At 36.8% G+C, this 72,089-nt stretch overlaps 1 protein-coding gene across 2 annotated transcripts; it reads left to right on the top strand.

Moving 5' to 3' along the window:
- Positions 1 to 26,928: 26,928 nt before the first annotated feature.
- LOC6648406 (delta-sarcoglycan) lies at positions 26,929 to 40,022 on the top strand. Of its 2 annotated transcripts, XM_002071095.4 has the most exons (8): positions 26,929 to 27,100; positions 27,481 to 27,678; positions 33,902 to 33,942; positions 34,119 to 34,853; positions 34,913 to 35,033; positions 37,349 to 37,610; positions 38,967 to 39,090; positions 39,234 to 40,022. In XM_002071095.4, exons 4-8 carry the CDS (start codon positions 34,341 to 34,343, stop codon positions 39,420 to 39,422), a joined length of 1,209 nt encoding a protein of 402 aa, XP_002071131.3. In that variant the 5' UTR covers positions 26,929 to 27,100; positions 27,481 to 27,678; positions 33,902 to 33,942; positions 34,119 to 34,340; the 3' UTR covers positions 39,423 to 40,022. The 2 variants fall into 2 exon arrangements, with proteins under 2 accessions (XP_002071131.3, XP_046867331.1); XM_047011375.1 differs by lacking the exon at positions 27,481 to 27,678.
- The last annotated feature ends 32,067 nt before the right edge of the window (positions 40,023 to 72,089 follow it).

Here is a 72,089-nt window from a genome sequence, read left to right as displayed (position 1 = left end):
AATTAATAGATAATGATCATAGATGTTTCATATTACACCCATTCTGCAAAAAAAAGCGTTAAGAACAGAGAAAGCATTTAGGCCCTTTTTCGGTTTCGATCCCCTTTCTTTGCTTCTGTTTTAAGATAAATCTATTTAAACCATTACGTGGGACAAAACAGACATCTTCTAAACCGTTAAATATTCTTCTAAAGGCGATTTCTGAATCAGATCAAAATATATTGGAAATCGAGTAGGCAAACAAAAGCTCTCGAGTATATTCATCAACTCAAAACTATTTGAATTTCATTTTCCAGTTTTAAAACAGTTCTCAAATAAAATCGTTTTAAGCTTGAAAACGAGTTGAACGCATAACTAGGCATGGTTATTTGAATAATTAAGTAATGGTTAAGTAACGATCAGTCGGCTTGAACGATCTGCTAAAGGCGTTTCGCGATGGAAATATAAAGCCAAGTTACTTTTGCTTTTTTTCTAATCAACTTGGATAACTTGGTGAATATCGAATAAGCGCTAGTAAAAATGCGAAATGTTCGAAAAACTTTAGTATCAAAATGAGCATAAAAATCTTACATTTAAAAGTTTGTTTTATGACAAACCTTTATACATACATAACAGTTGTACACAAGAGGACATTTAAAGTCCTAGATTGTTTGAGTATAATTAAAAATTTATTGTAGAATTTGGGATTACCATTCTAACTGTTATTTGTATCTTAATTTTTTAATGACTCGATAATTCTATAGAAATTTGATTTAGGGAATTAAAATCCTACCTGAATGCCTTAAAAAATGTGTAATATTTGACAATTTTTTCAAGACGAACTATTCACAATTTATATTACTTATCTAAAATTATTCATATCTCAAAACATGCAACAGAGTGTTTTGGCCAAAAGCAATAGGAATTCGAGAGAATAAAGTAGAATCATAGGTAATCATTCGAAAAATCTGCGGTAGTCAATGACTTATCCCCAAAAATAAACGAAACTAAATGGAAAAACCAAATGTTTGAATTACCGAAATGGTACATACCGACTTTAATATACCGTGTTATCCTGTTACCAATTCAAAAACGTATCGTGACTTTAAAAATTTTGTTATATTTCGGAAAATATCTATCGGATTTGCCTTAAGTTTTCATAAAATATACCTTTAATCAATTTTGTTTTCAAAGACAGATTTGCGAGATCCTAGGAATATATGTATGCTCGTCTAAAAAACTAAAAAATGTAAAATGAATTTAAGGAACCAACTTTTAATTAAGTTTTTCATATTTTTCATGTGATGCATTTTTCGTCCTTGCAATGAAATCCCGGAATAAAGCTTTTTCTATTTTAAGACTAACGAAAAACACCACAAAGCTTTCAACAGCGTCACTAGGAGCAACCACCAAAGGACCTTGAAAGTTTTATAATCCTGAAAAAAGTTAAAATGGGGTTTGGAAATAAATACAAGCTTTTAAATGGAAAGCGCTTTTTATTTAGCTTTAAGCTTTAAAAAGTTATCCTTAATATCTCGCGTGCTTTGGTCTGAGCTTGCCGTTGCGGCGATAATGTTTCTTAGCCGGCTTCATCCATCCGATGTTAATACCCAATTGACGTAAGCTTTTGCGCATCTGAGTCTTCAGCGAGGAATAAAAGTTCCACATCCAGCCATAGAGGGACAGACATAGGGCCACAAATCCTTTGAAATGCAAGCGAACAGAGCTTGGCATGCGAATGTATGTGGACATGAATAGAGATATGGATGATCCAATTGATGTAAGAGCTCCATCCAGTTTCTTTCCTGGCTGTGAAGGCTTCTGCTGTGAAGACTTCTGCTGTAAAGACTTCTTCCGCTTGGCCTGACTTTGGACCCATAGATCCTTACGACTGCGTACCATAGTATTGGGTTTGTTTCCCAAACAATCCCGATTGTCTTCTTCGTTTGGTTTCCTGTTTGCCTTTGATTTGCGAAATTTATTTGATTTACGTCGAGACATTTTGATTTCTCTCCTTTAGTTTTCACCTATGACACTAAAGCCCCAGGCACAATAGGAATATAGATATTCCCCTTTCGAAGGCAAGGCCAACTCAATCGTTTTATTTACATATGTACTCAAGGAAACACTCGAAGACAAAATCAAAATGCAAAACAGAATAGTTGAACACACAGACAACAGCCGGAGAAAGAAAAATAGCAAACGAGTATCTATAAAAGCAAACTGTCATCTTATTTCTTCGATGTTGGCTGTGGCTGCTGTCGCTCTGCTTGTCTTGCGGTTGTCGGAATGTGCCCCATTTTTTTTTTCTTTTCCTTGTTTTTGTTGTGGCAAAAAAGTGGAGTACAAATAGAAGAAAGAAAATAACAAAAATATCGATAAGGTGCTGCCACAACAACACCTTAGAAATTACACATTGACAAACAACAACAATGCTTAAATCGAAGGTAAAGCAAACAAACAAGCAAACAGACAAATAAGCAAATCTACAAACAAACAAACAAACAAACAAACAAAAGAGCCAAACAGCCATATTTAAAAGTTGTAAGGTTAAATTACCGAAAAATCATTTCAAATTTGGCTTAAACAATTAAAATCCATTCGCATATCTAAATTCTATGCCTGCAACGCCATCCCAGACCTCTTCTCCTTCTCCTCCTCTTATTAGAATAGGATGACTCTGACACAAATTGATACATTCTATGTGATGCTCATGTATGAAAATAACTAATTTTAAACTATGCAACTAGAGAAGGTGATATGGTATCGATCTTGGCATATCTGTCGTCTATCTGTAGGAACACCTAGATCGTAGAGATAACAAGAGTTACTGCCATCAACTCCGATATCTATGCATGTGAATGATATATGTATATCAATTCATTCGATGATCTTAGAAGAGCTGAAAGAGTTGAATCCTTAAAACTTACATTTTCTCCGCTTTGATCTCTGAGTTTAAGTGGTTTATAAGCAACATTGTAAAGTCTTTTAAAAACTAACAATATCCACTATTCTAGGCATTAGCCACTGGTTAAAACTATTGACTTGTGAGTATTTGCAAAGATATCTATCGTATTCTCTAAGTATTTTATTCGCCTTGTAGAATTCGGCTTTTGCATAACAAATATCGACGATGGCAAAGAGCAGGGCAAAAGAATTCGATAACTTTTGAGTCCAGAAGCGCAAAAAAACAAAAAAGGAGAAACAGGCGAGGCGAACAAGGACAAACGGAATGCTGGGCTGGAAAGTGGTGGAAGGGCGGCAAGCCCAAGTAAAGCCAAGTACTAAGTAAAGTGACAGAGACAAGTTTTTGTGAAAAATTGTGCGCATATTAAAATTCTTGGCGAAAGCTTTTGACATAAATTAAAACTTTTTTGATACGCATATGAACAAAGTGGAATGAAAAGGCAAGTCAAGATGCAAACAAAAGGAAAAAATAATACTAAAGGGGGACGTTCCAAAGGTGAGGCCACATGAGATAGGTAAGCGAAAAGGTAATCAAAGGCCAAGTCTAAAGTTTAGCCATTGCACACTGGGACAGATTTTCGTTTTTAATTTTTGAAAAATAAGAATGTATTGAACTTGAATGTGGATATATTGGAAACATTGAATCAATAATTTTAAAATTTTATTGACAATGGTGTATTTTTCAAAACAACCCAATCTGGCCCAATGTGCATCGGCGAAATTGCAAAATCGTAATGAAAATTCAGTCAAAAAATGTGAGATATCAAAGATGTATCAAAATTTTACTTTCTTCTCGAAAATTCTAAAAGAAAGAAATGTGTCCACCTAAGAAAAAGCCCAACTTTAATCCTATAGATTCATATTAAGAAATAGTACTTGGTGATCGTTGTAGAAGTATAAGGAATACAGCCTTTTTAAGCCTACAGCTGATATACTAAACGGCCTAATCATCAAAATATCCTTTGCTATTGTTAGCCTCTATCTTATTGCCATCATCCATTTCGTCTTCTTCGTATATATATGTATGCATTACCATTTCCCATTAGCATGCACAGAATTTATTTCGCCTTTTTTTTCATTTTGTTGGAACATTTTGTTTTGCTGACATATTCGAAGGCTGATTAAAAACTTTTTTAATTAATTTCCTTGGCGAAGGCAAAGTCGAAGGCAAAAATCTATTGAACACCCAAAAAAGAACTTATTCGCCTTCGTCTTCGTCCCCTTTTCATTGAAGCAACTATGTACATATATACATATAGCTGCTCTGTGATTGGTGGGAGTTACGAAAATGTGAAAGTCCTGGAGTGGGGGTAGTGAGTAGGGTGATAGCTATCATTGGGGAAGCGCATCAAAAATTAATTTTACTCAAAGTCACTGACAAAAATTTTTGTTGCCCACAGCCAAAATTATTTATGTCGTTCACTGTGCGTAACGTTGAACTAGAAGTCATGATAATTCGCAAATCTTGTATAATGCAAGGGCTACGTGATTGTCGGTCCTAGCGCGTGATTTCTTTGCCTTTGACAAAGAACAACAACAACAAGAACAAGAACAACAAAGACAACAAGAAATCAAGAAACTGCGAGAGAAAAAAAGGAAACTTTTTCAATAATATATAAATCAAAATGTCATAAAGTCTCAGTCACACATTGCCACCCACCACCCACCAACCACCCGACCCACCACCAGCAGGATATAAAATTCACCCACACTACTCCTCATTTGATTTGGTTTCATTTCTCTGCCTTTTCTTAGACAATTTAAGTTGCCATTGTGTAACACTGATGTGCATTTAATATATGCCTCACTGTAGGTGTGTGTGTGTGTGTGTACGGGCAGACAGACAAAACACAGGCAACCGCCAGGATCTACCCAGATGTTACCTGTCTAAGCGTTTGCCTTTTGCCTTTTACTACTTTCCACTGTATTTCTCGTTTTTCTCATGCAAAAATTCATGGAAATATGTCACAAAATTTATTGCAAAATAATTTTGCCATTGCTCTGGATGGCTAATGTCCAAGGACTCAAGTCCTTTCAACCAACTCATCCAACAATCAAGCATCATTAAAGCAGCTTTTTCTTGGAGACAAAAGCAGCGGCTACACACACACACACACACACACACGCACAGAGAGAACTTTACCCCAAGTTGTCTACTTTGTGTGTCAGACCACAGTTTTTAGCTCACATTAAAATATTAAAAATTCCTTCAGAACCTTAAAGAATGTCCTCTTGTCCTGTCTGACGTTGCTCCCTAAAAAAAGAAATTGCTTAAGCATCAGTTATAAAAATGTTCATACATATATGCAATATACATATACGTTTGATCTACTTAGCCGCAAAAACGTTTGATGGTGCCATCACCCATTCCCATATAATTTAATGCCTCTTGACTTTGGCAAGAGAATTTTGAAATGAATCGAAATGTGCGCCCCAAATGAGATCAAAACTTGACAATGACCTTGTGCATACATTAGACAACCGTCAAAAAGCTTGCTCCTTTTTGGCCAAAAACCAAATTTAGACACATAAAATATTTTGGAATTATGCAAGAAACGTTGGTCGTCTGAAAAGTTTAAATTGCATTGACAAAATGACAAGTACGAGTATAATTAATCAATAAGACTCGACTGAGGTAATTTCTACTTAGCTATAATTTAGCTATAATTAGTTAGCAATGGCATAGAGGATTAATAAATGAATTCAAGTAAGCCAAAGAGTTAAAGTTTTTAAAGTACTCTTCTATTCAATATAGTTCAGTTTATTTGGATTTTCTTTATCTCTTATGCAATAAAATATGAAATACTTCAAAGAAGTAAATAAACAGCTCAATAAACAAAGATAAATCAAATAAGTTATTGGTGATTTATCCGTCCTAACTTAGAGTATGGATCTTGGATTCAGTCACTTGAATATGAGTCATACCAGACTAGGCTTGAAAGCAGTTCGAGGTATTTGGTCTTTGTGGCTTAAGCTGGGATCACAATGTCAATTTACATTCCTTTTCTATATAACCATTGCCATCTATAATAATGCTTGACTTTGAAATGGCCAAATAGACTTGCTTGAGTTCTTGACTAAAATTAATCTGTTTGTGTAGCATGCCTAACTATGCCCTAACCTTTTAGGGCCCGTTGCTCTGAGTATAACTTCCTATACCCTGTAATCTACTCAGAGTCTTCTCTGCTTAAAACATCTATCCTTTTCTATTTAGCTCTTAGATTGCTGACCCATCGGTCAGTCGGGTTAGCTCTGTCCTGGTAAAGTGGAAGCCACTTGAACGTATTGCGCTTTGGACGTCAACATCCGCTAAAAGATTCAAACCTGGAAATCATACAGCGGCTCAAGAGCAAGCTACTACTAATGAAATTTATGCTGTGTCTGCATACGTGATGAACTCCTTTAAAAAGACTTGGACGTGTCTTTTATTAAAGAGGAAATTAAGAAAGGAAACTCCCATCAATTGGTCAACCAATTGGAATTTGCATAGACCGATAGCCAATGTGGCTATAAAAACTCGTCTCGGCGTGTTGATCAAAAATATATAGACTTTTCCTGTCATTCGTTGCACACTTCTGACAAACATTATTATACCTTTTTGAAAGGGTATAAAAAAAAGTTACAATATTTAAAACAAAAAACTTATATTTGTAAATGTAAAAAGAATAACCAGTTGAGGCTTAACATTTGATAGTAGCTTAGTGTTCCGAACCTTTAAGCCTATTATTGGTTTATCTTATTAATGCTGTAAGCAGTTTTAGTCTGATATATGTAAACAATTTCCTTTTTTTTTCCCCCAAGGCCAAACAAATAGTGATAGACGCTGTTACCATTTAAACATTTTTTTTTGTCATAACTTAAGCTTTATTCGATTTCGGTTTTTTGACAATAAAGTCTTTAATGTTGCCGCATCATTGAGTATAGCCAAAGTGTTAAGTAGTAAGTTCAAAAAATATGAAATTGTGCACTGAGAACCCTTCGCTTCAGGCACTTGATTGGCACTTGATTTGATAAGTTGTTCATCACTTTTCGCATCACAACGGGATATGCATCAATTTGCCATTCACTGTAGATAGATACATGCATGCATGTGTGAGTATTTACAAGCATACATATAGTATATAGTGCATATATAGTCAGTGAGTCGATTACCATGGGCAATGTGTACGAGCATGTGGTCTGGGCTGTTTGAAAATTTTAATTCGCATTGCAGCAACGTCGACAACAACAAACATGAAATAAACGCTGAAACGTCGGCCAAATGTTTGTGTTTGTGCGTTTCGATTCGTTTGAATGTGAAATATTTTTCACAAATATTTTCAACAACAAAAACAGAAAAACAGAATAACAAAAACGCAAAAACACGAAAAGGAAAAACATTCGTTCAAAAGCGTGCCACTGAATGGATGGCAGTGGCAGCGGCAGCGGCAGCGGCGAGTTACCGTTCGGTTGATATGAAAAAGGGGTAAAGGGTATCTGAGAGGGGGTGGGAGGCTTGCTGCTTGGCCAGAAGGATGGATGGTGGGCGGTTGATAAAGCTGATTGATCTGAGTGCGTGTTTAAACAACAATTTGCCAATGTAAATCGACAAATACGCACGCAGCACACGCAGCCATTTACAAAGTGCCAAAGGGTAGCATCGGGGCGGGGTTCTATGGGTGGTTGCATGAGGTGGTGCAAGGAGGGGCAAGGTAATTGTAAACTAACCAAACAGTTGCTTGGTAATGGCCTGATTGTCCATCCGTCCATGATGATATTTCTTCTTCTTTTTCCCCCTGACATTTTCTTTAATTTAAGGTTTATTTGTAAATAATTTTTTTTTAATTGAATATCAATTCAGAGAGCGCAGAGGCAATGGGAGAGAGTGCGACGTCTGTTTATAGATATGTATATATATTAATTATGCTTACTCATTGGAATGTTTAATTGACCAGGTAATTACCTGACCTTATTATAAGCCAATGCATGACTATTAACAGATTGATATATTGAACGCACTGTACTCTTCTCTTGCCACGCCCTCTCTCACTCTCGGTCGATGGAAACACTTGTTGTTACCGATTTGCAGTTGAGTTTTTGTTACCAATATGATTTATTAACTAATTTAGCTGCAATATAATTTATGCCTCACCCAGACACTAAAGGAAGACTAAACCAGACCATGCCAACCAGACAAGACCAGGCCACACCAGAGTTCAAACAGCTAGAATAACTTGCGAGGAAGGGATAATGTGCACAGAAGGAATAAGAGTAACGAATAGCAATAATAACAAACGACAGGAGGACGAGCGCCACAGAGACATAGTTTAAGGATAATGGGGATCAACTCAAACTGTTATTCGAAAAGTCATACATAAATGGGAAAATATAACTAAAATGCGAATGGTAACTGTATGAAACTTTTCATGAAATAATAGCCAACTTAATGTATTTTCAACAAGATCAATTTGCATTTTCAATGCAAAACCTTAAGACACTCAATTCGAAAATCGAATTAAGAAAAATATTAAATATATATGTTAACGATAAAGCAAATTAGATGATATCCAATACTATTTATAATAAAGTACGCTACTGTCAGCCGCGCACACACAAATAACGAAACGAAAAATTGAACATTTACAGCAGCTAAGTGAAGGCAGAAGGCATACATACATATACATATACATATATATAGGCAACAGCAACAACAATGGATAGAAGTTTGTAAACTTTAAGAAATTTACACCATCAGCAGATAAGAGTGCATGTGCACACACACACATAGATATATATATAGTACCAAAACTAAGGAAAGGGTAAAAGACGATGAGGGAAGATCATAGCATACTTTTTAGGGGGCAGAGAGGCAGAAACTGCTAAAGAAAATTTGCAATGCTGGCACTTTTTACGCTGTTCCCTCTTTCTATCTCTCTCTGTCGTCCTCTTTCTTGGTGTGTGTCTGTGTGTGTTTGGGTGCAAACAATCTGTTTCCCGGCATCAACTTTGGCTAGAAAAATTGAAACAAGCTGAACAGCGGCAGTCAACTTGAACAACAGCAGAATATTAGTAGAAAGGAGCGAAGAAGATGGCAATCTATAGGGTTATATTGCAGTAGGCGAAATAGTGCAAGTTGCGGCAGGGGCATGTATCATATTTAGACACGGCCAAAAAGACAGCAAAATATAAACTTATAAAGACCAGGGCCAGCCAGAACTGAGTTGCAGTAGCAAGCACAAAACCCGAAAAACAAAATTTTTGGCAACTGAGCGGCAGTTGAAAGGACTTTGCCAGCCAGCACACACAACTGATGAGTTATGACCAAAGTTATCGGCCTGTGGGCGGAATGGTGGTAAGAACACAAGGCTTTCGAACGAAGACCAGGCCAATGTACAGTAGTTGTTTTTATTGTTTTTGTTGTTGTTGCAGTTGTTTAGTCGCGCTGCTGACTGCCGCTGATAATAAGATATACTAACTTACCCATTGGACAGGCACAGTTTCTCTGACCACGCCACACCAAACGCCCACACTACTTCCGTCTATTCGCACTTACATATACATATATATAAGTTGCCTTTCTTTTCGTTTTTTTTTTTTCTCAAAGGCAGAAGCCGAGGAGCATAAAGGGCAGAGAGTGAGGGGGAACGTGGCTAAGGAAGGCAACATAAAAGTCAACTTAAATAAGTTTAATTGTACGAAACGGAAATGAAACTTTGCTCTTTCAACTTCAGTTGTTTCTACTTCGTTGTTTGAACTTGAACACACTATCCACACCTCCTTGTCCTCCTCCTCCTCCTCCCCTGCCACCTCTGCTAATGACACCACACCCATAATTTGAGGCAGTTTTCTACACGCAATAAGTAAGCATGGTGATCGAATGATAGTAGAATAAAGTATATTGAATTTGAAATCCTTAACACACAACAGCGATTTCATTGTAGACCGAAATTTCAATGAAATAAGTTATTAACGAGCATTTGAAACTTAAAAATCCTTACAATACAACAGCGATTCTATTGTAGATTGTAATATCAATGAAATAATTTATTAATGATCCTTTGAATCTCAATCTTTTTTATATAAGGCAATGGGAAGTCGGCTAGAAAATCAAATTTGTCTTCAGGTTTTTTCAAATGTTTGACATAGAGAGAGAGGAAGATAGAGAGAAAGAGAGAGAGAGAGAGAGAAAGGGAGAGAGAGAGAGAGAGGGAGGGAGAGGGAGAGAAACATAAGGAAAAAACTTTTCGCTGGTGTCGATGTGCTTAAGACAAATGGCAACAGTTTGCAAAGAGAAATCAAAGCTAATTAAAACTAGTTTAAAATTAAAACAGCAAAAAATACAGAGAATGAAAAAGAATGAAATGAAAACTATTTGATCCAAAAATTGGCGATTTTTGTAATCCAATTTCGAATTCAGTTCGTTGCCATCCTTTTTGCTGCTTGCACCTACAAACAGTGTCAGGGGAAAGGAGGGGGATAGGGGGAGAAAATGAAAGACTTGTGTGCATCATGCCGATTTGAAATCACGGCCCAGTTCGATGATTGCCGTCAATTGAATACCAATTGGTTGTTGTTTCCACTCCACCACTCCACTCCCACACTTCTGGTGGGTTCTTTTTTTCCTTTTTTTTTAGGGTTTTTGTCGATTTTCGGCTAGATTTTTTCGGCCACGTTGTGTTAAGCAATCGTTAGTTGAGTGAAATTCAATGATTTTTCTTTGGCTATTCCGTTTTTTAGCCGCTTTTTCTTTTTGCTTAGTTTTCTTTGTTTTTTGTTTTTTTTTTTTTTGTGTTGCGTTTTGCCAGATCAAGTTGCCGTTTGGCGCTGCGGCTTAGTAGCAGCGGCATTTCCATTTTAACGGGCATTGGCCTACGGACAAAGCATTGCTACTATCTGTCCCTTGGTCTGTCCATCTGTCTCATCTAACGGTCTGACCTGTCTGACCTGTCTGACCCCGACATGTGAAGTGAGGGCTGCTAGCTCACGCTGACTTGCCACGCCGAAAAAGGAAACCAATTTTTGCAATCTTTATTGCCCATTGATTGGCATTGTATTTTGAGCTCTCTCTCTCGCTTTTAGGTTTTTGTTTCTTTTATTTTTGGTACTGTTTCTCCTCTCTTTTCGTATGCCACCGAGCTACATCAGCACATATTGTAGATGCAATACAAGTATGACAATGGCATTTGGCCAAAGTGAAATGGCAAAGAGGCCGAAATGCAATAAGCCGTCTTTTTGCTACATCTTCTTGCCAATAATCATAATAAAGTTAGTGTGGCAACAGCTGTTTGTTGCACTTTGTTGCATATGTGAGATGAGACCTATGTATATTAGTGATATAGAATAATTTAGTTTAAATGCCGATTGACTTGGCAATTTGACAAGGCAACACTAAATTTCGCAATATATTTATGCAAATGTGCAGTAAATTCAATTGGTAGTTCAGTTTCTATCTGTCATACATGCACATGAATGTGTACACATACATATACATATATCAAACTGAAGTAAAACCAGGGGTAAAGGCAAAGGCAAAAGCAAAGACAAGTTCAAATTGCTAGTGGAATGCGCAACGGCAGCTCTGAAAAAGGGGAAATTGTACTAGGAAATTTGCCGGAAATTAAAACTTGTGCAAAATAAATCGCCAAACCTCGAAATGGCAAACACACACACACACACACACACTAACTTACACACTTACACACACACACAAAGTGAGACAGAGGAAGATACAGAGAGAGAGAGAGAAAGTGAAGTAGAGACATTGAAAGATCGATGTACTTACCAAATGGAAAGAAAAGGGGGCAACATAAAAAGCAAAGGAGAGAGAGAAGAAAAAAAAAAATAGAGCAGGAAATGGCTGGTGCTAGCCGTTGGCTGTTGCTGTTCTATCCTCCAGCACCTCCAAAGCCAAGTGGCTTGTAGCTAGTAGCCAGTGAATTTGGTGCGCTAATGGTGTGACAGTTGGCTAAGAATTATTAGATTTGCACATGCCATGGCGGATTCACAACAAAAATGGCCAATGCCAAAGCTAATTTCCTTAATATGCATAACAATTATACGGCCAAATACTACTAACCAAAATCAACTAGATACATTTCGCTCGTTTCAGCATAGAATCGCTTTGATTCGTTGACAGCCAGACAGACAGACAGACAGACAGATAGACTGACAGACAGGCAGATGTATATATGTAGCCAGTTGCTGTTTTTTTTTTTTGGGATTTGGGTTTAACGGAGTTCAGATCGAATTGACTTGCATTCAGTTGAGTTGAACTGAGTGATTCAACAATCATGAAATTTAATTTCCTTAGTTGGAGATTGAAACAAAAGCCAATGAGATTGAATTTCACGCAGGTTAACTGGCTGTTCGAAGCATTTGAGCAATTGATGGATCTATCTAATCATACAGAACGACTGAGTCATGGTAATTGGCACTCTACATTACACTGGGACCAAATAGATGAAACATTTGTGTTCCATGAAACTTAATTGGGAATTTTAGTTAGTCGTTAAATATCAACTTATATCATTAAAATAAAACTAAAAGCTAATAGGGTTGGGCCTTAGTTCTAGTTAGCCATTTTTTAAATTAAGAAACAATTTACTTAGAAATCTAATACATTTATGTATTTGGCAATGATTTATCATTTTAGTTATCTCATAAATGTTAACAGTTTGATATTGAAATTATGGAATTCAAAGGAATTGTTCATTATTTCACTCAGCTTTTTAAGAGGATTGACTTAATCATCAATAGAGATAGAAAAGGATTAAATGAAATGTAATAAACTTTAATTAAAATGGCACACAAACAAACCGAAAATGACTTGATAAAATGCCATTAACTTAGTGACAGCAAGACATTGATGAAAGGTTGGGGTGGGGTGGGGTGGTTGGTAAAGCTTTTAATTGATAAGCACGACACTTGAGAACCAGCGTGAAGGCGGGGCAAATTTCTAGTTTTGCATTTTGCTAAGACATTCGGATTAGTTATACAAGAAATTGGTTTTCCCCAAATGAAAGCAATTAAAGTGAGCTGAAGCGTCGTCCACCGACCGCAAAGAGTCTCCGTTTTCGAAGGCACTCACCAAGTGTCCAGAAGGCGCTGCACTTGACTCTCGGTAACGCCCCAACAGAAGGCACTGAGGCAGAGGCTGTGAAATGAAATTGTTGCCCTCTGAAATACTTTCACTGTCTAGCTAGATGAGATGAAATGAGACTACGACAAGTGGCTAAAACGAACGAGGAGTGGGTGAAGCAAGGGCGATGCTGAGCAGCAGCAGGGGGCTATTTGGGGTTATCTTGAAACCAGGGGGGGGGGGTGTGTGGGGGATGCTGGAGAGGGTAACGCTTTATGTGACATTATTTTGGGGCTTAGGGCCAAGAGCGAAACGAAAAGCTCTAGGAAATTACGCTCATTTCAAAATTGTTATTGAATCTTTAGCGAAGTAAATAATCCTTGTTGAAATGAAGGAGAAATCTTCTCGTTGTGGTCGCCAAGCGGCAAACGCCCGCCGCATACAATGAATAGATGCTGCTTATAACAGGGGGAGAAAGTAAGTCATGGGAAGAAGAGTGGGGGTTTACATGGGGGGGGGGGGGGGGGGGGGGACATGGGACGCCCACTAAATGCTGCCAAATTATACGCAATCATTTTGAGCTTAACTTAAGTGCGGCAAGTCTGCGGCCAAGCCAAAGGCATGAGAAGGCCAAGAAGGATGAGTGTAAGAATGCGGATACGGATGCGGATGTGGCTGAGAATGCGGATAACTGGAAGCTAAAGGCTACACAAGAGCAAAGGAACAACTGTTGGGCCAATGAGTTTGGCTTGGCTTTCGAACTTGACTGCCGCGCCACTGCCGAAAAATACGATGACAATGTGTCATCGTAAATTGGTTTGGGGGGGTTTTTCAAATTTATACCTTCATATTAAACAGGCTGTAGCCCCTCTCGCCATCACTCCACCCCGCCCACTGGATCCATTGTATTTGCCAGGAAAATGGCGTAAGTAACCAAAAGAAAAAGCATTTTACCTTTTACCAGGTTAACTTCAACTTGTCATAATTTGTATAAATATCTTAGTGCCTTTTGCTTGCTCTCCATTGTTATCGTTGGCCAAAAAAAAAAATAAGCATTTTCCTTTGGCTAGAAGCTTTTTGCAAAAATTATTTCAAATAACAAAAGAAATTGTGCATAAAATGGGGAAAAACATAAAATACGTCAACATCCATTTGTCAAAAGATGACAAAACACAAAACCGACTATTGAGTCAACATTTCCAGAGGTTAGCTCTTCGATTGTTCAATGGTTTAAATAAGTATGAAATATTTTCAACCGATGCAGAGAGGTTAGTTAGTATAGCAAAGCTTAATCAGAGATGTTTGTTCTTTGTCCATGACTTTGAAAATTTAATATTTATAATTGGCCATATTTATAATATGGCCAAATGGCAGAAAAACGTTTCTTTATTTTGTTCAAAAGGAAAGATTTTCACACTTACGGTTCATAATCTGAATACAATAACCAACAAATTCCTGAAAAATGTCTTCATTGTGGGAAAAACCAAAAAAAAAAAGGAAAAGATATATGTACATACAAATAAAAGCGAGAGATGATGAAAAAACAAATGCCGCTCAATTTGCTGTACAAACAGTACAAGAAGAACGCAAATCAAATAAGAGATGAACATCAAGGAACAAAAAAAAAAAAAAAAAACAACGAGCAACTAGAGAGACAACAGAGGAGGAGGAACAGGACGATGGCGCGAGGAGAGTGGACGTAAAAGCCTCGCGCCGGGAATGCCATACTGGAGGAGGCGGGGCGACGATGAGTTGCTGCTGCCACTGGGAGCAGGATGAATAAGGTGCTCGAGTGTGGGAGTAGTCCTAGGGGTGTTGGTGTTGGTGTTGGTGGTGTCGTCGTCGGCTGCAGTGGTACAATTTATGACAACTTAATTGATTTACTTTACGTACGTGACCAGAAAAATGAAAATTGCATTACGTTGGGGATTTTCATTGGGTGTTGGTTTTGCGTTTGGGTACTACTTTTTTTTTTCTTTCTCTGTGCTGTTTTTTTTTTTTTTTTTGGCTCTCATTTTGTGTGTGTTCTGTTTGCCGGAAGTTCTATTTCAACGCTACACTGATTGCCACCCTGGAGCTCCTACTTCCTCTGACACGCTACCAATTCTACCTCTCCCCTCATTACCCTTTTGGAGTCTACCATTTTGTTAGCATTGTTTGTTGTCTCCGTTTAATGCGCGCTATTAACAATGTTCTGCGGAAAAAAAGGAAGGGAAACTCAGCCGAGTGCCACTTAGCTTAATTTATGTATATTTTTTTTTCGCTAGCAAACATTTTTACATGACCTCTTACTTCCACTCACGATTTTCTTCCTCTTACTCTAATAAGATCTTATCTGTCTCTCTCTCTCTCTCTCTCTCTCTTAGTCCCACTCTTTCGCTCTATCTGTGTTCTGATTTCTTTTTCTTTATTTTTGAGAAATTGAAATGGAATTTGAGTTTGGCAACAGCTGGCAAAGACATAATCGCTCAACGAGTGCAAAAAAAAACACAAAAAACAAAAAAAATATGTCCAAAAAACCCAAACAGTTGACTTTCTGGCCCAGTTGATGGGAGAGGGCGGGGGCGGGGGGCAAAACTTTAAGCGTATGCCATTTGAGTTACTTAAGCAAGCACCAGTTTATCCCGTCTAAGTTCCGTTTTCCCTCTACACTCTTTTTTTTTTGTTTCTTTGACCTTTTTGCTGTTGCAACTTGCCCCAAACTTATGCCTCAGCCTCAGATTCCCCACTTTTTGCCTCTCATCTATTCCCTCTTATTCTGTTTTCTCACTAGAAAGACCTCTTTGGGTTTTTCTCTTTCTGTTCTTATTATTTACTTCGTGCGATTTAGTTTGCAAATGCGCAAAGGCCCACAGCATAGAGTAGAAAAAGTTTTTGCCCAACGCTTCATCAATTCACTTTGACTGGCTTTATGGTGGTTGGGTGTGTGTGGGGAACTTCATCGACTCATTTTGCCACAAGTTGGTTTGCCTTGCCTCGCCTAGACTCACACACACACATTCTCATCGTACTTGCAACTACTTTGACTTAATCGCACATAAGCGCCAAGTTTCCTTTTCGTGTGTACTTAAGAAACCACTTAAGAAGTCGTTAAATAATCAATGAATAAAGATTTTCACCGTCGTCTTTTATTTCAGTTACATTTTGATTTTGATTTCGGTTTTTTTTTCTGCGGTTTTCTCTCCATCTTCCTTTTGTCCTACTTCAACGTCCTTCCAAAAAAAAAAAAAAAAAAAGAATGATAAATAAGCAAAGAGTACGAATGACCGAAATTGACTAACAAAAGAAATAAACTACATATGGATTTACATAGATAGTATCTATCTATTAGCTACACAAATTAGATGGGATAAAGTCATAGGAAAAAAGTAGATTTCATGTATTAACCAGCAAAAGCTTCTCAAGTATTCTTTTATGAATTTGTACCACATTAAAACACAAGAGTTATGCCAATTTTAATATCTAAAGCTATATTCGTCTACATTTATCTTCTTTCAGATAACAAAATTCATTAACTTAACTTAATTTTATTAAAAATTTAATAAGCTCTTTTAAAGAGAACAAGAGAGAAACTCATGAAAATTCCTTAAATTTTGACATTCATCTGACACCTACATATGTATATCCATATAGCGCGCCATCGAGTGTTGGTTTTTGGCCTCACAATCAGAGTCAGAGGCAAATTCAAAGTCAGTGTCATAGTCAGTCAAGTTGAACAATGGCATTTTGTCGCCAAAGTTTTCGTCTATTTTGCCCACACTGACAGAAAAAAAAAAACACACACACACACAAGCAAAAAACCAAAGAAAAATACAAGAGTTAATTGAGTGGAAACACAAGTTGCTGTTGTTGTTGTTGTTGTTATTGTTGCTTATATGAACATAAATATGGCTAAATGGCAACGGGATGCTTAAAAGGGATTGAATATTAGCTTGATTTGAGAGAATACATTGCGACTTGTTGATATGTTAGGATAGAAATAAGACTGACATAAGAATTAACAAATTAATATGCCAAAACAATTGCTTTATCCAAAATGTTTAATAGTAAAGACATAAAGTTTATGCACTTATTATCAATTTGCATCCTTTGAAGCGTCTTTAAATTGTTTGTCAACTTTAAATTGTCTTTATAATAGACGCAATAGACTAAAAAGTGAGCATGCAATAAGTAATAATTTATCTTAATTGTTTATAAACTAAAATATATATAGATAAAGGAAATATTTACTTACCTTGTCGGTTGTTGTGGGGCGGAAGGGGGGGGATACAATATATATGTATATGGCTGTTGCTTTTCTATTGTTTGCCTTGCAAATTTCCTATTTTTATTTTCCATTTCTATCTTCTTGGACGCTCCATGCTCAGGCGAATGGGACAGACTTTTATTGCATTTGATTGTCGTTTGCTTTTGGTTTCTTTTCCCTCCCCACAAAAGTTATTGAGTTTGATTTTACTTTCGGCATACTTGTGTGTCTGTGTGTGTGTGTGTGTGTGTGGATCCTGCACCGCGATTTAACGGTTTTTAGCTGCTCCTGCTGATACTTTGGTAAAGGGCAACCCAGCACCGACAGAAGTCAGTTGTCATGACACCCTCTTCCGCTCTCGGTTTTTCTTTTTTTCATTTGTGCTTTTGTCATTTTGACAGTGGCAACAGAAGGAGCAGCAGAAGGAACACCCAGCAAGTGCCTTAATTTGTGGATTTTGTACAAATGGTTCGGAAGAATTGCTTTAAGTAATTGTTTTCGCCTCTTGTCTGTGAAAATATTGTGCCATTTGCCATTGGTACTTGGTGCTTTTCGCCCTTTTTTGTGTGTTTGCTTCCTTTCCATTGATATTGATGTTGTTTTTGTTTTTTTCTTCTTCTGGTTTTCTCTCTCTCTCTCTTCTATTCGTTTCACTAGGTACGGAACAAAGTAAAGTAAATGAAAAAAATACAAAACGATTTAGTTGCTATATCGATTTTGAAGTTTTTCTAATTTTTACATAAAAAATATTGCCCAACATTTTTATTGATTCATCGAAATGAGTAGCAGAGGAGAACTGATGGTTTTTGAAAAGACTCGATTGAGTTAAAAATCTAAATTGATTGGTTTTAAGTGCGTGTAATTTGGCTATGAATTTCGCCAAAATCTATCTAAGTCCAGGTCGTTCGAAATGAGGCTATGTAATCGGTTCGGCTGGCATGAACAATGACCAGTTGGAGACGTAGAAATAGGGGTATGGGCGTTATTAGAATCCCTTTAGGCCGATTTTACGCTTGCCATTGCTATTTTCTGCAATTTTCATTCTACATATTGCCCACGGAGTTGCATATTTATTCCTCGCTTTTTCGCTTTTCTTTTTTTTCATTTTTTTTTTTTTTTTGCCTAGCTCTCTTTTACTTTTTATACGTTTGTGTCGTTGTTGTTGGTATTGCCTTTGTGGCACAGCCTAAATGCCTTGCCTGGCTAGAGCGCACTGAATGTTGCTCTTAGAATGGGCCTGTCTATTTGTCTGTCTGTTTGTCGGTTACCCCTCCCCCTTTATCACTCTGTGTTTCTCTACCATTTCTCTGTTTGCGCAAACTGCCTTCATACCTCGCTCTTTATTTTGCACCTTTTGTACGTTTTTAATTTTCCTGTTTTATTTCCGGTTTTACGATTCCGATCTCAAATCTAGATTGCAATGGCGTCACTCACTCACTGGCTGGTCCGACGCACACACCTACACACATACATACATACATCTAAATACGCATACACATGAATGCCAAGCATATCTCTGTTTCACTGACTTTAATTTGAGAACACTTTAAAAAGGGCCAACCACCTAAAACTGCAGCCTCGTTTAAAGATAAAGATAAGCATTGGGTTAGGTCGGGGTAAAACGCTTATGTACTTAGGCTCTATAACCAGCCGCAACCACAGCAACGGCAAAGGCAACAGCAATAGGTAACAGCAAAGGCAACGGCAACGGCAACGGCAGCTGAAGCAGTCTCAGTCTTTTGTAAAAATATTTGCATAAAAAGGTCAGTAGCACCTTTCATGCTCAAAACGATTGGTTGGCTGAGACTGCATGGGCGTAGGATAGTGAGGGTTTAGTTTTGAATAGGTTGGTCCATTGAAATGGAATATATTAAATGGATTAAGATTCCCATTAAAAATCTTTCATTAAGAAAATAAATAAACATTAATCATTTCTATTCAGGTTTATTGGTGGTTTTTCTCAAGATAATTCAATCAAGCGTAAAATCAATAAACGGATCTACCATCGAATTTAGAGAGGTATGGAAAAGTCGATAGATCTGGTTTATAGGATCAGTTCTTTAAAATATAAAACTCTTTCAATACACAGTGCGTATACTTAATATAATTGTTAAAATCTAAAGAACCACAACCATGGCTTTCCCCCTCGCGATACGACCATGTCTGTGTGCTCAGTTGACTAAGGAAACAGCGTGAAATCTGGAGGACAAGTGGATAACATTGATGTTCGTTCGGTTTTTCGTTTGCTCGTTGCCTTAACCAATGCAACACTTAAAGTAAATTTTCAATTTTTGCCAACAATTTCGATTAATAGCAAAAATAGCCAAATAAAAAGAGAGAAAGAGAGAGAGAGAAAGAGAGAGAGAGACAGAGAGAGAGAGAGAGAGAGAGAGAGAGAAATAAAAAATTGTTATGAAATTGGGAAAATGGTAAAATGCACAAAATTCTGCATCTTTTTTTTTTTTGGCTGACATTTGATTGACACTGAAAAGGAGTAACTAGGATACGGAAATTAGAGAATCTGTTTGCCTCTTTCCTTTTCTTAATTTCCACGTCTCGTCTCGTCCTTTGGCCGCATAACAAAGCGTAATATCATGCATTGTTAGTAGCCATCCCCAAAAACTCAAACCGCTCCCACCATAGAATCTGCTACAAATTTTCCACTTCCACTTGCCGCCAGCTGCCGGACAAATGAAATTGTGTACCAACAACAACAACAACCAGCACCAACATCCACCAACAACAACCCATTCAAAAGCTAACGCCTGTGTTTCTACCAACTTCTGCTTCTGCCGTTGGTTCTAACATTTCTGCTGCTGCTGCTGCTGTTGCATGGCAGATTTGTTGATAAACAGATTGACAGCGTTGATAGCCCAAATAATTAATTGAATGAAAATGCTCCAACAAATGCCTTTAATTAGTGTCGAGTTTCGCTTGCTGATGCTGCTTTCTGGTTTAGCTGACCGGATCCTGAGGGGTTGTTTGTGGATAGCTTTGTGTTATTTGGTCTAAATCACGATGAAGGAGTGAAAGGGCATAACCAATATGCATGTCCAATTTCAAGTTATATATGTATGTACCTATGTATGTTTGTCATATGTCGGGCACCGTAACAATTATCAATTATTTTAAGCTCACTCAAATTTAGATTTGTATTTAAATTTGATTTTTTAATTACCTTTGCATCAAAACTTTTCGGTACTATGATTTTCGGTAATCTAAGTTTAGTATTACCCATTGATTAAAGGCTTTCCTCAAATAAATTTAGTAAAAGTGCATAAAATCAAATAGATGGAGCTTAAAATTCCTGTTATACCTACATGTATTGGTATTTTTATTGCAAAGAACCAAATTATATATTATTTTAATGACAGAACATTTTTGGTTTTATTTTGTTACAGAATATATCTTAGGCTACAGAGAATAAATGCGGAATAAATTAGGAAGATAAAAATATCCCATTAATTTATCATAGTTTTAAGGGAATAAAACGAAATGTTCTTATTTCTTTTAACATCCTTTTATCATGCCATAAGCTCAGGATATTCAAGAGTGTTTAGCCTGAACGGCATGTGGGGAACCGGGGCGACAGGTGTCGCATGGGGGCATGGCGCCACGCGTTGCGTCGCGAAATGTCGCATCCTCGTTTTTGTCCTTGTAGCGATTTACTATGAAAATTATTCAAGCTGAAGGATATATGATAATTTCCGTCGGAAGTGTAATCAAAAATCGCTTAGACAACTGTATGGATGTATGTGTATATGCATAGACACACACATACAAACATAAACACAAACACAAACACACAAACACACACACACACACAGAGATCAATATGTATATGCATCTAGACATGACTATTAATGGAATTTACTCTTAAAAAGCAAAAATATCAAAATTTTATTTACTAATAAAAAAAAATGGATTAAAGACATTTTGTCAACGGTTTTTCCTTTGCGAACTTTTAGTTGATACCATGCACACATAGGGGCATGGTATATTAAAGTCGCCAAAATCAAATGTATATGTTTGTATGTATATTCTTGATCAACATCAACAGCCAAAACGATTCACCTAGTTAGATTAAGTTATATCTGTCTCTCCCACCAACATTTAAACTGTTGTTTCAATTGGTGCATGGTGAAAACACTTACTTCAGTTTTTTCGTTTAGTTTTTTTCCCCTCGAGTTGAGGCGAAACATCCGCCAGCAAATGCAGCCAATCGTGTCCATATTCAGTTGACTTCTGGGCAACAATAGCATAAAAAACATGCCCTTAACCCAGCCGGTTATATCTCCTAAGAAGCTTTGGATTGAACTCACTTATAGCTGATATTCGTGAAAATTGTAACCTACTTATTAACAGGAAATTAACAGGATTTATGTAGCAAGTGTCTAACTCACAGTCCTACAAATTGTAGCAGAAAGAGTATTTAAAAGTTGTCAATTAACAAAATTTCTGCTTCAGGTGTGGTTTTTCAGTTTTTCTGGTTTTCGGTTTTCTGTTTTCTTTTTTCGATAATCCAATTTTGTCACTATCTGATCCTAGTTTGGGCTTTTGTGCCCATTCACACCGAGGCGACTATCATAGACTTGCTTGTTTTGTTTAATTGCCACCAAATGTTGCACTGTGTGTGTAATTTTTTTTTTTTTTTTGTTTTGCCCTTTTACCCAAAAAACTGAAAGATTTTAATACCATAAATGCAATATTTTTGCATCATTCAATTGACAAATGGCCAGCCAGATGTGGCCAGTTGGTCGATTGGCTCTCTTTTTGTAGTCGATGCTGCTTTTGCTGTTGGTGTTAACGGGATTTGTCAGGCATTTTAACTGAATAATTGATAAAAAGTTTGACATAAAAGTTGCATTTAACTGAACGAAGCACAACAATGAATACGAAATGTACTTGGTCAGAGCTTTAGCCATCAATGCAATCGACATGGCCTATGAATTATTATTAATTAATATCATTGTGAATGCTACCAGAGACGAAAGGGAAAGGATGGAGAGCAAAAGGGCATCGAGAACAAATAAAAAGGCAAGAAAATAACTGAAGGGGGGGAATATGTATGTATGTACATATGTATGAATGTATGTTTGTCTGTCAGTGTGTTGTTATCAAAGCCAATTGCTAGAGTCTGTCATTGACGCTCTGGCCCAGCGCCGTGATGTATGCAATACAAAAATGAAATATACAAAGTGGAATTGAAGTGGAATTATTCATAGGATTTCGAAGAAGAACAGCAGCAGCAGCAGCAGCAGCATCATCGCTTTGTGACTGTTAGTTGGTGTTGCCTCTGTTGACCGAATTCGTTGGGTTTTGGGTTTTTCTCTCTTCTACTATCTCTTGCTCGATGTTTTTTTTTTTATTGTGTTTTTTTGCTCACTGTTTTTTTTTATTTTTTTGTTGTTTGGTGCCTCACGGCGAAATCGGGCCGAGTCTGGCAACAGGAAGGAAGGAAAGACCAGACCAGACCAGTGAACGGCATCATGATGACGTTTGCCTGTCAATGTCTCTTCAGCCCCAAAAATGCCAGTTGGCCTGATGCCATCAGAAACAACAACATCAACTCAGCAATCGCACTCACGTTGAAACAATTGATGGACTGATGTACTGACTCAGTGACTGACTGGCTGACTCACTCACTGACTACTTTCCTAGGAGCTAGTCCAATGGTTCTATCTATCTATCGCTTGATCTGTCTGTCTGTTTTTATGATGTGCTGCTTTGGCTTTACCTCTTGTATATTGACATTCTGTGTTTGCCATTGACAGCGACACACACACACACACACACGCAGATGCACACAGAAAATAAATTTGAGTTTTGTAAGGCCTCAACAATTCGTTCATTCATTCATGTCAGTTGACTATAAAACTTAAATAAAAACTAATCACTAAATATTTCAGTCCTATGACATTTTCATAACAAGAAGACAAACCACCCTACAGACTGGCTGACTGACTCACTGACTAACTGAGGTATTACCAATGGGGCAAAGTTCAAGGGTTAATACCAACAATTAATTTTTGACTAAACACAACGCACACAAACACACACACACATTCAGAATATTCAATGAATTCCATTTGTCATATTTATGACAACGTTTCAACCCAACACCCAGACAAAGGGGAGGAGGGGAGCCTCACCGCCCCTCACCACACTTAATCCAGTCAAATTCAGACCCAAATTCGATTTTGTTTCCTTTTGCTGGTGCTGCTGCTGTTGTTGTTGTTGTCGCCATTTGGGGAAATATTTTTATTGGTAAAGCCCATGCTCATTGGACCATGATCCTGGTCCTCGTCCTGACTGAGTACCAGTTTGTACACTGCAAAAATTATAATCTAATAAATTGAAAATCTTAATGAGAAAACAATAAAAGTTGGAAAAATGAAATTTTCTGTGCAAAACTAGTTTCAATTTAAGCTCAAAGAGATCTGAAGAAAGATGAGCAATTGTTGATTGAGTGTTTCTGTCAGTGTCTTTTTGAATATTACGCACACACGTATTGTATTTATTTATGTATGTGCGTGTGTGTGTGTGTGTGGCCACAAATGTTTGTTGTCTGCATGTTTAACTACTTAAAATTCAATTGGCTTCAAAATAAATGATTGCCAAATAGTTTGTGCATATGTCTGTATGTCTGTCTTTCTGTTTGCCTCGGTCCATATAACACCACCACATCTCATCCCTTGGCAATTTCGGATGTGTTTGTATGTGTGTGTGTGTGTGTGTGTGTGTGTGTATGTCTGTGTGGTATTGTAACTAAGTGTCAATTGTTATGTGTCAAATTGTGGCATACAAATTAGGGTAATCAGTGTTCAACAGTATGTTTGATTGCTTGCCTTATTTATGATTGTTTGCTCAACACACTGTTGTTGCTGCTATCGTATGTCCGGCACACAGCCAACGAGAAAAAGAGAGAGACAGAGAGAGAGATAGAAAGAGCTCTGACCTGTTCTGTTCACTACTCATTTGTGTAAATTTCCATTGTCATTGTATTTAGTTGGTAGTGAGATCTGTCCAACTTCCTCTCTTTTTCTCTCTCTCCCTTCTTGTCTCCCTCGTAAATGATGTGAATTTCATTTAGTTGTTGTTCATTTGGTTGGCATTTAGTATGTCCTGACCCACCTATTCCACCGAAAAAGCCCCTGCCCATCTTCTGTTTTTGCCCAAGCTCATTATTTTTCTAAGAACTTATATACTTATACTTATATAGATGCCTTATTCCAAAATGCCAAAACCAAAAACTAAATCCAGTTGAAAACAAGTTTTACAAATTACAAATTATGAATGCATAAAAGGCCATACATGTGTGTGTGTTGGTTGTTTGTGTATGCAACTCTTCCTCCCTCTCATTCTCTCTCACTCTAGGGAACAATTAATATGTATGTGTGTGTGTGTGTTAGCCACACCCTTAGCCATTTATGTAAGTACAAAAACCCAGCTGCTGGCAAAACAACACAAAAAAGAAAAATTTTAAAAAGAAAAAAAAAATGTGGCCACAGCTGGTTAACAAAAGACACAAGAACAGGAGAGGAGAATGAAGTCTATTTAAGATATATCCATAGAAATATCCCGTTCATCCGCTTGAACCGCACCTGTCCCAGGCAAAGGGTTAGCGTCAGCAACAGCAGCTGTTGGCAAAGAACAATTAGAAGGACCCAGGAGACCATGTGTATCCCCGCATCGTTCTAATGAAAGGAGCAAAAATTATGAACTTTGGCCAAAGATGAACAGGCTTTTAATTTATAAATACCCCCCAACACACACACACGCACACACACATACCCCGACGAAAACACAAGGACACAAAAGAAATGAATAATTTACACATTTGCAAAAACACTAATAAAAAAAACAAGAACAGAAGAAAACTTTAAGCACTTCATTTTACTAGATTAGCCAATTTTTGCATGTGAACTTGCAGTTCTTCTCTTAAGTTTGTGTAACTAACTGCAGTAATCTTAACTTAACTTCTTGGAAAAAAGTAAATTTAAGCCAGTTTATCTTAACAAATCGACATAAAAAGATCAAAGCTCGATTATTTGACTGCAACGATCTTGAAATTTTCTCAATTATATTTCTGATCATTATCAACAGTCGATTCACTTGAGATATCTGTATTAACATCCAGATCTCGGAGACTATAAAAGCTAATGTTTCGAATGATAAATTTGTTTTCAGCTAAAAAGATAATGGAAGTGTATAGAGGATTGTTTAGTCAATTTTTTACCACTATAAAAAAGGGTATATTAGAAGGAAGCATCTCAAACCACTTAAGAGATATATATATATTCTTGATCAACACGACAAAACCTCTAAATCTCAATTGCATATGTAAGCTTTTATATACTGCAGGCATCTCGGATTCTGCCGGATCGCTCTCATAGCTACGATAGTTCGATTAGAGTGACTTGATGCATATAATAATCTATTATCCCATATGCTCCAGATTAAGTTTGTAGGCCATTTTTTCAGAAAAATATGGCAAGGCCAAAATTAACCCTGTCTTTTGATTATATCTAAAACTAACTAAAAACTTCTTAATAAAAGGTTATACTTGATAAAATTAATCTCCAAAAAGGAGACGTTCTGGCTTATTTTATTCGTAACATTAGTTGAATACATTAGCAAAGTTTTTGTCTTGTTTAAAGCCAACAATCCAATGTATTCATACTATACATATATAAACATAATCTTTTTCCCAACAAAACATAGACGTCTGTTGTCAAGCCGGCAAACAAAAGGTTTGATATTAATCCAAAAGGTCGTTAAAAACTTTACTTTAATGATAATCGCTAAAAAAACGGTTAGTATCGAGACCAAGGAAACTATTTAACATAGTAACACGATCGTTTTGTAACTTAACACAGAGGTTAACTGGAACTTGCAAATGTTTCATTTAATGACTATCCCTTGAAAGTTAACAAAGTTATAACTATCGGAGCTATTTGATATGGAATCAGAAATATCCAGTATACATATATGTATGTATGTAGAACCCTCCATGCAAAATATCAGCACTAGCTTGAAGGATTTGGTTGGAGTTCTTTACTTTTCAAAATGTTTAAAACTCAAAAGTAAAATGAAGCCCAATCAATTACATAAAAAGAAGCTTTAAGACTTTAAGATGTAAGTTCCATTTTTAGTTAATTGGTATAATTAATAGAATTTAAAAAATGTTAAAAACTCAACATTTTTAATGGCAAGGCAAGTCTCGAGGCGTTTGGACGAGCAACCACTTGTGAGCTAGCAGCTGCCACGTGTTGCATGCCCCAGCTTCTCATACATTTTCAGGCTCAGGCTCAGCTCTGTAAACAAAGCCGGCAAAAGGCCCGAGTGAAATCCACACACTTGGTGTGTGTGTGTGTGTGTGTGCGGGTGTATAGAGTGTGCGGCAGGTTCAGGTCTCGCAGTTTTTGCTGGCCGAATGCCGGCAGCCAGTCCGATGACAGAGACGAGCACTTTGAGTGAAAGCTTTTGACTAACACGAAGTCGAAACTCGATTGCCACTGGCTGTGGCATTCGCAGTCGTTGGGGCAATTTTCTATTTTCCTTTTTGTTCGTCGATTCGCCAGTGTTTCGGTTGCTCGTTTTTTTTTTTGGTTTTTGGTTCGCCCTAATGGCCTGAACATCTCTTGGCGGACTTCTTAATATTCCGGCCAAATGAAAGTGCCGTCAGTTGTTGTGCAGGCGTGCACGAGTACGGTCCGATTCAGAATACGGGCGGTGGTTTGGTTTCTCGGAGTGATCAAACAAAAATAAACAAAAAACTACATAAAAATCTGAGCAAGAAGAGACCCCCAAATCAAAAGTGGTGCTAAAAATATTCAAAGATTTTTTAGGTGAATAATTTTTGGTGATTTTTTTTTTTGTTTTTTTTTTTTTTGTTTTTTGATTTGGATTCTTGTTGTTGGTTTTTGTTTGGCGATTGTGTGTCAAGATCAATGAATGAGAAGTGCTCGTACTCTATGTATGTGTGTGTGTGTGTTTGTGTGTGTGTAGGGTGTGTAGTGTGTGTCTTTACGTACTTTGTGGCATAATTTAATCAGTATCCAATCCGTTTGTCTGTCTGATGTTGCTGCTGTTTTCCTCCGCATTTATCAATTGAAGTGAAATTGACTGGAAAATCGCTTTAAATTCGCCCCACATACATGACGTATGAGTTATTTCTCTATATAATTATTTTTGTTCTGGCTATTTTTTGAAATGTATGCCACATCAGTGCTGAGTCATGCTGCAAACAAATATAGAAAAGACCAAAAATATTCTAAAACATGAAGAGCAACCCAAATTCAATCATATTGATAATCTAAATAAAATTAAAACTCCATCGGATTTGGTCAGTTGGAAATTTCTCGATCAAGTCACAAATAATTCTGAACTATCGGATAGTGATCAGCAACTTAATATTGACCTTGTGGTAAGTGCACAAACAAAAAGATCTTCAATTTATTAAGCTTCCAATTTAATTGGAGATCATAACTAGTCCACAAACAAAAGTGTCAAATATAACTTATTATAATTTTCAATAAGTTTTTGATCATATTTATTTAATACTTTGTTTGTTGTGGTTGTTCTTTCTTCATATCAAATGAAAAAGTTATAATATTATCTATTGAGGCTTAAGTCATTAGATTATCTTAAATGAAATTGAAATAACAGCAAAGTATTGAAATCATTAACAATAAAAATTACTATGAATTTAGTTTGTGGTTAATATGTTGATTTAGTTTTTATAATCCGATTGAAAGGAGTGAAAAAAGATTGCATTATTAATTATAAAATAAAATATAAATCTTGCAGAGATCACTCCATAATGATCATTTACTTTTAAGGCAATCTTCGGTTTGCTAATAGAAACGATCATTCGAAAACGAAATTGCTAAAATTAGGTCATGCAATTTATTCAAAACATATTTCAACCGAGTTGTTGACAAATATATTGTGAATTAAATAGGACAGGCAGAGGGTAATTGCCCCGCCCCCTAACAATAAATTCAAGTGGCCTTTAATAATTTTTGACAACACAAACAACATAAGGCAGTATTGTTAGTTTAAACACACACACACACACACAGAATGGAAGGGAGAGGCGGGAAGGCGACGAGAGGAAAATTTAAGGCTTAGCGTCCTTTCGGCACTTATGTACGCATGATTTGAATAAAAATGTTGAGCATGCGGCAGGACCCAACGACAAGGACAACAACTGTTCAACTGTTTGTTGTCTACTTGCCCCGTAAAACGTACGAGTGCTATTAAATGAGGCAACTACAACACCTTTTACAAGGCATAACATGAAAATTGTAACAAAAATATGAAATTGCTTCTACTTGGAAACAGAATGAATGGACTGCTTCCAAGGGTTGGCGGTGGGGGGTTACACGGTAGTAGTAGTAGTAGCAGTATTATTTCGAAAGACCATAGCCATGCCTTTTCTCTTGGGCAGGCGGGAAGCAAGGGTATGCCGGGTAACAATATTTAGTGCCCGCAACGTGCCACAGGCACAGCCGGTTCAACTTCGACCCTTGGCAGAAATACATATGTGTGTGTCTGGGACCGCTGCTCCTGCTGCTGCTGCTGCTGTCGTTGTTGATAACTTAATAGCAGGACAATGCAATACTTTCCATTTACGAGTTCATTTGTATACACACAAAGACAGGCACACACACACACACACAGACAGACAGATAGGAATAGCCAAAGTGTTGGCCTGTCTGCACCCATGGCTCCGGTCTGTCTAGTCATGGCTTGAAATAAGCCCATTTCGCTTCAAATTACCCACTGTCAAGGACTTTTAAACAACTTCATAAGTTGCTCTTTCCGAGAGTGCACACACACACACACACACAGCCCCATTCATACACATACACACATACAAAAGCGCGCGCGTTGCATAGTACCAAACAGATTTAACCAGATGTTTCCTTTTAGCTTTAGCTTAAAACGAATCCATGACTACATCTACATACTCTAACCAAAAATGGAACAAAACTGCGTCATCATTTTCCCTAAAAAGAGAATTTTAATTAGACCAATTATTGAAAGCAATCGACCCAGTTTAAACCACAAATCAGACACAAAGGAAAAATGTTAACTAAAGCCAGAATCCGAGGTCACATAATGTGAATTCAAAAACTGAATTGAATTGTCAAAATTAGGCAGAGCTTGAAACACAACACATAGCCAAAAAATAAATTATAAAGCGGAAATTTAATCCAATATAAAAATATATAACCAAGAAAATTATCTTTAAAAAAGTTATGAAAATGAAAATTGAATTAAATATCAATATTACCGATATACATATAAAATTATTATATTAAAAAATTGAAAATACAAAATAAATGGAAATAAAATACAAATAAAGCATTTGAAAGTGCAATCTAAGTAATGAATAGCTTAAAGATTTAGTTGATATTATTATAAAAATAACACTTGAAATTCCGGATAAGATCAGACAATATTTATAATCAAATACATATCTGTTTTGAAAAGAAAAAGTTTTGAAAATATACAAAAAATTAACATTTCATTTTAATGCTCAATATCTTCTCACTGGCAATTTTAAAACTTTCTTGGGTTATCCTTAAAGATATTTTGGGTCCTGGTAGACTTTTCTATAGATTATACCCATATAATGAAATGATAAAAGATTTGGTTATATTTAGTTATAAAGTAGTAAACTTTGATTTTCGTTATAAAATATGATAATTGCATTGCTATAAATTAATAAGATGTAATTGGAATAAATTTCAAAAACCAATGGAAGAAGTTAAAATACCAAACAAAGTAAAATGTTGAAAATATACTTACAAATTATTTAGAAACATTTGTTTAATATCAAGAAATTTCCAAAACGAAATTCTCCCGCTTCTAATGCTGTGCGCTTTGGTTTTTTTTGTTTGCCCATTTTCTAAATTGAAAGTTTTTGGATGAAAAAGTATTTTTTTTTTTTTTTAGAGCAAAGTGTGACAACCGATGGGATTCACTTCATTTTTCATTTTGGCATACTTTACAGTAATTTCCGATGGCATGTCTGGACTTAAGTCTGCTACTATGCATATACATATATGTATATATATATAGTCAGCCAATTGCAGTTATAGACAAGGATGGAGACGTAGTTTTTATTTTTTTTTTTGCAGCATATGTTGCACAAGTGGCCATAAAAACGTGTGACAACAACAAAAACAAGAGCATTAACTATAGTAGAACAGCAACTGTATCTGTAACTTAACTGTAACTGGATGTACGTGATGCCCCGGCTCCGGCCCCACGCCTTTTTCCCTTGTTACTTTACTCCTTCCTCCTCTAACGGCTGTGTAATGGCAGTAAACATCTTTATCCCAATGGCCGTAGCCAACATTTGTGGAATGCGTGTTGTAATAACACCAAACCGAAACTGAAACCGAAACCGAAACTGAAACCATGAAACCCAAACCCAACACAATTCGACCCTGTCTGCAGACACTAAATCAACTTCAACTTTAACTCTCAGAGCATTTGCATGCAGCAAACAGAAGAAAGGATTTCCACACACTCCCCCTCCCCCGCCTCCGTCCACCAATCAACCACTGCAAAATTATTATATCCATATACATACATACGTACTTGTAGGTAAAATATATAGCAAAATCAGCAGCAAGAGTCAAGTGGCCACTGACTTTTTACTTTAACCTAAGCCAAATACGAGTTTCCTTCAAATTTACAACTTTTAAATATGTATGCTGCTAAAAAAATTATTCAGTAATAATATTTTTATACCCACACCTTGGTATCTTACTTCTCAAAGTTAATTATATATATCAAAGATCTGGGTACTCAAAAATAAAAATGTCTTTAATTTATTACCTGATCATTATTTAGATGAACATAAAAAAAAGCGAATATTGAATGAACCTATTAAAGAATATTAATCAGTGATAAAGTTGTATCAGAAAAAAAACGATCTGGTCAGATCTAGTATGATGGAAGCATAACTTTTGTGAGATTTTGTGTGATCATTGATTGTTTTGTGAGATTTTGTGTGATCATTGATTGGGGTCCCTTTTTTCTGTAACTGAGTTTAACTCATTTCTCTTCTATTTCAGTCAAATTTTTGGCAATTAACATTAAAATCAACTCGACTTTGCACTTATCCCCATTTATCGTACACAATATTATCGTACAGATATAACAAATATAAACATAAACACAAACCATGGTCATGGTCTAAGTGCTTCGGTTTTTCAGTATGTACATTAAATCTGACCACATGGAAAATACACACAAAAATTTTAAAATCAAATTCACGTTCTATTTCATTTTACGACTCTTACATATGTTTAGCCTTCACGCAATTGAACGTAAGAGCCATAAATCATTAGCAAAAAAGCAAAGCCAACAACAACAACAACAACGAAAAAAAGGAAAAATCGACAACAAAAAACTATTTATAAACACAAATTTTCTTTTTATTGAGCATAAGCAAAAATATTCATAAATATATTTGTTCTCTTCTGTGTGTGTGTGTGTTTGTCTGTTTGGGTTTGTTTTTCTATTTTTCTCATTTCATCTCAAAAAATTGCCTAATTTTAGATAATTTCAATTTCCGTTTACCTGCTGTGTTGGAGATAATCTGAAATGTATATTCATATGAATTGTATTTGTTTTTAATCTGTAGTTAAAAATCTAGTTTCTTCCAAGTGCTAATTATGATATATCCACATATACATATATGTACATATGTGTGTATGTATGTATGTTTATACCTGTGCAATACACAAATTGGTCATGTCAAAAATTTAGCTTTCCCTTTGATTTTATTTTTTTTTTTCATGCTGTTTGCAGTAAAATGATTTACTTACTTACGCTGCCAATGAATTACTTATTTATTTATTTATGAGCTACCCAACAACAACGAGAGTGTTAAAGAGCGTGAGAAGAGATGGAGAGAGAGAGAGAAGGGGGAAAGAGTGAGCACGAGAACTCCATTCATTCATAATTTATTCATTTATGACATTTTTATTTTATTTATTATGATTTCTTTTGACAGAAAGGTTTAATAAAATGCACGCACACACACACACACACACACACACACACACACACACAGACACAGACTATCCCTCTTGCTCTGGCAGCTCATGCATGTAAATGAATTCCATACACACACACACACACATACACAAACACGGTAGATGCATCCATAATTGAAGAAGTGCAACGTGTGAAGCTCGTCATGAACTGAGCCTCTCATCAGCTGCCCTGGTAATCTGGTTCTGTTTCTGGCCATGATCCTGGCCACCTCTATTCCCTTGGCCACACACGGCTCTATATATGTATATGTACATATGCATTGCCATACATTTCATCAAGGCCAAATAAATAGTTATTAACATTTATATACACATTTAATTATAACCAAAGAGCCATCACTGTCCATAACAAATTGAGTTTTTGCAAACATCAGTGGAAAACAAATTCACACAAAATTCTAGATGAAATTTAAACAAAATTAAATTCAACCGACAATTGGCATTTACCGATTAGCCAAAATTTAATAGCTATTGATTTCTATTCTCTGATTATATGCCATGAATAACAATTTGATCACAAAATTCAGGTCGTTAGCCATTTAGTATCGATTCGAAATAAAGCTTAAACAAAAGATAATATTATCTACTAGTTTAATTCTAGAAGTATTTATGTTTCTTGCTACAATTTTTCGATTGATCCGAAGGCTAAAAATACTTGAGTCTTACTTTTTATCAACGAAATGGTTTGAGATTAATAAATTTCTGTACTTCTGGTCAAGTTTCACAACAAAAGTGACTTTGGCCATCCATAAAAACCGAGCCAAGCAAGCAATTCAATCCATTTATGATATTTTTATTCTTAAACAATAAAAGTTAAGCAACAATCCAAAATCCAGTGGGGTCCAAAATTTTAATGAATTTAATGGCATTATGCGTAAAGATCAGTATTTTATAACATATATGGAGATCCAAATAGTAAAAATTTTAAAGAACTGGAATGCAAAACAAAATTTTCAAGTGATGGAGTGGCCAGCTGAGATTCCAGAGCTTTTTATTCAATGTGGAAAAGACAAATGGGCAGTACGAATTAGCCACAACAAATATGTATGTATGTATCTGCCGCTTGTGTGGCCTGTTATTACACAATCATATAGATCAATTTGGTATAAGGGTCGTAAGTTAGTTATTTAATTTTCATGAATTTGTGGTTTTCTTTCGTGTTTTGTTTGAAATTTAAGATTAAAAATAAAAAATTGAAAACAAAGTAAAATACTTTATTAGATTTACTTGTACGGATTGGTTTTGATGGATGGCCAAAGTGACTTTTGTTATACAATCCACTCACTTTTGCTTGCCACTATGTAACTTAGACTCTTTTCTAATATCTTTCCAGTTCTTTCAGTTTATGGGGGGTAAAAGTTCATGAGTTATATTTTGTGTATGCCAATTCAAGGTGAATGAGTCTAAAGTGGGCGGGGCCCGTTTTGATCAAAACAACACATTAAAAAATGCTAAACATGTGCAAGTGTGTGTGTTTGTAAGTGTGTGAGCCCATGTATATGTAATTAAAATTTGTTATTTATAATTTGTTTATTTGGCTTTAATTGTGTGTATTTCCATTCACAGCCCGCAACTTGCCAACCGCTAAAAGAGCCAAAAAACATAAGGTAAGAATTTATCAACTAATTACACCCATATTATATATTTACATATATGTATATAGAGTCATATCTCATTACGCCCAGCACTAGCCATCCCTAATCCTTGTTCATACATTCACAAACAATTTAGCTATGGAATGGCATTGACAACTGGCCTTCTAAACGTCGAAATTCTTTCGCAGCCCATAGTTGTCAACACCGAATCTTATGCGAATGCAGATGTGGTTGCCGATACGGAGGTGGAAGTACCAAGTTTTCATTTTACCACACCAACATCAACATTTCGAAGGAAAAAACAACAGCAATTAGAGAAGACGACATCAATTGAACCATCTTCTGCAACATGGACGGCGCCGAGCCGACGCATAGTCTCTGCCCATATTAGTGACGATGTCACAGTCACCATGCTAGAAGGTAGCACCAACGCGTCAACAGCTACCCGAAAGCTGCCAGCGATTGCGTCAACAACAAAACCAAAATCATCGACTGGAGCCACACCTAAAACTAAACGTAGAAATAGCCAAAATCTTGGTCAAATGACTGCCACCAGCCACAGCGGTTCGGGTTCTGGTTCGGTTCATATTAAGACAGCCATCATGCCAGGTGGATCAGTTGCCGGATCCGGATCCGGAGCCGGACCTGGACCAGCAGGCCACTCTAAATCTCAATCACAAGCCCAAGCACATACATCACGCAACCGAACAGGAGTGACGACAGCACGAACGGGAGGCGTCAGTAGTAGTGGTAATGTTGGTGGTGGCCGTGTCGATGGTTTTGTCGGTGGAATTGAGACATATTTGGGACTGATCGGTTGGCGTAAGAAGTGTCTCTATACGTTGCTTTTACTGCTGATGCTGTTAATTATCACCAATCTGGTTCTCACACTCTGGATACTCAAAGTCATGGAGTTCTCAACGGTGATTGATTCGCTTCGCATCGAATAGGACATAAATTGTAATCGTTATACTTATTGCAGGAGGGCATGGGACAACTCAAAATCGTACCTGGTGGCATACAACTGTCCGGTCAGGCCATAATTATGGATATGTTGCGCGCATCCACAATTCGCTCCCGTCATGGTCAACCTATATCCATAGGTAAGTTAAATTTCAAATGATAGAAAAAGTTTATTTTGCGGTTAAACGTCACAGGACATAAATTCTTATTGTCTCTGAAATAGAGTTTAATTCATGTAAGGGAAACTCGGCCGAAAAGCTCTCACAGATCTTTAAGGGGATCGACCAACGTATTTCAAGTTTAAGTCTTATAAATCGCTTTTATATAGACATAAACTGCTTAATGAAATATTAAAGCGAAATCTTTGAAAAATTTGATACTCTTCTAACTTTTATAGTAGGGAATTACATATTCCAGAATTTATTTGATTTAAAAAATTCTTTTTTAGATGGAAACAACGAGAATGAAGCTAACTTTGAACATTTTGGCCATTTTAAAACCGTTTATTTCTTCAATAAATTTCCTGGAATAACTTTCCAAATATTTTATACGATTTTTTTTATTTTATGAGAAGTATCTCACTAATTTTCTACATTTCTATTGAGATATTTCTCAATCAAGTTGGCTTTTCGATCGATTGTCCCTATGTGAGCTACATATATGTTATAGTAGCTCAATCCGACAAATTGTGACCTCAGTTAGGTAGTAAATCGTTTAGCTATAAAATTTGTTTTTGGTAGCTTTCCAATTGAGGGCGTGAAGCTAATAATACGAACATATGGACATGGCTATATCAACTTGGAATATCCTTATCAAGAAAATATCCTTCACTGCGTCTGATTTAAATTATAATAGACTCTAAAAGGGGTTGAACAAGATGTTCAATAGAAACTCGCAATGCCAAAGGGCAAAATGAGGCAATTCATGGCCGATGATTTTTATGGAATGCAAGATTATAGCTTTTAGAGATTGGGTATTAGTTTATAAAAAGAAGTGCTAACTTAATTCGATTTCCATTAGAAATTGAACCATACGTTCTGATTTTCTAAAGGAATTGTAATCATATTTTTCTTTACATTGGAATAAATTGCTTGGATGACAAATGACATTTATTCGGCTACTGATTCTGACTGCATTGTCAATGTTATCTATATGCCCATTAATATTCATGTGGCCGTAATTTTACGTTTCATCATTCATGACCAATACGTCGATAGGTTGATTCGGTAGGTCGGCCAACGGGCTCATCAGTCTGAATCAGTGTTTCGTCATTGACCTTCTAGTGGAAAATATCAAAGTCATTGGCAGGTTGCTGGCCATGACTGGCGGCAGTTTTGGTGGCATGTCGCATGTTTAATGAACTGCACTTGTCGCCCCATTATGTGCAGCCAGTGGTATTTGTTTACCCTCTCCATTCATCCATTTAACACGCCCCCCTCCCACTCGCCTACCCGAAGCATTTTCAAGTTGAGCCTAGCCAGAGGAGAGATTAAACGATGCGACGGGGCAAAAAGGGGGAGTGTCGGCGGCAAGGTTTTGGCGACAAATGTGTGACGTTGCGAGCCAAGCCATAAATCAACAAATACATAGATATACAACCTACATACGTACATATATACGCATACAGATATAATATATGTATGTATGGTGGCTGGGGGAATGAATGCAAAAGGTGGGCTAGGATATCTACCAGAAGATGTTAAATATCCAAAGACGTTCAAAATAATAGAAGACGAGATCGCGGTGGGCAGAAAGATGTGTGGATATGGGTAGCCAAGATGCACAATTACAGATAAGCCATATGAAGGCGCCGACCAAAGAAGACAGATGGCATTTAGCCCACTCTCCACCTCTCTCTCTCTCTCTCTCTCTCTCTCTCTCCCTCTCTCTGTCCAGGTGAAAGTTTCCCGCAGCGATAAGTAGCAAACCACAGACACGCACTCGGATGTCAGGGAAGTGTAAAGTGGTAAGGGTATGGGCAGAAAAGGAAGTGGTGGGTTACGCCAAGTATGCGCTCAGGTACACGATGCCACCGTGATAGCCCCAACAATGAATAACAGCCAACAGACCATGGCGCAAAAGTCTGAAATTTGATTTCCGTTTTCCCCTGTACCTATATATGTACGTGCCATCTACGTTCTATGTCCTGTTCACACTTTGTCTCCTTTTCCACTGTCGCATGTCTTGCGAAAAATGTGAAATGTCTTCATATTGTACAATAAGAAATTAGAAATTTCATATTTATATAGAGCACAAATTGGAAATGTAGGTACAATCTACTTATGGGTATACCCTTTTTTTTTTTTGGTTTGGCAAGCTTCTTAGGACTTGTTTTAAATTATTTCAACATAAACTAAATATTTATAGACTGACTCTTTGTTTCTCTCTTTCTCTTTTCATACATGTGTTTTTTTTTTTTGGTACTATTTCATTGCTGTGTGTTTTCGGGCAACAGAATCATCACGTAATTTTTCAATCAATACACGTGACTCGAATGGCATGCTGGAGAATCATTTATTTCTGGGACACGATAAGTTCGAGTGTCTGTCGTCGGGTTTTCGCATCAATGATACAAACGGACGAAATTTATTTTCGGTAAATCGAAATGAAGTCACTATTGGAGCGCATGCATTGCGGATCGATGGTGAGGGTGGCGCCATCTTTCGGGAATCTATACAAACGCCACATGTGCGTGCCGACCCAGGCAGGGAGCTAAGGTAAGTTCAATTGAATCCTCAAGCGATCACAAGCACACAAAATAGTTTGCTATTGCCATTGCTATTGCTATTGCTGTGGCACTAGCCGTGGTAACCCGTGTTGCGGCCAATTAAAGTGAAGTGCAATGAAATTGAAAGCCAATCTGTTGGTATGCCACAGAACTGAAATTGCTCAGAGAGTGCAACAGCGGTGTCGCGGCAGTCATCGCGCATTGCTGTCGCCGCTGTCGCCGCCGTTGGCCGTGTTGAAATTCAACAACTGTAATAAATTTCAGAGAATTCATATCCACGTTGTGGGGACACATGTGAATTTTAGTTAAGGAGTGGATGAAAAAGAGAAGAGAGAGAGAGAGAGAGAGAGAGAGAGTAAGAGAAAGCGAGCCACAACCGGGGGAAATCTGACAAATAAAAAATTAAAAACAAACATTCGCCTGGCAGATGCCCAGCATCTACCTCTCTCTCTCTCTCTTTCTCTCTCTCTCTGCCTTTGGCCACGTGTGTATGTATATGAATATTTGTGTATTTGTGTGTGCGTCACCTTTGCGGCGATAAAAACAACAAGAAAGCAACACAGCACACAAATCGCTGGCAGGCAAGAGACGCAATCGTTGACATTGGAGTTGCGTTAGGGGACACTGTCTTTCCCCTTTCCCCTTTAGCCTAGAGTCATACCCACCAACCCGCGTTAACCCTTTTTTTTTCTTTCAGTCTTTGAGGTGTTGGCTTGCAACTGAAAATACACACAAACTGACACACACACACACAGACACATTGTAAAGCCTTAATAAAAAAGAGATGCCCAAGGTCCATTCCCCCCGCCAACAAATATGTTTGCCTTCTTCTCTGCGCACACATCCAACTGATATATGAACACATATACATACATACATACATATGTACAAACATTGGCAATGAATTGAAAAGCGCTTTTCCATTTGGTAGGCCCTTTTCCCCTTTTCTGTATTCCGTTTTTGACCACTGTGTGTGTGTGTGTGTGTGTAAGGTCTTTTTTGTATGCACCATTAACAGGATCGGCCGCTTGTAATAACATTTTCATTGACAAATTTGTTGATGGCCCGGGTTTGTTGGTTCATGAAAATTACAAATTGTCTGGCTGCAGGTACATATGTACATACGTACCTATACACATTGACTCCCATACACACACACACACACTCGTTCCCTCAAACGTACAAGAAATCCATCAAAATTGCATTTTATGGACATTTGCCCTGAAAAGCATACTATGATTTTTTTTTGTACCATTTGATTTATGCAAATTGCTGACAAAATGTTTTACACTAATTTTCCACTATTTTCAAAAGTTTTAAAACAATTTTTTAATCTAATGCACAGACTGGAATCGCCGACACGTCAATTGGAGATGACAGCCGCCAAGGATATCAATTTGCAATCCCGTGCCGGTGGCATAGAAATTATGGCTCTAGAAGATGTCAAATTTCGTGCACTCGATGGAAGTGTAAGTATATAATACAATTGAAAGGATGCAATAATCGATTCTAGAGAGGATTAAGAGACCTAACCTTTTACTATTTTACAATTGTAATCAATTCTTTTGTGTATCTCTGTGTGTTGCGTGTTTCTTTTTGGTTTATCTATTAGCTGCGTCTCGAATCTTCAAAAATATTGATGCCCAATTTACGTACCGCCCAGCCACCGATTCTAGGCACTGCCCAGAATCGTGACCACTTGCATCGTGTATTCCAATTGTGCGCCTGTTCGAATGGTAAACTTTTTCTTGCAGCACCGCATTCAATATGCGCCGGAGACGATTCGACAGTTTGTAGATGATCTGCATGTGCATGTAAATGGAATGAACCGATTCACAGCGATATTCCAATCATATCACAATTTATTAAACATATGTATGATATATCATCATATTCTACATCGGAATACGCCTACCTACAACATGGTTGGTAAAGGGGGAAAAGTAGAGAGATTTAATTCAAATTTATCAACTTTTGCAGTCAATGTTAATATTTCATAATATATCAGAAATTACCTTTCAGTTATAATTCTCAAATAAATTATGCTTTGATCTAGTATCCATAAGAAAGTTTAGATCCAAATATTGTCGATATTAATATAGATAATTGGTTTAACTTTGACGAAATTATAAAGTTAACAAGTGGAATAATTTTAGCAATTGAAATTTTGTTGGATTAATGCTAAATCAAAATTATTTTAGAGGTTTCGACAAGATATAAGTTAAGAATTATTATTGTTTTCAGTTATTTCTATAATCCCATTTGAAATAGTTAATATATATTCGTAAATCTCTTTGTTATTCTAACTTTTCCTGGGCGTTTATTTACCTACTAAATAATCACATGTTGAAGTAAGATATTGTTTGTGTAAAAAAAACAAAAACAACAATTCAGTATATAAAGAAAAAATAAGGTACATACCATACATATACAAATACTATATACTATACCATATCTAATATAGCACACACGACTAAATCTATATATACATATAACATAAACTTATGATATTTGATTGGAAATTAGGTCAAAACATATTACTTCAGAAATTCAAATTCAAGAACAAAATCAAGAGCTTCTTAGACACTTGAATGTTGTGTATTAGTTTAGTTTTAAGGGATAATAAATCTAAAATACACACATGCAATATGAAATGGCGAGATCAATTAACAAATATATACATATACATATATATATAAATATGTGTTATCGATATTATTCTTAGATTTGATTTATTAAAGTTTCAAATAGACAACACCTTGAGAATAATATAGAATAATATCGATAATATGTATATAGAATCGTTTAGGCAATAAAAATTATATATACATAAAGATATATATATATATAGATATATATGAGGCAGGCACATGCTTTCATCTAGAAATATTAATGAAATTGATTTTGGTATGCAAAAAGGTATGTAAATGATTAATGTGTGTGCCTATTATTGTAGGTCCTAGACCAATTTGCGGTTATCATACTTATACGAATACGGATATGAATATGACTATGAATATGAATATAAAAAATATATAGAAATGTGGCTGATCGAGAAATTGAAAGTAAAAAGCAAACAAAAATTTCAACTAAATCTAATGTCAATGTCTATGCCCTTATGAAAAACTTGTTATAACCCACTGACAATGTACACATACATATATATATATATATATATATATATAGTGTGTATATATATGTATATATGTATGTATATATAGTAATTAGATTTTAATGTAGATATTAATTAAAGTGGCAGTGCGTTGTAAATGTAAGTAAATCGGCATATTCAAATTAACCAATACGAAGACAATGAAATATCATCCAATGAATTAAAGCAAGAGAAAAGAGCTAATTACAAACCAAATATGACTATGAATATATAACTATCAAATATGACTATGCCTATAAATAAACATATTATGAATACACAAACACACTCATACAAAAAACAAGTTGAAATATTGCCGTTACAAATGAATGTAAAAGAAAAAAGATAAATGAAACGAATGCTTTTTGACTACAAAATCTGTTGATTCTACGTTTTTTTTTTTGTTTTTTTTTTTAGCACAATTAAGAATAAATAAATAAATAATAATGTTTATATGAATAGAATTGTAACACATAACATGATATGATGAAATAAATTAATATATGTATATATATATATATATATAAATATATATATATATGTAAAGAAATATGTATATTAGGAAAACGAGTCAAAAGTTAAAAGGCCAAGAACTAAATTTTCTTTTGCCTCTGCAATTGGCTGGAACCTACTACTTGGTTTGGGTTAGAATTTTTTATGGTTTCTGCTTTCTATTCGACAGCAAGGATTTTGCGCACTTTTTCCCCACAAGCCAACAGCTGAAACAGAAACTTTTGCTGGGCAAAAAGCGCTCAAGCCCGAGGAGAATCACAAAAAAAAAAACACACACAAATAAGAGAGCTCGTTGGTTAACGCCTTCTAGCAGCACTTCAATTGAATTGAATTGGCATTTGAATTGTGTGGCCCCACTGTGCGGCAACCGTGCCACATCGCATCTAAGCGATGCCAAGTAATGGATGAGTCGTCGTCCTTGTTGTCGTGTCGTTTTTGTGGGAGTTCCCCGACAACTCTGTGCATGACGAGAGGCAAGTATACGAACGAATCGTGACTGTCGTGTCAGGCAAATTGAGTTATTTCTATGAGCCAAGTTCGTCAAACAATCGTTTTGTTTTGAGTTAAACTGTTGAAGCTTGCCGGTTCTTTTAAGAGCTTTTCTTTGTGAATTCTTCCCTTTTCTTGCATCGCCCATTTAACTAACGGATTAGTCCATAATACATATTCTCATTTGTTAGCGAACTGCAGTGTCCCATGGCAATGCAGAGTATTGCCACATCGTAAGCAATCTTGTGCAGATTAATAATCTTGAGCTTATGCAATTTTTTTTTTTCTTTTCTTATTTATCCCTAATATAGGGAAATTTAGTAGATAAATGTATATCACAAATCCGATTAGGATGAAAAAATATCAAAATCATTCATGTGGCTGTCTGAGAATTAAGGTTTTTACCATTAGAATTAGCATTTAAAACAACTGAAAAGAGTTCTAGTTAAATATTGACTTGTGACTTTTAACAAAAAAAGCAAAAGCAAATTTCCTTATTTGTTAAGTTAGTGTAAACAGTAATTAATAGTCCAAACTCGGTTAATCAGAGAACCCATTTTGTAGCTTAAGGTATTAAATCATTTAGTTATTAGTGAGCGTTGTATATATTCTCCCTTGTTTCAGTTTGCAGCTAATATATGAAGTTGTTTTATAATGTACCCTTCAATATATTAGCCAATTTAAAAACCGCTTGGTATTGTTTTTTGTTTAAAATTGTTTCATTTCATAAGCAAAGCAAAATATGGGTTAAGCAGCTAACTCGGTCCAACGAACACCTGTAATTTGCTATAAAATACGGTTTTTAATCTAAGAATAAGAAACCTAAAGTATTAAACATTTGTCCAAGTTGTTTATCTGAGAATGATCTTTAGTAGTTCATTATTTTTGTATACAAGACTAGATTGACTCAACTATTGACACATATATCTGTGAAAATATTGACTTACTTTTTTATATTCAATTTTTGAAATATTGCAAAGAATTGCCAATCTAGTCCAATTCCATAAAACGATATAAAGCAGAAGAAACAAAAAATGTTGATAACAAAACGCTGTGTAAGAACTTAATGGAACGAGCGGATGGCACAAAGGACTGTGGAACTGGCAAAGGTCTATGCTCAATAGACAAAGGACTTGAACAACAACAAATTGAGAATGGGGATGTGAGATGGCGGTGTAGGAGAGACAGATTGAAAGTCAGATGGGGACATTTTCTGTTTCTGACACATGGCGAATTTTCGAAAATATGTGAGAAAAAGTAGAAGGAGTAAATGAATGGAGTAAAGACAAAAAGTAGAGTGTTCGAGGGTGTTAAGCCACAATAGAAGACAGAGAGAGAGTGAGAGAGAGAGTTAAGGGGTTGTATTTAGTATTCCATTAATATTCTAATAGGCGCTTTTGTACTTTAGTTACTTCGACATTGGCATCACCCTCGCATCATTTTGCCGCAGTTGGCTACTGTTGCCACTTTTATGCTCTGTGACAGTAGCATCCCTTTCCCCCATCCTTCTCGAATCTACTTAACTAACCATCCATCGCCCTGACTTCAGTAATCACATAAAATTTTCTAATTACCACACACAACCACACAGACGCACATACATACGCTCGAGCACATAGGTAAAGTTTTCGCGAGTCTTCTATTTGGAAAATTTTCATATATAACTCACACACACACACACACGGACATACTTTGGTGTCTTAAAATTTAAATGAAAACACCTTGCCGCATGGCATATGTGAAAGGAGGTCATAAATTTTTTAGGCCATCGTCCTTCTCTTTCTCTCTGTGTGACTTTCTCTATGGCATTCCCCAACGAATGTGTAAGGTAAGGCAACAGTTAGTTAGTTAACGGTATCTAAAATGGGTGTAAACTTACGTCAAACTGACAAATTAAGTATGCATGAAAGTGCCACATCCAGACGCAACCAACACAAGTGGGCACCAAAAGTGCGACAGAGATGGAAACATTGAGAAAGAGAAGGAGACCAGATTCTCAGGTCTCACCGTTGCAGTTAATAGGATTTGACTGGAGCCCGGAATCAAATTAATTGTTTCATTTGTTTACAAAATGCTTATAGTCAAAGTCGTTGTTAGTTGCAACAGTGTTGAAGGACCTAAAGCCATATATTCATGTGTGTGAGTGTGTGTGTGTGCGTGAAGATATGCCTTAACTGACGTTTAAGTGGGCAATTAAGCAAAACTGTTTTATGCTTTCATCGTTTAGGTTTGTAGTGAGAAGCATCTTCTTCTGCCATTTCAGTTACTCAATGTCACTCAGCATGAGTCTCCACACACACACAGCCACACACACACACACAAAGCCATACACAGTGTCCAAGCCATTGAGTAGTAGCACACATCATCGCCATAGCTCCTACCGCTTGAGTTCACTTTTGTTCAATGATTGATTGGCCCCCACACAAACCACTCAACAATGGCTCTCTCTCTCTTTCTCTCTCTCTCTCTCTCTGTCTCTCTCTTTCTCTAGTGCCATGTGACAGGTAAGATCCCTTCGAGAACCTGTCAATTTTCAAGTGGATGAGAACTCTTGCAGTTATAAACTTCCATCAACGAATCTATATGTATGTACATACATACACACTGTGTAAAGTGAAATTAATATTATATCCTATGATCAAGACAACTGTAATTGCCACCGCAATAATTTCAAAACAAACACAAACACATTCACACATATCCATATTGTATGCATTCCGTTGGCATTCTGTGGTTAGTAATGCATAAATTGTATTTCTCTATACACAATGCAAAAAGATAGATACTTATGCGACGATACTTATTTAGTAGAATGTTTCGTACTTGCTCAACACCCTTTTTTGTACAACAGTTATCTATGGGACTCGTTTGCTCTAGTTCTTCATCTCCTTCGTGTCTTTCTTCTCTTCATTCACTGGGCAACTTAACAAATTTATGTTGTAATGAATGTCAGTTGGCGCATATCTTTACGTCTATCGGCGCTTTATGCACACTTCAGCACTTCTTGTCCTTGCCGTCTACAAAATATGTATTCATGTTTACTTGTGGTTACTGGTTGCTTTTTTTGGGGTAACAATTTAATAGTTGCAAGCATTGAAAACTATTTTGCCACCTTATCGCAACACACAAAAGTTGCGAAACAAATCAGAGAGAACAGAACAGAGACCACCTCTTCTAGGCCTTCAGACCTCAGACCTCATGAAGAGAGATCCCCACCAAGCTTGAATTACGAGCTGTTCACTTTTTGTGAGTGCCATGCATAACCGTTTCCACTTTTCTTCTAACCAATCTGTTAGTTACAATGGCTATTTAACGACATGCCTAATACCCTATCAAAAGTTAACAATTATTATTATGAAAAACTTATTTTGAAGAGGTTTCCTTTTTGTAATTTCAAGAAACGATGTTAAATCCATTTTGAGCCAACTCGAAAACCAAACCCGATTTGGTAAAGTAGTTAAAGCTTTTGGCAGTGTATGCTTAACCGATTTTCAGACGATCCTATCTAACTGCAATTAGCAGAGGTTAGAGGGTATATAAGGCTTTTGGCATATGCTGTTAAGTTAACCTTTCTTCCACCTTTAATTTTTTTTTTCTTCACTTTTTTTCGCTGTCGTTTTTGTTGTTTTTTACGAGCTGTTGCCGGTCGTGGGTCCTGCTATGCGCGAGTGCGTGTTAACAGGCAATTAAATCCGAATTACATTTTGGCTTCTTTTTGCTACACACCCTTCCCCAGTTCCCCACACCTCTCATACCGTCTTCTTTTTCTGTATGTGTGTGTTAAATGGCAGGTGTGCCAAGCACCAAACTGAGCAGTACGATTTCTACCCCTTACCTGACCTGTGCTGTCTTCTTTCTCCTCACATACATATAGAAATCCCTGATAAGGCTCCTTCTGTTAGAGTTCAGTTTGATTCTGCCATTCGCAACGTGCCAATTAAAGATAATTTTTAATTGCTACCGCACAATGAAGATTTATGCCTTTTTTGGGAGTGGGGGGGAGTGGTGGGTAACAACATTAAATAACTAACAAGTATCACCAATATCATCTAGAACTTGCTTTATCAATTTCCGCTTTAATTGAATTAGCAAACAACAAAAACAACAACCAAAAAGAGACCAACCAATATCCACATTCCCGTAATCAAATCAAATCGAAACGTATCGAATCTCTAAATGGACAAACGTCAGCATTTGCATTATAATGTCAAAGGCGCTAAACCGCAAAAAGTTTACTCAATTCAATTTTGCGTTCAACTAAAATCAAAAGAATAAAAAAAAAAAAATAACACATTCACACAGAAAGTCCAAAAAAGCTGAAAATATTTACATCCAAAGCTACATTTTTATACAAATATATGAAAGTAAATGGAAATACATATATAAGTCCGCATCAAATACACTTGGAGAAAAGAAAGTGAATCTTAAATTTGTCACAAAATTTAATTTAAAAATGTTGAAAAGTAATTTCCAAAAAAATCTAAAATTGTCGGTTCTTGAAAATCCTTTAAGTCCACACAAAAACTAGATTCAATTCAGAAAAATCACGTTCATATTCGGAATCAGCGACAAATTACCTCAAAATGGAACATGATTTCCGATTTGGTTGCCATATATTATATATTCTATCTTTATAAATGGTTTCAACGTAATTAAAGTTCTTAAAAAAGAAATTATGGTATATGACAAATGCTTAGTTTTCAATTAGATTTAGTTTTCAGCTTATAATCTAGAACGAAAATCTTTCAGTTTATCATTTTTGTAACAGATTGTTGCAGTGTATAATATCAACATAATATATCTATATATGTATGTACATATGTATGTACATATAAATTGCATTTGTCGGCGAGGCAAAAAATGAGTTCCTTTGGCTCTCCTGGAGTGCGGGAAGGGGGTGGGGCAAACGATTCTATATCATCAGCAAGCGCAAATGAAGCTATTTCACACCATTCAACATGAACTACTTTAGAATAGAGCGGGAAAGGGAAAGGGTGAATTGGAATTGAAAATGAGTGCGACTGTAAATGTGTAAGTGTGTTTGGGTGTGCGTTTGCGTGTGTGTTTGGGTGTGTGTGTGTGTGTCTGTGTGGGACAGAGCCAAGTTAATCCTTTTGTGAACAAAACATACGCTCTTTGGCCCGCTGACCGAACCAGAAATTCTGCTGTTACTTCTGATTCACATTCAAATTCCGCAAAAGGGGCAACGGGGCGGGTGGGCGTTACAAGAAGTGTGGCAAAACGGAAATCAAATTGAAAACTCGGTGCGTCGCTGCTCGAATGCAGTAAAAAACACTTTGCCGAACGCAATTTCTATTGTCAGGCAAGGAGCAGCAGCAGCAGCAGCAGCAGCAGCAGCAGCAGCAGCAGTAGCAGACATCAGAACAACAAACCATTCACCCATACACACCTTTTGCTATCCCCCCCACCCCCTAGCCTATCCCATTTTCCACCGTTCTTTCTCCTTCTGTCATCTTTTGCCAACGTTTTTCCTCTCCGGTTACCACTCATTGTTTGTTAGCATTGTGCTCATAGTTTTTGTTGTTCTTTTTCTGTTTGTTTGTTTGCTCCAAATACATATATACACACACACACACACACACCCATATATATGTACATATATATGTATATATTTGTTTTCTTTTTTTGGTCCAATTCTTTAGAACGTATTTTATTTTTCACCAGCAACCGCAGCAGCATTTCCATTCACTTCATTTGCCTACATACGGCAAGGAGTCAAGGAGCACTTCTCATTGCTGGGGCGCAGGAGGCATTGTTACTGCTGCTGGATGCTGGCTGCCTGCTGGCTGCCGGCTGCCTACTGTTGGCGGCAGGCATTAAAAGGACCAACTTTTGTCGCTTGGTAATGATGGCATTTTGGCATTTTTGTTGTTGCTGCTGCTCCTTCTTTTTCCTCAGCTGTTTCTCCATATTGTTGTTGTTGTTGTTGTTGTTGTTAAAGTTTTGTGCACACAAGTTTAAACAAAGCAGCCGCCAGCCACATAAACAGTCGACAGGCGGCAGCGTTGCGTTCTTCGGGTCAAACACACACAAAACTAGAAACGGTCGAGCCGATGGGTTGGGTGGGTGGGTGGTTAAACGGTTGGATGTCGCTAGTTCAGTAGGTGGTGCATCATCTGCAGCTGCATAAACGCTGACACTCACCAACAAACTCCAACAACAACAACAAATGCAAAAAAAAGGACAACCAACTAAGACGCCCAGTCAAAGCCGTTGGGGTTTATGCTTTTGGACAGAAATATATATATAAACAGTTGGCACCACCCATCAACCCACTCTTACACTTACACATTATGAATTTGAATCAATGAGGATGCTTGGTTATTGTATTTAAATTAAAATTTGCAATCAAAATTATTAAAGAAATCTAAAACTGACTAATTGCCAATGAATTAATACTGCAAACGATCCTGGGGGAAGCTTGGGGGGTCATGGACAACCCCCGGAATGTCAGTAATTCGATTAATTTTTAAAGGGTAATTAACCTTGGCCAGAAAGGTAGCAATGCATATAAAGTATATATCTTGATCAGCACAACGAGACGAGTTCATATAGCCATGTCCGTCAGCCCGTCTGGATCGACGCGATCGCCTCCTAGACCGTAAGAGCTACAGAGCTGAATTTAGCATGTGAGCTTCTATGTACTGCAGGGTTTGTATATCTCGGATTCATTCGGATCAGAGCACTATACAAACGACAAAGTCACGAACTGTACTTTTAACATCTTTTTTTTTTTTAAACCTAAGAAACTGTGTACTATGAATTTGCATTTAATTTAATGTGCTTCTTTACTTGCTGGTAACAAAAAATGCAATCTATATACTCTACTTTGTCATACACTTATTGCAGTTGAAAATTATGTTTGCTCAGAACTTTTCAACTTCTTGGTCTTTTTCATATCGAACAAAATTTAGAAAAGTGAGGTAAGAAAACTGATTATTTATATTATATGATGGATTGCTTTCCATGTAAGAGCTCAAATTACAAAAAGCATTCAAATATTTAATTATTTTTGGTCTTGGTTGACATTTTGTTGGGAATTCCCATACATTTATATGTAATCTAGTATTCCTTGTCTTATTTAGACATTTTAAGTGAAAAAGTATGTTTTAATTTATTCAGAATGCCCACCCAATTGAATCGCATTTTCTCTCTGTGCAAGTATTTTGTCCAGTTCACTTGTTGTGCACTTAATATTTTGGCTGAAGGCGACAACAGAGTTGGTATCTCTTTTGGCCGGTCATGTAGAATGTATTTTAGTATTACGTTTTATTAACTATGAACTTTCCATGTGTTTTAGTTACAGTTTGCTGGACGCTGCTCTTATCACTTAATTGAAAAACATAAAAACTAATGTTGTCCATATTACTTGCTACATTTTTTTTGGGGGGGAGCGCAATCGCAAAACTATATATAATTCTGCTTGCTAATCAGCTTATATACACATATTTATGAATTGTTCCTACAAATTTAGTGGTCCACAAACATTTGGTGTATCAGAAAAACTATGGCAAATAATTTGCCACACACAAATAAATTTCCCTTTCGATGGTATCATTTGGCTGCAACTGCACGCTTGACTGGACATTCAGAGAAGATTGTAAGTAAAATTATATTGTACACCCACCCTATACCCCAAACGGGCAGCTATTTCTCCGACTACGTCCAACATTATACACCAGAGAATGGATGGACAGTCTATGATAAGCACAGTAACTTTGCTATCAAATGTGAGTGAGACACACACACACACACACATTGAAAGAGAGAAAGAGGCAAATTCACATTTTAAAGCAGCACAAATGTCTCTTTCAATGGTTTAAAATACCCAAAAATTTTACCAATGCAGTAGCTGACTGGTCACCAGGCCTTTTAGCTGGTAATCGATTTAACTAAGCTTTCTTAAGTCAACCTACCAAACAAAAAAACAAAACTCATTGTAATAAGTAAAGATTAGATCATTTAAAATCCAATTCTATAAAAATAAATAATATCGAAATTGGAGCAGATATAAATCGATGGTCGTCGAAATTAGTCATCTAACTTTAATTAAAATCGGATGAGTTTATTATTTTAAAAAACACTAGACCCAGAATAAAAATCCTTTTTAATAAGTGTCCAACACATCGCTAACCTTTACATACAGATGTCCATGTGGATGATCTTAGTTTATCGCATCGTCATCATTCTGATCTATTAAAACGTAATCTATGTTGCCCTGAACGAAGGTGTCACTTTAAGGCTACGCAGCCCAACCGAGGCGTACTTATTTTTCAATCTACTTATTTAATCCTGGAACTCATTACGAAACACTCTATCTGTTCGAATTCGATCGAAAATTTAATATTTTTGGGCTCATTATTCTTTTTACAAGATCCATAACCTGAAAGAATTTGAATATTTCGGATAGTGAAGCGTTGTGTGAATATTAAATACTAAGCATATGGGGATATACTTAGGTCGGACACTAAAAAGCGAACTAAACTAAACCCATTAAAACATCACTTGTGGACCACTGTGCAGCAAGTGGACACTCTGCATATATGTAAACTATGTCCAACCCTTAACAAGAGACACATTCTAGCAAACGTTTCACATGGGAGATGCTATATATTATTAAGACACCAACTATTACTAGACCTAATCTGTCTTATCTTTACAGCAGTCTAAATTAAGAAAAACGATCTTAATAAGTGTACCTACCTATATATGGACATTATGTTGTTCATATTGTATTTTAAGGAACTCAAGCACTCAGTTATATGTACATATGTAATTTTTCACTGGGTTTTCGCACTTAACTCCTTCCTTTTGTCAGCTCATTAGATAATGCGCTTGTCTCGTTTATGAGGATGACTGACATGGCATGGCATTTCATCCGTATCCGTATTCTGTATTCCTAAACGGATCCGTGTAATGACGAGCGCGTTCCATGAAAAGCATTTAATTTGTTTCCCAAGAATTTGCACAAAGCATGCCCCAGCATCAGGAGAAGCTTTGTTAGGTGGCAACTTGTTTTTCCCTTTTCCAAGCTTTTTTTTTTGATTGTTTTCCTTTTTCCATTTTGTTGGTTTTTTTTTTTGTTCGTTTTATTTGGACTTTTGTTAACCCTTTCCCATCTACCCCAAACCCCTAAACCGTTTAGTACGTTGGTTTTTATGAACTCTTTGGCATGGGTATGGGCATGGGCCAAGACCGTGGCGGCGCATTATCTTTAACTCAACTCAACTCAACTCAGTCTCTGTCTTGGCCTTCGCCTTTGTCGTCTCCTACTTCGTCGCTGTCTCAAGTCAACTCGATTCACGCTTAATTACCATGACAAGCACGAGAAAGATTGTGATGCCATGACGTCATTAAGTTGCAATTAAAATAGCTGAGGATTTTTAATTAAAATTTACTTTTTGTTTTGCTCTAAATTATGCGTTTTAGACAAGGATATTCAGTATTTGCCCATAACAATTAATAGACTTGACTTCCAGTTTGCTTTCTGTGTGTGTGTGTCTCATTGTGTAAGTGTGTGTGTGTGTGTGTGTGTGTATGAGGAAGAAAGAGGGGTAAATAAATACAAATAAATTTATCATTACTTGTTTTGTTAGCATTTGCATATATTTAATATCAATAAATAATTCAGTTTACAAATTTATGCACAATTTATATAATAAAATAATTGTTCAACAAAATTAAATTGTCGAAAACTTGCATACAAAAACACTTTAGACCACCTAACCAAAACCAAAATCAAAAAGAAAAAAATATACATATAAATATGTATAGACAAAACGAATAACCAAAACCCAAATCGACATCGACTCGCATGTTATATCAATTGACAGGGAATAAAAATGTCAGGCAAAACATGAAGCGAATAAACATGGAGCCAGTGCAAACATTTAAGTGTCCAATTTCGGGTCTGCAAGGGGGGAGGGCATCATGGCGGGGGCTGCAGCCACAAATAAGACATGGCCAAGAGCAATAACGAAAACCTAACCACAAGCTTGACAGCAAGGCAAAAAAAAAAGCCAAAGCAAACGGCAAAGACATACAATAATAAAAAAAAAAAAAAAAAATACTCCTACCAGTTTAACTCTTTGATGTTAGGTCGACACCGGGAATACCCTTTAATAAGTAATAACAGAGGAGATTTTATTCCGGGCTTAAATACTCAAAACAAATACACAAGTGAGATGAATGTAAGAGTCCTTTGATCTTAATATTTCGCTTCATTTCTTGGAATGGGTTATTTAGATTATTTTCTAATATGGTTTATGTCCATTTCAAAAATATTCTATTAGATGTGGATCTCATTGTTCGAGGCTGAGATGGAGTAAAACAGTTTTATGTACAGGGTATTATGATACATAAAAAAGGGCAAGTGCTGATCGAGGTAGCCAATCGAATACCAGCGAAAAGTCGTTCATCGTATGTCAGCTACTTATAGATAGACAAACCCATACATAGATGTATGTGTGTGTGTGTGTGCATGTGCGTGTGTGCCCATTATCTATGTGTTTACATCCCAATTTGATTCCCCAAATGTCTTGGCCTTTGTCATTGCCCGTTGTGTTTGTTTCGAAAGATTTGTTGTTTGGCAATTTCTTTAGCGGTTCTCTCTGGTTCACACTGTCTGCCCCTCTTCCCCTTCCCCTACCCGCTTCGCCGCCATTCCCACCATTGCTTCATCGTTTTGGGTTGCTCCTTTCGCAGTGTTTCATTTCATTCGATTTCCTTTGCCATACGTCTTATATCCTGGCCGGGTTTAGATACTCTCGGTTTTCTTTTCCCTCCATTCGCTTATGTTGTTTTTTTTTACTGCCTGTCTCATGGCTTCCGAGGTAGCCCTAATAACTGCTGATTGTGCGATATTGCGTGCCTCGAACAACATCTACACCTTTTTTACCCTCTCCTTCCCCCAGTTGCTCTGTCTGTCTCTGCGTCTCTCTCTCTCTCTCTCTCTCTCTCTGGCTGTCAGCATTTCTGTTTGGCATTGAACCCCCGGAGACCTTTCCGTACACTCATAAATGTCTTTCAATCATAATGTTTCAATAAGTCAAAATCGATTACGAACTTCATATGAAATTTATTGCACTTTCACAAATATGACATTGACTGGTGCGTACGTGTGTGTATTTTTGTGTGTGTGCAAGTGGGTGGTTTTGCCCTTACTGTGCGTGCTGCTTATACCCCGCCAGTCTGCCAGTTTCAATCGACTCGGCCAGACCAACTCTCTCGATACTTGCCCCTGCTTCAATCTGGTGCGGCGCGAGTGAACCGCATTTTGTGGTTTGTTTATCACAAGGCTCTGTTCGTCGTCTCCTCCTCCTCCTGCTACTTCTACACCTCCTCCAGCTATGCCCTTATTGCCTCTTACTTCTCTGGACACGCGCACGCACACACAAAATTGAATTTGCCAAAGGGGCAAAGTGCTTAAATATTTAGTTAAATGATTGACAGGGATTGGACCCAGTCCAGTCCCATAAAATATGTACATTTATATGTATATACAATGGAGCGAGAATGGGTATGGGGTCCGTCCATTAACTATGCATAGTTAGATGATTATTTGTGCATTGGCAAATTATCAACTATTGATGCTGGTTAGAAGAAAACTTGGTATTTGCCATGTCACGTTGTCATCCCAACTATTGTGTAAGATCACATCACATTCTGATCAATTGGCTGGCAACCTAATGAGCATTTCCATTGCACATTATTAACGCATGATTGCACACTTACATTTCCTTTCCCTTTCCCTTTCCCTTTCCCACTCCCACGCCCTTTGGATGACTAGCAATATGTGCGTCTATATGTATTTATGTGCCACTCTCTCTCTCTCTCTCTCTCTGACCCAAGCAGTCAAGCGTTAACAGAAGGTTGACCAAAATGTCGTCAAGCCAAGCGACAAATTTACTTTGCAACTTTTTGCTGCTCTCTTTTTGGGTTTACCTCTCATACCATGTTTCATAAAAGAATAAGTTTTGTGTTTAAGCAAATAAGAATAGCAGTAATAACAACCACAAATAAGTTAAAGAAAAGAAGCAAAAAACAAACCGTACAAAACAACAACATTGGGCTAAAATATAAAGAATTCATTAAAGAGACGTCTCTTTCTTTCTACAAACTATTCCTAGAGAGATTCTTCTGAAAATTATCGCCTAGTTCTTGCCATATCTTTCCGCAATTTATCAAATATGTGCTATGATCATCTTTATATATAATGATCAATAAACTTTTCTAGACTTTATCTGGTTAATCACTTTCTTTTAAAGTTTATAATTTCATAGCTGGTAAAGGAAAACAATTTTAAGAATACAGCCAGGAATTTCTCTCTATTGTGAATTTTCTTTATGCTTGGATTTTTTTTTTTGTAGTTTTTAATTTTTCGCATTTTTTCGATGCAGGTGTAGGATAAAGGTGAAGTTGGTATGCTGGATGCTGGAGGTGTAAGTAGGTGCTATACAACCATTTGCTTTGCTTTCGACTTTACTTCTCTTTTCTTGGTTTTTTTTTGTTCTGTGCAAACAAGCGGCGCTTAATCAAAATCATACGCGACGCTGCATCGCGTTGCGCAAACAGCAACAAAAGCAGCACCAGCAGAGGCAGCAGCAGCAACAGCAAAAGAACAACAACTGTGGCAAGGACAATGAGTCGTAAAGTGAGCGGCGCAAGGCAAGGACTCTTAGACCCTTTTAGTTGCCCATCAGGCAGTTATAAGGCGCCCGGCTTGGTATTCATTATTTTGAAATTTTTGTAGCTCACATTTCAGCGCCTTCCGGTTCCGTTGTAGCTGTCGCTGTTAGGCAACAATGCTTCCTAGTGGAAGTTCAAGAGGGCGGATGCGAGGAGGCATATCCATAAGAGAATTAAAAGAATATGCCGAGTGAGCAAAGCTATCTATGACTCTCTCACTCGCTCTCTTTCTCTCTCTCTCTCTCCCTCTCTGACTGGCAAATGCCCGAAAGCTGCTTTAAATAATAATTTGGCTACGGCAACAGCGACAACAACTGAGCTAGCAACGGCAGGTGGTGATGCTCACCTGCTGCTTTTTGGCTTAATGAATGCGACATTATGCCAAGTCCTTGGCATGGATTAGGCATCGTCCGCGTATAACCGCAGTCGCCTGCCCACCTTGATTAGTATAATGCGTCATAATCGCTGAGGTAAGCAGCAACAGCAACAGCAACAGCAGCAGCCGTGAAAGTGAAAGCCAAAGTGAAAGCGAAAGGATTTTATTATGATTATTGTTGTTAATTTTGAGAGTCATCAACTTAAACAGCAGCCACATTGAAGGACTTGCATAATGATTTCCGTTGTTTTGCCTTTTTGCGGTGTCAGCAAAGAGTTATTTTAAGAACTTCACTTTGGCACTTTTACTTTTCGCTTTGCCTCTACACCAATAACAAAAACAACAAAATTTATAACCCCTTGAAGTTTTGAATTTTCATTCATTTACTTAAAAATGGGAAATTGAATTTTATATATGGTATATGGATTTAAAACCTTGCTATCACATGTCACATGAAATTTATGATTGCTCACTAAGAATAATTCTTGTAAATCATGGAAAATATAGAATAATGTTCTCAACGGTTTTGAAGAACAAAAGATAATTATTTGGCAAGTGTAACCTAAACACATCAATGAGCAAATTGACTAAAGTGCAAACGATTTGTAAGCAATTTGGCTAGAACACCGAAATCGCACAAATAATTTGGAATCGAAATGGAGAATACACCTGAATGGTCAATTAGTGCAAAGATGTATAAATTTCAGCATAACCGTAGTTCGGTTTAATATATTTAACAAATTTTTTTTTTATGAATTCGATTCTGTTGGTTTGATGGTGCAATAGTTATGCTCTTGATGCGAGGGTTAACCAAAAGATTGCCGACGACTTGTCTATTGAATGGCCAAAGAGTTTTCGTTTAGCCCTCGTTTTGATATCTGGATGCACTGGTCATCATAGCAGCCACGGCAGGCCAGGGCCCCGGCCATGTCTGTGGCAAACAATGCTGCTGCTTAGCGTTGGCAAACAAACACAAACACGCGCTAACTGTGTGTGTGTGTGTGTGTGGGTGTGCGAGTGTGTGTGTGTGTGTATGGGTGTGCAACTGGCTTCCGTTTCCTGTTTCGTTGTGCTTTCAACTCAACTCGAATCCTGTTTGCCGTTTAATTAGAGACACACACAGCCTCATCCTACTGTGAGTGTGTGTGTGTGTGTGTGTGTGTGTGTGCATGTGATTGTGATTGTGAGCGTATAACGATGTGGTAGGTAATCAGAAACTGCTTTTAATTATTCAAGGTTCCATTCTGATGAATGAAGACAACAACGATAACAGGGATGTCGACCAACGCCAAACTGCGCAATAAAAGCAACACAAAACGAGCAAGAAGTGTGTGGGGAGCCAGGCGAACAGTTTGGTGAGTCGGCCAGTCGGCATACAATGCAGGGCATGGGGCAGCATCGACAGCAACAACAGCAACAACAGCAACAACAACAATAACAACTTGGCGTGTTAAAGAAATAGCATGGACCTCTCCTCTGCTCGCCTGTCGGCTGTCCTGTTCATGGTTTGAGCTTGGCATTAAAACAACAACTGAAGTTGAACGAAAAGGGATTAAAATTCACTGCTAACAACAACGAAACGGCAACCCATTCACATTTGCCTACATATAAGTGAGTTGTTGTTCCATGGTTGCAGTTATAATATACATAAATCCTCCAAATCAGTTCCTTCGATAATAGCGTTTATATATCTGCAATATCCAATATTACAATTACATAGATATCGATTTTAAAGATATGTATGTGTGTAACCTTTTAGCATGTCCCCTTAGCTACGACCATGATCTTTTTTCTCTGCATGCATGCATCCATCGGAGAAGCTCTTTGATGTTGATGTTGATGTCGCTGCCTCACGTTTATAATAATGTGTGTGTGCCTGTGTGTGTATGTGTGTGTGTGTGTGTGTGTGTGTGTATAAAAAAGTCAAGCACTGACGATGGCGCTGACCACAACAAGCGCAAATAAGTCACTTGCGGAAAAAACTGCAACAATTACAGCAACAAAAATGCACAACAATGCGGAAAACTTCCCTGTATGTCTGAGTGTGTGTGTGCGACGTCCTTTGGCCTGAGGTAGAGGCAACACAAATAAAGTTAATGCACCTGCACACAGTCTTGGACTACCCCTTCCCCCTCCCCGCACCACACACACACACACAGCATCCCACACAGTGGTTAAGAGTTTTTGAGCTACTAATTATCTAATTTGGTTTTAATTTGATTTTTATTTTATAATTTAAATATTTTTTCTGAACTGTACTGCAAAACAAATGATTACAATTTTGTGTAATAATAATTGTACTTCAATTTGAATTCCAAATGTTTTTGTCGGAATCGTTTTTTATCCCTATTTTTGCTTCAGATTCTGAGCCAAATTATTTGATTTCAACAATTTCAGTTTGCCTTTGAGTCAGTGGAATGAAAAGTAATTGCAAATTTTCTTATAAATTGTGAAAATTAAGGATTTTTTTTTTTTTATTAATTTACAATCAGTTAATAACAAGTCCAAGTATTGGTGCATAATTTGTTTGCAATTATTAATTTACAAAAACTATTTTTTATAGGTAATCAAAAAGATGAATGTGGAGGACTAGAATCAAATTAGCTTTAAAAGTATTCACAAATGAAGCCTGCGTTATTTTGGAAAGGATTTGCATACAAATGCAAATTTATACCTAAATATACGTATATAAAGCTCGACAACCCTGTAAAAGCCAATATGGTAGGCAAAAACCAAAGAGTTTTGAATTTTGCTTCGAAAATGCAAACGATTAACAATTCACTCGGAATTGAGAAAAGCAAGTTCGAAAGCAATGCTAGATTGTTGTCGATTTGCATCTGAATTCATCTTGAAATCGAGAACAGGCCGATATATTCGGATTTTCTTCCATTCAGGTGCACATTTTTGTGTCTCTTCAATTATTTTATTTTCAAGATTTCTATTTCATAATTTTATTTAATTAAGCTTGATTTGAATTTGATGACATTTGATGTTATGTAATTTCATTTACATTTTTCGTTTGCTTCAATTGCATTTTAATTTATTTATTTATTTCAATAATTTATCAATTAGAACAATTCAACTATTTCATTGTCAATTTAATCACTCAATCAATCAATCATCACGTTTAATTGAATCATTAGTTTAAAATTCCACTGTGCCCTTTCTTCTCCCCAAACCTATGCAACAAGTCAGCGAATGATATGAAGCAAAGTTGCCTGGTAGGTCTTTGTTAATCCGAAGGGAAATGCAGAAAATATGCAACGAACAAAAACAAGAAAAGTGGCATGAAAACCACCAAAACGAACCAAACCAAACCAAACCGCCAATGCCAGTCAGGTGAGAAGCCGTTAGCCGTTCATTGTTTGGCTCTTTGGGTTTTGTTTTTTTTTATGTTGTGCCTTTGCTAAGAGTCACACAAAGCCGTGAACAGAGTGGGACACCGCGAGAGAGAGAGAGAGAGTGGGAAAGCGGTTATTCTGTCACGGTCGTTAAAGCAGTGAAAGTTATGATTTAGCCCACGGGCTGAATATCACCCGAAGTTCCCATTTGCCATGCTTCTTCATTTTTTTAACGCTTGCAATTTGCTTCCTCTTTTCTTTTTTTTTTTTAATGATTTCGTGTGCGTGCCCGCGTACCGAGTGGCCTTGTCAGCTTTTGTTGTTAATTCTATTTACTCTGAAAATGCCCAACTCCAACGCGTCTGGCCGGGCAAATATTTGCCATATTAATGAATGCACGGGTTAATGTGTTTACATTGGACGTCGGGGAGCAACGACAGGCGACAAACGGCAGACGACAGACGACAGACATTGACTGGCTTAAAAGGAAAAAGGTTCTAGAAAATCAATAAGGCACTTTTATCTTTAAGATTTACGGTTTTTGTTTTTTTTTCTGGTTCTTAAGCCAGTTAAGCTAATAATTATGCCCGCCTCGTTAACAGCGTGAAAACTAAATTCACTTTTGTATTGCTTTTTTTTTTTTTGAAATTTCATTGGCTAGCAAGTACTTTAGTTAGAGTATATAAATACAACTTCATTTGTAATCTCTCATCTAATTTTTCTCGAAATATAATAGACAAATCTTTACCGATTTGGACTTATCATACATAAGGCTAATAGCGGTTATACCCGATATTGTAAAGGGGATAAGTATAAACAACTACAGTCAGCGACTGTGTGGCTTACGTTGCGTATGAATAACTTTTGTCAAGCTCATTGACCGTACTAACTATTAATGTGGTGGGGCAATAAGAGGAAGAGAGAGAGAGAGAGAGCAAGAGATGGAGAAAGAGAGACAGAGATAGAGTTGCTGCACGTGTGTGAGTGAGTGAGTGAACGTATTACTGCCGCAACAAATTATTGTACACATGAATTTCCACTTAAGTCCAATGAAAATGTTGAAACAATGGCCAGGACCAAATGCCAGGCCAGGCCCAAAAGAAGAACGAAAGTGGAATAGCGAGAGTGAAGTAGAGTTGAGAAAGACCAGCCGCAGCAGAAGGAGAATGAGAATGAGGAGAAGCAGCAAGCAGAAGAAGACCAGTAAACTGTTTTAAAATGTAAATTTCGTTTGCCAGCGCCGGCATTAAGGCCAATAAACAGCGTAATTGTACTCTGTACCATTTTGTATTTTTTCACATTTCGCTTGGTGTTTTTTGTTTTTTTTTTTTTTTATTTGGGAGGGGTAATTCGCTTTTTCTTTATTTTTTTCAGTAATGCAAATGCGAAAGACTAACGTCTTTCGGTTAGTGGTCGGGAGCTTTGTTGGGGTATGGGGGAATGGGTAGGGTCAATGCGGCAATAAGTTGAATTGAATTAAAAACAAATTAATTAAATTCATCATAAAAATTGTTTGAAGCAAAATGCTCAACGGTTGAATATCAGCTAAGGATGAAAGTTAATGGCGTGACTGAAGGCAAGGCCAAATAAATGTATAAACTGAAATGTACGGAGAGTGCCAAATGCTCTTTCGACATATGTATACCCTTCTTATCTACCCCCACCCTCATGAGGATCAACTGAATCTATTGTTCATAATTCATAATATGACATAAATGTTCGAGTTTCGAATATGGATTACGACCAAAGAAAATGAATTTATTAGGACATCAGGATAATGGTTAGTTTATAACAACTTTCATAGATTTTTCATGATTATCTATCATAATTGCCTATGGCAGAAAAGCTTAAAAAAAAAACAGTTTTTTCCAATTCTGTTTTTGTTTGATATTTTAAAGGCTTTGGTTTTCCTATTTTTCCTAAAAAGGACCTTAATCTTTTATCTCTCGTTGAATTTATTTTTCTTTAGTGCACGCTTAAAATGAAAAACTTTTGTAACTTACCTCAGATGCTATAAAACTCCAAATGAGCATTTTCTGCATAATTAGCTAACAAATTTAGTTGCTCAATTTAGAGGCAACACCTGGTGCTGCAGCAACATCAATCATCGAGCTCATTTCACATTATTCTTAGATTTAAATTCGAAGGTGGAGAAGATAATTACGTCACATCTTAGATAGAAAAAAAAAGAAAATAAAAGCAAAACAATTGAAAAAGATTCAGTCATTTCCCAGTCCATTTGTAAGTTCGAATCGAAAAGTAATTCCACTAATAGGATTCATAAAAAGGATAACACGCAATAAATAATGGGCTGGAGGAGGAAATTTTCATTATTGAGAATGCACATCACGTATGTATTCAATTACTTGTTGAACTTGGCCTCCTCCTGCGGCCGGCATCAATGTCTTTCTCCATTTTTGCCCAGATTGCGATTGCCGTACAATGAAAGAAAGTGCGAGAGGCACACAAGAAAAGAGAGACAGAGAGACAGAGAAAGAGAGAGATTGAGACAGAGAGTGTGAGGAAAAAGGAAATCATATTTTCTGTTATTGTGGCAAAATGAGATTATTAAATGGGTTTTGGGTAAAACCCAATAAGACGCCACAACAGCACACATCAGACAGAAAAGTAAACACTGACACTGCGGCTGACACTTGGACGGGAAACTCCGATTCCAAGACTGAAACAAGGACAACTGTCGTCTGTCAGCAGTGTGTGTGTGTATGTCTATAACATCTGGAAAGCAGGATAGGACGCGTACGTGATGTGTATACATTGGTCTGAAATATGTATGTCCTGGCTCCTGACTCCTGGCTGCTGCCTTCAACTGTATCTTCCTGTGTATCAATGATGACTTTTCAAGGTTCATTTGTGAGCTTCATCGCAACAAAAATGGCAACAGTTGTCGAACTCCTGGCCCTAAGCTTGCCATCGTCCGTCTCCAGCAATTTGTAGCCATTTACTGATGGCTTTTATTCTACATCTATGTATATCTATAGCTAAATCTATATCAGAAATCTGCTATATCCCTAAATCTTTGCCCTTACAATCGATTAGTCTGGTGCTAAGTAAAATTATACAAAAGAAATATACCCATATACTTAGAACCGTTTGTAGTTTCCTTTCAAAAAGTTTTAGTAAACAACTGAAACAACTGAAAATTATCAAACTGGCAGATCCTAGTCAAGATGTTTGTCTATATGAAGGCGGCAAATAGCGCAGACAATTGAACACGCCAAACCAATTTGCAAGGGTATACAGTATAAATAAATAATAATAATAATAATAATGCTTTAAAGAAGAATAGAAACATATCGGCAGAAGGCATTCAGCACGTATTGTTTGTCTACTCAATTGGGGCATGATGATTATGTCTAGGCTAAGCCAGTTGCACCCCTCAGTCTCCCCCTCTCACTCGCCTGTGGGGAAATAAATGTGTTACTTTGTTGGCAAGTGGCATAAAATAAAATCTGAATTCAGACACATATATAAATGTACTCGTATGCACATGTTCGATAAATCACATTTGGCTCAAACAAAATCTTTGTATTCGTCGTTTTAACGGCTTTACACAAATTAGCATCAATTTGACAAAAATCTTTCAGTTTATCGTTGGGGGTTAATTGATGCAGTGATGAAAATGAAATAAAGAATGATACCAAAGAATAAGTATAAGACGAAAGAGGAAAATGTGTGGCCGCAAATGGAAGATTATTTTAACTGTACCATGCACCCTTTGATTAATATGGTATATATGAGGTCGTCCAAAAGTATGTAATAGATAAAGGAAAGCATTTACATGAATATTCTCGATCAGCATCGAGAATCGACTCGAGAATGAATAGATACCTTTTTTGAGTACTTTACCCTCTAAGGCTAAGAAATTCTTGCTGAAAATATTCCCCACAGTGGCCTGTCAAGCCTATCCGAACAACTAGATCTGGGAGACTAAAGGAGCTAGAGCGATAAGCCATAAGAACGATAACATGAAAAAGGGTTAATAATTGAGGGATTGAGAAACTAAGTAAATGAACGTGTAAGGTAACTATTGGGCCGCTACTTTCTAAAAGGGAAGAATTGAAGGTTGAGCTTTCATTTGATTACTATTGGTTTTTGCCATCATTTCAATTGCTCATCTTGAAATCGTCCACAAAGATAGTAGAATAAAGAGCAAACAGATGAAGGCAGGCAACAATCATCCCATCTAACTGTTTTAGATGAGACTTTGGTCGGCGTCGGCGTCAGCGTCGGCGTAGACAGCAGCTTATGCAAATGGCTTTTGCAATGAGCCGGCAACGGAACATGTCTTTGAACGTGCAAGATGGGAAATGCTGCTTGGATGGTTGTTGTCAATGCTCCTCGAATCTGTTCTTCTAGCTCTTTCAGTTTCAACTCTAGTTGCAATGTAACTTGCCGCTGTCATAGTGCAAATTAAAATTCAAACAACGGCAAAGGCGTGAGAAGCGGCAACGGCAACGGCAACGGCAACGACAACATTTGCATTTTGCACCTTTGTTGTGACTTTTGCCACACCTGTGTTATGCATATACAAATACAAATTCGCACTGATTACGAAAAAGGAAAATTGAAAATCTTAAGCACAAAATGGGCAACTTTCACCCCCGCATACAGCGCACAGAAGCAACAAGACTTTATTTTCAAGTGAAGCAGCTGTTTAGAACTGAGAACAACTGAGATGAATAAATGACAGCGGTAGAGAGAATAAGAAACGGAATCGAGGGCTGCCGGGAGTTAACCACCAATGAGCCACGTGTGGTGTTGTTTTCGTTTTAAAGTCAAACTGTCAATGTTTTGTGCCACCCAAAAACCAGGCCAACTCAACCAACCAAAAGACCAGGCCAGGCATCTAGATAAACTCAAAATTGTCTCAAATTCAAACTTCGATTTCGATTTCCCCCAATGTTGTGCATATTAATGAGGCAGAGACAAGCGCAAGCTTGAGAGAGAGAGCAACATGAAGAAAGATTTAGATAGAGATTTAGATGAATAATACATGTGCGTAGTCAGAATTATATCGCAAGGGCTCCAAAATCATATACATATATGCATAAAAATTATACCTGAAAATATGATTATGAATGGAACTAGTTATAAAATTGATTGAACTTCATTCAAAAGATAAAGATCTGGATTTACAAGTTCTTACAACACTTCAAAGTTAGAGCCCTTTAAAACCCCTTGCTACGCCCCTGACTATGGTAAATAAAACAGAGTTAGGAATGTCTTTGGGTGGCAGGAGAGATCAAACGTTTTCCTTTACCTTGGCACGAGTGCACCAAGTGAATAGCCGAAAAAGTAATAAAGTTGCGGTAAAATTAAATTGTGCCCAAAATGTCTATCGATAAGCCTTGAAATTGGTTTAAGAATCAAGCGATGTAAAACACTTTGGGCAGATACGAAAATAACTGATTAAAATGTTGGCCACAAAACGTATTAATATGTCGGCAACAGGAATACCAAAGCTGAACTAAAAATACAAACGATTCAGAGCGAGAAGCCAAACAACAACAACAACAACAAGAGTCAGAGAGTTTGAGGGGAACAAAGAGAATGAGAGTCACCGAGGTAGAGTCGATGTTAGTAGGCAAAAGGCAAAAGTGGTAAGGAAAGAGGGAAGAGGGAAGAGATTTTTCCTGGCTTGTGAAGGAGAGGCAACAAACAGACAAAACAAATAAGACGACAAGCATAAAAGTTTATATTGCGGTCTATGATTCACTCGATGTCGGACTTTGTGGTTGGGCTTTGCTTCGCTCTCCGACCTCATGGCGCACAGCTGCAGCCAGCAGGAGCCATTCAAAAAATTTTGACATTTTACATTGCGGCGTAGTGCTGCTTCAACTGCTGCTCCAGCTTCAGCTTCAACTCCAACTCCAACATCCAGCACCACAGTGCCACAGTTCGCAGTGTTTACACAGACAACAAGAAGGCGGCAGTATGCCATCTTGGGTGGGTAGATTTTTCGAAACCCATTTACTTAATGGATATAATAAATTTTTCTACAAATTGAAACTCGTAATTTCCATTGTTCTCGCGCTGCTGCTGCTGCTTCTGCTGCTGCTGCTGCTACTGTTGCGTTGCCGTCATCATCGTACTCGTCGTCGGCGTCGTTGTCGTTGTCCCCACTGTTGACGTCGTTGCTCCATGTTCCATATTCCATGTGCCTTCTGGCAACATCTTCTTGACTGTGACCAAAAATGTTCATGAGACCAAAGGTCCAGGTCCTACTTTTGCCTTGGCAAGCTCAAAACCGTAAAACTACTTGTAATTACGTTAAGCATTGTGGCTCCAGTGGCCTCATGCTTCTTTCTAAGAGATCTACCATACAAACACACACACACACACACACCACACACACATCAAGACACACACACACATGAGAAATTTAAGGTTTTTTGCCGGTGTCAAATTTGTTAGCCTCAAAATGAGCATTTAACCCATTTTAGTGACACCAACTGAGAAGCTACACAATGCAGACAAGTGAAAGAGTGGGAAAAAAACAGAGAGAAAGAATGACAGAAAGAGCAAACAATAGCTTAAGCATACACTGAAAGAAACTAAAGTAAATCAAAGCATTAATTTCACAACCTTTTAGTGATTATTAATTTTGTAAATTAAGCCAAATCAAAGGCTTGGAATTATCCATTCAAATTAAATTCTGATACTAGTTTAAGCTTCTTTTTCATCCCCTAGTTTGACCAGATTTAAATACAGACAAAGTGATTTGAATGATACCTCAACTCTTCAGCCGTTAATGTAGAGATTCAACTAGCAGGTTATAGATTCTTTATATATCCAATACATTGACTGCTGGTAACTTCAACACATAGATATTTCATCTGTTATAAACAAATCTTTTTATACAATACGTTTATCGAATAGACTTCATTTTCTTGGACAATTTTATTGTTAAACAATCGAATATAGATATAATATAATTAGAAGACCAAAGAATTGGATGAATAATTGCATTTCTTTGACTTCATGTAGACCACAAAATGTAATTAAAATATCTGTTATTATTCGTTTGCGTTTCCGAGATTTTCGCATAATTTTTAGTGTAAAGGACAAGCCGAGACAAGTTGTAGTTAGCCATTTTGGCCAACTGCAATAACAAGGATATGTCTGCTCATATAAGGCCTAGCCATCTCTGACGATGTTGGGCGAATTAAGGCCAAAAGTAAAAATATAATGGCCTTAGATATTATTCAACACAATCAAGTGAAGGGCCGACAGGAAGTTGGTTCGTAAGCAGGATGAAACCCAAAGAGATGAAGAATAAGAGAGAGGGAAAACAAGAGAAGGGGAGAATAAGACAATGTTTGGGGGGCTTAATGTTTGGCTTCATAAATTTTATGCTGGTGATGTTTAATTTGGCAACGGTAACTCATGTCTACTTGGAATTAGAGGTGGCTCTATATCCTCTTTCATAGCACATTCGAGCCCAGGCTCATTTCAGTCTAAATAAATATTTTCGGCCGGATGAAAGAACATGGAACAAGGACACGTAGCGGGCTGCTAGACAAAAGATGGATTGTTATCGTTCAACAGATAAGAGAACTCACCTAGACACCCCCACCGACCTGAGCACAGGGCATTACCGTGCTGTAATTTCATTAGTGTCTAAACTGAGGTAATATTTGGCCAAAAAACTTCCTTCGTTTTTCACTCCTGCTGCATCTTTCCACGAACGTGCAAATTTCTCATCAGCAAATTGGTGGAAACACAAAATTAGACAGGTGAAAAGTAACAAACCAAAAAAAAAAACAATAAAAAAGAAGAAAATCAACAGACATATAAACATATGTATGTACGTATATATTGAATCAAAGGGCAACTTTTTAATTGTTCAAATTATAGCTGCAGAGCCAATTAATGGCAATTAGTTGAATGCCATCACATAACAAGAGTTGTATTATCAGACAAATGAAGGAGAGGCTAGCAAACAAACGGCAAAAAACTTTTGTATATTGATATTAACATTTATGAGTGCTTTAATAAATAATTATCCACAAAATGCATATAGAACAACATATGCATGCCGATGCCAGGGCCAACAAATTGTGAGCGTTGACAACAAAATCTCCACGCCATAACTAAAACACATATTTATATATATGCGAGGGTTGCCATTAATAATCAAATAACGAGACAAAAAGTTCGTTGAAGATATTAAGGTAACAAAACAACTCTATAGCACAGGTAGAGTATATTAAAAGTATGTCAAATAAAGTGATAAGAGACTAGAGAGACTAGATGAGAATTCATTATTATGATGACAATCCATTTACAGTATTGGAAATGTTAATTCAGTTGTAACTTTTCGAACAACCCATGTTTTATACATACTAAAAAATTCAATTAGTATTGCAAAGTCAAATAGTGAAAGTTTAATATACATCAACTAAATGTGCCAGCTTCTGCAAAAAATGTATATATATATATATATATATATATATATAAAATGATAAAAATATATATATTAAACTTATACACTGCACCAAATATTCATGAAATAGAAGAAATTGTGAATGTTGATTTTTATAAATTAAGCAATTAATTTAAAGTAACAGAATTTTAAGTCAACTTAATGTTGATTAGGACGTCTATTAACACGGTAGTTGGTTTTTGGTAAAAAGTATCATCACAACAATGGGAGCAGTAAGCAGTAAATCAAATGGACACGACTTCAGGACATACAAAGTCCATGGGACAAAGCTTATTCTTTGCTGTTTCTATGGCCTAATTTTAATAAGCATCAAAACGACTACTTGGACTTTTTACTTTGCAAAAAGTAAAATAAATGTTTAACCGTATATTTCGTAAGTGTATATGGATAAATGGATACATAGTTATACGTACATATATATTGTGAGCGTGTAAAATGTTGACATACTTACGAATGTTAAATCCAAATAATGAAATCAAATGATTTAATTATAACAGACAATAAAGCAGCAGAATAATTGCGGCCAGTAAATGCAAAAGAGCTGCATTTGTGTGCGAGAGTGTGTGCTTATGTATGCACGTAACTGATGTTGCATACATTTGGGCGCCCATAATGACCACAAAGAGAGAATCGGACCCGGACAACACCAGCCAAACACACACACACACACACACACAGAAAGCTCTCACGCAAATAAGCAAACATAACAACTGCAATAACAATTGCAATTAAAATGTGCGGCAAAAATAACAAAATATCCAAACCCACCACACGCACACCCCAAACAAGCTCACATCCCTCCCCCCTGCACCACACTGCAGCACACCCTGTCTTGCTATTGCATGCTCATTGTGCAACAATATCAACATTTAGCCAGCCAATATAAAACGCATAAACAGGAAGAAAAGAAACACAAAAAAAAACACACACACACACACACACCAAACGAAATAAATAAATTGTGAAACGAAAAATGCAAATAATTTACGCCGCCAACAACAGCAACAATAATAATAATGATAGTGACAACAGCAAGCTGTAAACTGTTAAACAATTGATTAACAACAATTAGCCGCTTATTAAATTACAATAACAATTCCCCCAACAACAATGACAACAAAGTTGCCACTGTGAAAAAGCCAATGCTGAAAGCCCCACAAACCAATGATGTGGCCAAATAACCATGAACAACAAGTCAATCGGTTAGCATAAAACGCGCATAAATTATCTGCACACACACACACACGCACATTGACATTGGCAACCATTTTAAGTTTCCATCTAGCAAATTGTTTTAGTTTATAGCTAAACAAAAATCCCCTTTCGATCAACAACCAAATAATTTGTATGAATTTAAATTAAACTCAAAATTTACATTTTCACACATTAAAGTTTCAATAAATTGAGCTTGTTTCCATATTTTTGCTTAAGTTTTTTTTATTTAAATGTTTTCCATTATTAAATGATACACACAACTAATTTTTAAGAACATTAATACAATAGGCAGGAATTGGACTAAATCCGAGACAGTGCTATGAAATGGGGGTAATTTTGACCCTTAAAATATGCAATAAACAAAATTTATACATATGTACATATAGGTATTTTGGATCAAATAATCCTTCAATGTTTTTAGACAATTTTAAACTCTCGAAACACTCGAAAAGTCATTAATTTTTGGAAAAGGGACAAAATGTTGGCCCATTTTATAGATACCAATAAATCTAAAATTAAATCATTTCTAGGCGTTGCTCATATTTGAGAAACTATTACTTGTTTGTTACCATTTTTCGCAAAGGAATAAAAAGGTGGCAAAACCAGTTTTTAAAAATTAATGAAATGAAGCTGCATTATTAGACATTAAAAAATGTTTAGCAATGGGAAAAAATTTATTTGTACATTACTTCGAATCAAATTATATTACAAAAGTATTTCAGTTCATTGACAACGTCAATGGAGACTCTGGTGTAATTTTCTTTTAACTCAGAAAAGTCTAGAAGCAATAATGTTATCTATAATCTGATTTTTTTATAAAGTGTGGAGTTTTCAACTATTAATATATGAAATTGATCAAAAACAAAATGGCCAAAATAAAAAAAATGACAATCTATCCCTTGGATAATTAATTAAAGAAATTTATGTATATATGTAATTCCTATAATGGATAGTTAAGATATTACAAGACAATATTTTCAATGGGCGCTACGCTAAGATGTTTTGCTTTTGAAACAAATTAATGGCATGGTAAAAAAAGTTTTTGAGCAAAAAGTATAGCATACTTATGTGCTTACCTAAGTTAAGTGCCAGAACGAGTTATTCATTCATTTGCATTTGTTTGGTTGGGCTTTTATGTAGGTGTCTATATATATTTATATATGTGTGTGTGTGTGTGTGGGTGTGTAGTCAAGTACGCATGCAAATTTTCACACAACACATGGAAAATGTGGCTTATGACAACAGCAAGCAAACAAAAGCACTAAAGAAACAACAACAAAAAAATAAACATTTTTGGGGGGGGAAAAAAAAAGTGGAAACTCAAACTGTAAAAGTTGCAAATGCCTAGCCACAAAATGGCCGACAAATGTGAAAAGTTTTTTACTTTAATTTCCAACACATTTTTGTTTGTTGCTAGTTACAACTCCTGATCAATAAGCCGACAAAGCTGCCATCAAACAAGGAGAAAGAGGGCAGCGAAGAGGAATAGTAAGAAAAGGGAAAGGGACGCAGGCGGAGAGAAAGAGATAGAAAGTGGGAGGGTAACTGAAATGGGCAGATGGTCAAATTCATTGACACTCATTATGGTTGACCTTCTTGAAAGTAATTAAAAGTGACCCTCAAAGTCTAATGTTTGGTAATTTTTCAATACCCAAGCATAAACCAACTAAAGTGCAATCACTATGCATACACTGTAAGAAATTGAGGAACACAAAAATGAAAAGGAAACAACAAACAATCATTTTGATTCATTAGTACCAAATTCAAATGTTTTTTTTTTCTCGTGTATTGCAAAGCTGGAAGGCAAAAGCTATTTCCCACAAGCAATTTATGCGTGGCTGTAGTTTTGCATACAACCATCCAGCCCACCCACACAAAGGCACGCACACACACACACACACACACACACCAGCACATACGAATAGAGAGAAAATCTGCAAAAATTTTGGTTAACGAGACTTTTAATCTGTCCAAAGGTATTTAAACTTGGCTAAGCCTCAACACTGACTGACATTTATGGTTACGGAGCAAGTGTCAAAATGTTTGTTGATGACAATGACCGACCACCCCCTCCTTTCTCTCCATACCAAACGTACTCCCCCCGCCTCCTTGTCGAGTGGTAATTTATTTTGCCTTGCGAAGCAAACGACACTGCACAGCAAAAAGGGCCAAAAGTAGCCAGCCAAATCACGTGCCGAAAAGAGTTTCCTTTGGCCACATTAGAGGACATTGGAGGGCGAAAGAGAGAAAAAAAAAATATATATAGCGGTTGTGTCATCTGCCAGTGACAAGAAAGGACCCACACACATTGTGGGCATGTCCTTGTGTCATGTCCGTCACAAAAATGTTGTGGATACCCTTCCCCTCTTTTTGGGTGTGTGTGTGTGTCGGTGTTTTGGTTATTTTCTGTTTTCTGCCTCATGAGAGATTTAATTGACCAAGGGATCATCAAGTTGTTTTTGGTTTTTTAGTTTTTTTGTTATCCTGAGTCAGCAGCCATCAGTTCAAAGGTCAAAATTCAAACTTAACACCCCTCCCCACCCCTTGGAGAGTAAAATCGATTCAAAAGTTTCGTTAAGCAACTATTTTAGATTCATTCAAAAAACGTGCGAAAATCAGGAAATGAATTCCGTTGCATTGCGTTATGTACTTTCTGTGTGTCTGTGTGTGTGTGTGTGTGTGTGTGTGTCCTTGATGTATCACTTCCGTTCACTATTGCTAGCTGTCTTCCAGCCATCTCTCTCCCTGTGTCTGTTAACTTATGCCATAAATACGGGCAGCGGCCAAGTGCACACGTCTCGCCCGCACACAACGCGAAACTCGGGTGCGAGAGGCATTCCAAACCATTTTTTGATAGCAACACGTCTTTCTGGTATTTTCACACGCTTGAGCATCACATTGGATTCAACGTCACGTTTTAGTGTACTACTGTACCCCGTACCACTTATTCCCCCCCACCTTCACGCCTCTCTCACATGGCCCCCTCAAATATGGCTGAGTGTTTTGGCCATATTGCTGGATAGGCAGACGTCGCGACATCAAAATTGAACCCTTTTTTTAGCTACATCACTCCATTCCTTCCATATTCATTGCGCTTCACTGTTTATACATATATTTCAACTACAATATTATTTTCACTTTTAGACAGACTGTCTGACTACGGTACGGGTTACGGCGGAGGCAAGGGTGGATGTGGAGGTGGAGGTGGCGGTATGGAGATTTTGTAGACCAAAAAAACAAAAACCATGCAGTTAGTTTATTTTGGAAATTATAATAAGCCACTTTGTGGTGCTGTCGCTGTTGCCAGCTCTGCGGATTATCGTGAATGTGTGTGTGTGTGTGTGTGTATGAGTCTTTGTTTCCGGTCTATGTGCGTGTGTGTTACATTTTTGTGGAAACGTGATGGTATTTCATATTATAAATAGTTACCTGAATATTACGTATGTATATGAGAACATTTCAGCACAGCATTTAAAATCATTTAAAAATTAAGTTAAAGTTACTTCAAGAAAAGTAACAAGCGAGCAGTTGCCCGCTTTAAGTGTCTATATTCCTAATGGAGATGCTGATATTGGCAAATTTTAAGAACATTTTGTAGATTTTTAAATTAGTCTTGAATTTAAAGAATATATCAAACATTGCAATGTTTGTATAAAAAGTACTATATAAATCAAAATATTTAGCATACTTATTTGGGCAAAATACGGCTTTTTGACCGTGGAGCAAGATGCCATGCCCATTTTGTCGAAAAACATTTGCAAAGTATATTATTGTTTAAAATGTATTTTTGAATTAAATGCTCATAATACGGCTATACACCCCATAGTGCAAAGTTTAAAAATAATAAATGTTAAATATCTCAAGGGTTTTTATCTATATCTATTATCTAAGAGCGGAATATATTGGGAAGCAAAAAAGTGTTTTAATTTAATGACCTCAAGCTGTTCTAATAAAAATGTTTGTTTGAAAAATCTTTTTCCATGTCTGAATTTAGATTGACATTTGTTCGTTTTACACACAGGACCTCTAATATCTTGTCCTTTAAGCTTCTGTGCTAGATCTAGCCAAAGACATGTGCTAATTTAAATATGTTTTTTCATGTTTAGTTGAGCGTCTCACATAATACAGAACTTTTAGTTACTAAATGAGTACTTACATATACTCGTAATGTATATCCCGACGGATGTTCAAAACTGAAATCAAACGGG

The sequence above is a fragment of the Drosophila willistoni genome (assembly GCF_018902025.1).
Source record: "Drosophila willistoni isolate 14030-0811.24 chromosome XL unlocalized genomic scaffold, UCI_dwil_1.1 Seg141, whole genome shotgun sequence".
Taxonomy (NCBI): Eukaryota; Metazoa; Arthropoda; class Insecta; order Diptera; family Drosophilidae; genus Drosophila; species Drosophila willistoni.
Note: the sequence above shows the minus strand (reverse complement) of the source record. Positions and strands in the feature narration are given on the sequence as shown.

What these genes read in the sequence shown, in the direction of transcription:
- LOC6648406 (XM_047011375.1), top strand. Translation starts at nt 34,341, where the DNA reads ATGCTAGAAGGTAGCACCAACGCGTCAACAGCTACCCGAAAGCTGCCA. An exon ending in TGGTCAACCTATATCCATAG is followed by an intron (nt 35,034 to 37,348) that starts GTAAGTTAAATT and finishes TTCGGGCAACAG; the next exon opens with AATCATCACGTAATTTTTCA. An exon ending in GACCCAGGCAGGGAGCTAAG is followed by an intron (nt 37,611 to 38,966) that starts GTAAGTTCAATT and finishes TCTAATGCACAG; the next exon opens with ACTGGAATCGCCGACACGTC.